This window comes from Gobius niger (assembly GCF_951799975.1).
Source record: "Gobius niger genome assembly, chromosome: 2".
Lineage (NCBI taxonomy): Eukaryota > Metazoa > Chordata > Actinopteri > Gobiiformes > Gobiidae > Gobius > Gobius niger.
The window spans coordinates 7,723,557-7,795,645 of record NC_136853.1 but is presented as its reverse complement, the minus strand read 5'-3'; the positions used below and the strand labels follow the sequence as shown (position 1 = coordinate 7,795,645).

At 42.5% G+C, this 72,089-nt stretch overlaps 1 protein-coding gene across 1 annotated transcript; it reads right to left on the bottom strand.

Annotated features, from left to right (window-relative positions):
- Positions 1 to 24,411: 24,411 nt before the first annotated feature.
- Positions 24,412 to 65,555, bottom strand: LOC306959912 (ras association domain-containing protein 8-like). Its single transcript, XM_079552167.1, is given in 12 exon segments — positions 24,412 to 24,637; positions 24,639 to 24,641; positions 27,371 to 27,501; positions 31,206 to 31,328; positions 33,387 to 33,461; positions 35,106 to 35,303; positions 36,845 to 37,048; positions 37,155 to 37,344; positions 38,321 to 38,501; positions 44,690 to 44,846; positions 60,789 to 60,927; positions 65,357 to 65,555. Coding segments are annotated over 10 exon segments (1,329 nt in total). The 5' UTR covers positions 44,802 to 44,846; positions 60,789 to 60,927; positions 65,357 to 65,555; the 3' UTR covers positions 24,412 to 24,525.
- Between the last annotated feature and the right edge of the window lie 6,534 nt (positions 65,556 to 72,089).

The window sequence follows — 72,089 nt, the reverse complement described above, 5'->3', positions numbered from 1 at the left end:
TAAATACAGCCTTTTCTCACTGTTTAACGTTACAAATGCACCCGCTCATACAACAGCCGCTTGTATCCGTGCGTGTGCGCATACACGAGCAACCGAGCCGCGCTCTGGCCCCCCCTCCTCCAAGCGGCCAAAGTCCGGAACCGAGTCCGACTCGGACATGGTTTGTTGCAGGTAACAGGTGACGCCTGAGCCCAGTCAGCATCCCTGATTGGTTAACAAGGCATAAATGAACGCACGTGTAGATTGGATTACTTGAGTGCATGAAGCAGTGGGCGTGGCCTCCCTGTTCGCTCACCGCGCTGTTCTCCCTGGCTTTCACGCGCGTCCTTCCTCATCCGCTCGCGTTTGCTACGCTTAATACGCGCGGACAGCTCTGCTTGCATTTTGAAGCGCGTTGAAGCACCTCTACATAGGGTTAACATGGAAGTTGGAGGCGCGGACGCTTTTGGTGTGTACGCACCTTAAGGGTGCACCCAGACACCCTGCGAAGGAAGCTCATTTCGGCTGCTTGTATCAGCGATCTTGTCCTTTCGGTCATTACCCAAATCTCATGACCATAGGTGAGAGTGGGAACGTAGATCGATCGGTAAATCGAGAGCTTTGCCCCGACTCAGCTCCCTCTTCACCACAATAGACCAATACAGCGACCGCATCACTGCTGATCCATCCATCCATCCATTGAGCTATAATCCTTCATTTTAAAGGGGGGGTATTATGCAAAATGGACTTTTTCAAGCTTTACATCATGTTATTATGTCATTCCCTCATTAAAAACATGCCTGAAGTGTTGCCTTGGCACATTCACGTATTTTTGAGTAATCTGTAAAAACTCTGATGGTGGCCATTTTAGGGATAAGTTTGCCTGAGTCCTCCTAGGAACGCCCCCACCTCCTGGAGACGCCTCCGAGCTTTCGTCACCAGCCGAGTAACCAACCACTGCTCCTCAGCAGAACCCCCTCCCCACTGATGCCACAGACAGCGTGTGGAGGGGGCGTGTCGGAAAGGGTCAGAGGTTCTTAAAGAGACAGAGGCCTATTTCAAGACATTCACTACAGCCATTTTGAGAGAGACTGAGATTTTATACAAGGCAGTTATTCTACTTTACTGCATTTACAGACCAACAGAAGGTTTGGTCATCATTGTGGTGTGCTATAGACTGGTGCTATGTGATTGAAAAAAGCACAATACCCCTCTTTAAGTATACTGTACTTTGTGTAAATGCATTGTCCCTTTTAAATAAATAAATGCAAAATACAAATCTAAAAAAGTTGAAATGACCAATTACCGTCATGGCATCAACTGTTGGCATTTTTAGGATGGTAGTTCTCGTCAGGGGCAGTCAAAGAGTTAAAGGAACAGACCACCGCTTTTTCATACTGAGATATGTTCTTACCTGAGCTTAGACGAGTTGATACGTTCCTGTCTGCTCTTTATGTGTGCGCTCAGTCACGCAAAACGACCAAAGAAGCCAAGCATTTGACTTCTCTCAGTATATTCCTATAGCTACAAATAGGGGTGAAGTTTATAGCGACCAAGCTCTTCCACGGGCACAAAGACGAGACAGGTACCAACTCGTCTAAGCTCAGGTAAGAACCTATCTCAGTATGGAGAAACGGTGGCCTGTTCCTTTAATAGAGAAAATACACTAATACAACTTACACATATGACTTTGTCCACCACTAAATAAAGGATGACTGCATGAGTGTTGCGTGTTTTCAAAGAGCCGCAGCAGCAGCCGTCAGGAGGGCCCCCAGAGGCCCGCGGTCCGTCACATGTGAGTGAGTGACAGCGCGGGCCCCGAGCTCGGTGCAGGTTTGGCTCCGGCAGCTTCACTTTCATCCCAGTGCGTGCGTGCCGCTTAATCAAAGCCCGGCATTTCCATAATTCATGGATGCCCATCTGTTTGCCACATACTCCCGTGCCCAGCGCAGGGTAAACAAATTCAGGAGCGCGGCCAAGGGGCTATTTAATGACAGAAGCCGAGCGAGGGAGGAGAGGGAAGTGAGAGCGGGGCCAATCCATCTTCACAACCAACTATAACTCATCCTAAACGTAATTGTCTAATCTTTTCTGGGGCGCAACATTAGCATCATAATGTCCAAATTAAGGTTAAAGAATTGCGGGTGTGAGACAATAACTCATAGCTTTCACACATGGCAAAGAAGTAAATGTGGTGCACCCAAAAAACTCATTTGGTATTATTGAGTAATAGATTGCAACTTTATTTCTGAAGCATTGAGTCTGTGCAGCCAAATTTCTGGGATTTAGTCCTTCCAATTTGACTCCAGTCAATTCTAAAGCTGGTCTCGACGGTTCTGATACTGCACCCCAGCTTATTATCTGTATTTTATCTGTATATCAAAAGAAGTACCGTCTGGAACTTTGATAACAGCCAATCTAAAATCTAAAAGCTTTATAGCGATCCAATCAGCACAGTAGTAAAAAATGCTCTTAAATGTACTTAAAGAGAATCTGCCTTCATCGATGTTCATGTTTCATCTTCTCTAAAAGCCCTTTTCCACCAGGCTGGTGCCGGTGCTGGTTCTGGGCCAGTTCCGGTTTCAGAACCGGTTCTTTCGTTTTCCACTGAAATAATGCTGGTTCTTGGCTCCAAAAAACTGGTGCCGGTCGCAGTGTTAATTTCGTCAACTAAAATATTTAGTCTTAATTTTAGTCAAAGTGATATTTTTGACGACTAAAATTGGACTAAAACTAAATTAAAAGTTTCTCATGAGACTAAAACTATGACTAAAATGTCCAGATATTTTAGTCGACTAAAATAAGACTAAATAAAAATAAAAGGGAGAGACTAAAATCATCCAAACCGTCTGAAAGAGCCTCCAATCATGTAAATTCACTGCCAAAGGATCAGCTCTGAGCTTTGTTCATGTGAAGCAGCTCTATGAAGCAGAAGAGCTTTACTAAATTTACTTGCAATTTTAGTCGACTAAAACTAGACTAAAATTGAAGATATTTTTTTGCCTAAAACTAGACTAAAATCGAATTACATTTTCGTCAAAAGACTAAGACTAAAACAAAATTAAAATATGTTGTCAAAATTAACACTGGCCGGTCGGAAACCAGTTAAAAGCTGGACCAAGAAGGGAGCACCAGTGACGTCAGAGGCTGGGGGTGTGGCTTTCTCTTCCGACAAACAACCAATATTAGTTAGTCAGTGCTTATGACTAACCTGGAGAAGCCAAAACAGTCTCTGTGGAGGAAACTCACCAAGTCAGTGCGGAACCAACCCGACACCAGCACCATCCATCCATCCATCCATCCATCCATCCATCCATCCATCCATCCATCCATCCATCCATCCATCCATCCATCCATCCTAACTTTCCATTTTTGTGGCAAAAGTGACATAGATGGTTCTCCATCTCTTCTGGCCGACGCCATCGTAAAACCACTAAGGGCGTTTTCACACAGGCTCTAGTTAGGCCGACCCAAAGTAGCTCTCGACCCAAGAGCGGAACCTTTGGGTCAGTGTGAACTAGGGCTGAAAGATATGTCGAGATATGAACATTCAAGATATTTAAATTGAAAAAGCAAGATATAAACGATATAGATTTTCATCAATAAAACTGCATTCTTTTGTATTATTTTACAATTATTTAATTTTTCATATTATTTTTCTGAATAATCCTTAGTTTTCACCTAACCTATAGTTATATCGTATCAATATCGAGATATCTGGCATGAATATTGAGATATGAAATTTTGTCCATATCGTTCAGCCCAAGTGTGAACCCAGTCACAGTAGTTTCGGCCGGACACCAGTCTCTGGGTGCGGCCTGAGCCAGTGTGAAGGCGGCCAAACTACTCTCGCTTTCACTCCTCTATTTTTTCACAAAGAAAGAATGAATATCCGCCCCGCATGACAGGACAATTGGATTACTGCTCTGGCGAGGCTGGATCAACTTTATATCCAGGTATGTCTCTCCTCTGCCCGTCTTTCCCTTCCTGCTGCAGCAAAGCTCTCCTCTGCATGATCCGATTAAGGTCATTTCTCTTCGCTTCGTGTATCAGCCTCATTGTATTTAACCATGTGGGAGAGAAGTGACCATAGCGTAACATCAGGGACGTGCACATGGGCCTGTGTGCCGGCGCATTGACAGGTCGATGCCCGTTGTCATGGAGATAAGTTTGTTGAACAGCTGATCATTGTTACGTGGCTGATGATGTGACCTTTAGTGTGAGCAGGTATGAACAAGGACTGAACTAACTTTGAAGTAAGGTCGACCCATATGAGAAAACTGAGAAGAGCCAGAGTCCAGGCCCCCATGGACGATCGGGAGCATCCTGACCAGCTGCAGCAGATAAAAGTAACTGTCTCAGATATTACCGCCACGCCGTGAGCGACTGAATCAGCCGCGGCAATCGAAACTTTCTCTAATTATTCAAAAAATAATTTAACAAATGCTGAATTATTGATATAGTTTTCTTATCAATAAAGACAAAAACATGGAGAGGAGCAAAGTGGTTCAACAGACCAAAAAAACATTAAAAAATCAGAGAATGCTAACATGATGCTACATGTTACCGTTGTGCTAGTGCTAACGCTAGCTAGTGCTAACGTTTGCTATGACTGCTGTTTTGTTCAATCTGCTGTGAGAAAGTATCCATATGGACCCTATTTACACTTGACTTTATTTGTCTGTGATAAATAAGTTCATATTGCACCAGAAAATGGCTAAAAAGAGTTTCCCAAAAGATTCTATTTTCCTCAGAATCCCACAAAAACACGTACAGAAGACGTACAAAAGTATCCAGTAAAACAATAAGGAACAAAGAAACCACAAATGCAGTTCACAGAAAAAGGCGAAAAAGCCGCTGCACCAAGAGAGAGGGAAGTTGCTGCTTGTTTACATGTCTCCATACATGGGCTGTCTCCAAATGTCCCCACTATTCCCTATCCACTAATTCACTATATAAGCCCGATAGGCCTCGACTTACTCCTGGCTGTGTGACGTCACATGCACTGCGGTGTCAGCCCGGTGTTAAAACAACAACCAATAAATAATCCAAAATATATTTTATAATTAATTATTATTATTAATGTATGTCGAACAATATATATTGTTAAAAAACCTTGTACCATGTGTTGTAAAATATAAATAATCAGGGCAAAAAAATAGAAAAAGAGAGAAGAGCACAACAGCTACTATGAGTTAGCTACACTCCAGAAATAATGTATGTTTATGATAAAGACTGAACAAACTCAAGAGACATACAATATTTATAGTTGAATATGAGTCCAATACGTTTTATTTGACATGGCTCACATGAATGAAGAAAACGGCCTGGATTATCCAGGCTGTAAAAAGTAATATTTACTAAAGTCGGTACTTCCAGGGTTAGCGTAGCTGCTGCGCCGTTTGCATTTACCTCTGCTAAACCGGAAGTACCAATTTTGGTAAATATGACTTTTATAGCAGTAGGTTCAGCATTTTTGGCTAATGGGCCTGAGAAATAAGTCTGCTCAGTAACTCTCTGTTGAGTTTCACAAATATTGACTGTTGTATTAAAGAGTTTTTTGTAGTTTCCCGCAGATCTGTGGACCTAAAGTAGAGCTGTGATGTCACCACTTAACAAACGTATAATGCGAGGATAAAGTCAGTGACATGATTGAAATGAATAAACAATGAATGTAAATAACAGAAAACTTGCATTACATTTTTTTCTCATATTTATATCAGTAAGAATTTCAAACTGATGTCACTAAATAGTTTTCCCCCTTCACCTGCCGTGTCTCGCCTCAGATCTGTTACAGAGCTCTACAAGTATCTAAAGATTGTTTGCAAAGACCGAGATGAAACCTCCAAAGTGACGAATGTCCCCCCGCTGCAGCTGAGGACAGCGTGTAGACGTGTCCTGTAGATCTTAAGTATGATTCGGTGCGAGGCGAGGTCAGCGATGTAATCAGACCTGGCTGACCCGGCGCTCCGTCCCATTTAAAACCATCACCGGAGGGTTTACTCCAGGGCCACTGCAGACAAATGACTTTACCGACCCCCCCATCCCAAGAACGGGACAAGTTCAACTCAAACTTATCAAACGTACTCATCCAAAAGTGATTCAGGCAGTGTCCGAACTTTGGGAGATGGAAAAATTCACCGTCGGGGAGAGCGATCCCGACAAGGGCGCGAACAAGTGATTTAAAACAGCAGAAAATGTCGTTTTTCTACTTACTGAAGCTGAAGCTGATTTAGTTTGCAAAAAACAAACCAAGTGCAGTGAAAACAAACTTTGTTTATAATTATAAATGTTTTATATTGTGCTTTTGTCTGTTTAATACCATGACGTTTTAAATCCTCGTAAATATAAAGTGCCATGAAAACGTTTATTCAGTGTTCAAGCTTCACTCCTGTTTGCATATTAGTTTATGTTTGCCTTAAAGGGACTGCACAGAGATGTTTAAATTAAGTATTTTCCTCCCCCTACATGTTCCAGCCATGCCCTAATGTGTAGAATGAGCTCAGACCTGTTCACCACAACTGCCTCTAAAATCCTGCACTGTCACTCAGAAAGTTGTTACTTTGGGTCTGAAGTGCTGTCATGCACGAGCTTAATATAGAAAGTGCAGTTACACAAATGACCTGAGGTGGCAGTAGTGAGTATAAAATGGCTAACTTGCATCTAGCCCCTTTAAAGGATCTGTGTCATGCTATTTTAGACATCCCAAAGTAAACCATAGGGATTTATATGATATATTGTACCTCTACCACTATGGAGTACTATTTTTTGTGAGAAAATATAAGTATTTTCTGGGGGTATTTTGCAAACCAGGAAGACACACCGCTTCGATTCAGTTAACTCCGCCCCCTATTTCCGAGCTAATCCGCCCATATATTATTAGCAGTAAGAAATATAAATATCACAGCAATAAGTGAAGTTACTTCACAATGCAGTTATAAGGAGTCGACATCTGCAACACAGCTTCATAAATGGAGAACACACACGCTAACACACACACTAACACACACGCTAACACACAAGCTAACACACACACTAACACACACGCTAACACACACACAAACACACACAGGCTAACACACACGCTAACACACACACACGCTAACACACATACGCTAACACACACGTAAACACACACCAAAGATTCACCAAACATCCATCAGAGACAGTCACAGAAAAACACTACTATGATAGTCGCTGAATCCCGGAAAGAAATTCCAACTTCTGGCAAGTGGCCTCTTCTTTAGGAAGGTTTAGGAAGGCTTTTCTCCGTGACGTTATCGTTTTTATTAAATTACAACTTTAGTTTCACCATTTTACGTCTTGGTTTTTTGCTAGTTCCCTGCAACATTCAGCCTTTACCTGGTCTACATGCAGGGGTGGAGCCAGACATTTGTCCCAGGAGGAGCTTGGGGGAGCTGAGGTCTTCCAAAATAAGGCATAATAAAGGTGCATGCACACGCAAATGTGCTACATGCTGCTCACAACTGCATCCGAGCGGAACAGCAGTGTTTGGGCTGCAAAGGCATCGTATAGAAGCCGTAGAAGTGCTGTGTGGTGGACGCTCTGGATCGCAATGGGCCTCGGACATGGCCTGTCCTTTAGTTGAAATTAACCCTGTCCTACTCACTACTTTTCCTGTTAAACATCTGAGGAATGTTTCTAGTGCTCCTTTGATTCAGGGGGCAAAATCTGTGGGGGAGTAGTCAAGCACTCATCTCGACTTTTAGAAGAAAAACATCCTGGCGCTCTGGTGGTAAATCTGTCGGGGAAATTCATAAGAGCACACAAGCACAAAGTAAAAGATTTCTATTGTCACTTTCAAATCCTGTTTATATTGAAATTTGCAATTGAAATGCGAAATTTGTGCGTACACCCCTCTCTACAGTCTAATATTAAATTTATCACAAAAGAACATTTACCTTTTTAATCAGTGACATGCCAGGGTAGAGTTAGAAATTATGCATATTAAAAAAGTGTATTGACTGGAGAGTTTACAGCCTATATGCCAGTGTGACACCTCAATTTAAAGACAAGACCTTCTAGTTTCTAAAACTATATGTAAGACCTATGTAAGGGGGGGTGGCAAGCAACAGGTTAAATACTGAGCACCTGAAGGTCAGGAATGAGGCAGAACACCAGTAAAGAGTGAGTCAAAGTCCAATTTCATATTAAATAGATTATACTGATGCACTGTTTTGTATATTTAAAGCTGCACTACCTTCACCTCCTGTTTTGAAGCCATGAAAGTCAATAATAGATTAGCAGAAAGTGTTGATTATTCCCCCAGATCCTCCTGCACATCCGGATTGTTCAGGTGAATTAATTCTATGCACCTTTCAGGCACTTGTCTTTGTCAGATGGCTGAATGAACTAGGGCGTAATGCTATAGAAGCACAGAAACGCATATATTTAATCAATAATAAACACAAAGTTCTGCATTTACAATATAGGCTTGCGGTGGCAAAAGGAATTTACTCAAGTACACCATAAAAAGGTCCAAATCCGATAACAGGTGATGTCAGTGCCTGATGTTGCCCTACCTTCTCCTCTGCAGTGTCATTGAGGGCGGTTCGAGTGGTATCAGCAGCAGACAGCCTCTCCTCCCGGCTCCCCGAAGGCCCAGTGTCCTCTTTCCCCAAACAATCTCTCCTTCACTGTGCTCCACCGGGCATCCAAACTGATCATATGGGTCTATAGCCTTATGGCATCAGGGCGAAGCAGCAAAAGCATAAAAGAAAGGGGAGATTAATTAGATTTAGGTCATGTGATGTGTGTTGGGTCATGTGATGGTGTGTTGGGTCATGTGATGGTGTGTTGGGCATTTGATGGTGTGTTGGGTCGGGTGGTGGTGTGTTGGGTCATGTGATGGTGTGTTGGGTCGGGTGATGGTGTGTTGGTCATGTGATGTGTGTTGGGTCATGTGATGGTGTGTTGGGTCATGTGATGGTGTGTTGGGTCGGGTGGTGGTGTGTTGGGTCATGTGATGGTGTGTTGGGTCGGGTGATGGTGTGTTGGGTCAGGTGATGGTGTGTTGGGTCATGTGATGGTGTGTTGGGTCATGTGATGGTGTGTTGTGTTGGGTCATGTGATGGTGTGTTGGGTCATGTGATGGTGTGTTGGGTCATGTGATGGTGTGTTGGGTCATGTGATGGTGTGTTGGGTCGGGTGATGGTGTGTTGGGTCAGGTGATGGTGTGTTGGGTCATGTGTTGGTGTGTTGGGTCGGGTGATGGTGTGTTGGGTCTTGTGATGGTGTGTTGGGTCGGGTGATGGTGTGTTGGGTCTTGTGATGGTGTGTTGGGTCATGTGATGGTGTGTTGGTCATGTGATGGTGTGTTGGGTCATGTGATGGTGTGTTGGGTCATGTGATGGTGTGTTGGGTCATGTGATGGTGTGTTGGGTCATGTGATGGTGTGTTGGGTCATGTGATGGTGTGTTGGGTCATGTGATGGTGTGTTGGGTCATGTGATGGTGTGTTGGGTCGGGTGATGGTGTGTTGGGTCATGTGATGGTGTGTTGGGTCATGTGATGGTGTGTTGGGTCATGTGATGGTGTGTTGGGTCATGTGATGGTATGTTGGTCATGTGATGGTGTGTTGGGTCATGTGATGGTGTGTTGGGTCATGTGATGTGTGTTGGGTCATGTGATGGTGTGTTGGGTCATGTGATGGTGTGTTGGGTCATGTGATGGTGTGTTGGGTCATGTGATGGTGTGTTGGGTCATATGATGGTGTGTTGGGTCGGGTGGTGGGGTGTTGGGTCATGTTATGGTGTGTTGGGTCATGTGATGGTGTGTTGGGTCATGTGATGGTGTGTTGGGTCGGGTGATGGTGTGTTGGGTCATGTGTTGGTGTGTTGGGTCGGGTGATGGTGTGTTGGGTCTTGTGATGGTGTGTTGGGTCATGTGATGGTGTGTTGGGTCGGGTGATGGTGTGTTGGGTCTTGTGATGGTGTGTTGGGTCATGTGATGGTGTGTTGGGTTGGGTGATGGTGTGTTGGGTCAGGTGATGGTGTGTTGGGTCATGTGATGGTGTGTTGTGTTGGGTCATGTGATGGTGTGTTGGGTCATGTGATGGTGTGTTGGGTCATGTGATGGTGTGTTGGGTCATGTGGTGATGTGTTGGGTAATGTGCAGTGGCTTATGGGATGTCACATAACTTCTAATCACCGGTGAGTTAGCATCAGAGGTCCCTGTGGCCAAGATAGTTAGCATTGAGGCTTCTTTCCCTAACTCCTTCCTAACCGACAGCCCAATTCGGACGCTTCTTATCATGGCGGACGCTGACGCACATCCGGTTTGGCGTCAGACCTCTTACACATCTGCTGTAATAGCCAAGTCCACACTCGTAAGCTCCTCAAGTCTGTGCTCCGAGTCTGCATCCATAAGTCTGTTCCCGGAGTTCACAAGTACAGACACTGCATACTTAGAATTGAGAAACAGCCACTTTGTAGTACCTGTCTGAATATCCCCTTCCTCACAGGTACTTCCTTTTATCTAGAAAGTTGTTGCAGCAAAAGTCTAATTAGTACAACAGCAACAAAAAACTCACCATTGTTAAACCTTGTCTAGATGCTTATTCACCTCCACGGTTTCCTTCAGTCTCATTGACAGTGTAGTGAGTCCATCCATCAGCCTCTGAGGCGTGAAAACCATTATACGAGTCCACTTCCTGGTTGAGTGCCTCTTATTTCCTCCCCTGGAACAATTTCCTGCCAATTAAAGTCTCTAAACCAAAACAGTGACCCCTGGTGGTTTGGCCATTTCCTCTTCAATGAATGTCAAGTGACTCCTGGAGACTTCAGCATCCACACACCGGACGCTGACGGTGACCCAGTAAGTTTATTGTGTGTTACTTCATACGTTTTAGGGAAAATCACTCAATCTAAGGAAACGCAAGGCAATATGGCAATTTCATTTTGGATGGCACACAACATATTTGAAACGCTCAGTTTTCATATTGACATTTAATACAAATACAATACATTATTAAGTGAAAAAGTCTAATTGCGGTGGGATTTTAAACTTTGGAACATCACTGCTGCAATCCTTAATGGCAACACCTGGCAACAGCTGTCTAATGATCAGGCCTGGGAACAAAACTGAGACTCTTCGTGTTCCAGTTTACGTCATGGTGATGCAGCTTCACTCTGTCTTAGTCTAGCAAGTTTTTTGCCTTTTACTTCCAAATGCATTTGTACTTTCTGCATTTACAACATAGGCGTGCGCTGGCAAAAGGAATTTACTCAAGTACATCCAAAAAAATCCAAATCCGATCCGAGGTGATGTCAGTGCCTGATGTTGCCCTACCTTCTCCTCTGCAGTGTCATTGAGGGCGGTTCGAGTGGTATCAGCAGCAGCATGAAGGGTGATAGAATCTTTTGGGAAACACAATTTACGTATTTATCACATACAAATAAAGTCAAGTCTAAATCGGGTCCACATGGATGTTTATTCACAGCAGATTGTTCAGTATAAGCGAAAAAAATAAATGGCAGTCATAGCAAGCGCTAGTTAGCGTTAGCATTAGCACGATGCTAACGTGTAGCATCATGTTAGCATTTTTCGAGTTTTTTTTTTATGTATATATGGGCTATTGAACCACTTTGCTCCTCTCCATGTCTTTGTATCTTTATTTGTTAAAGTTGTTTTTGAATAGAAAGTTTTTTCTCCAAATTGTTTTCCCCCTTAACTGTTTTCAAACATGACCATATATGGGCGATTCGAGACATGCCGTCTGTATCTTTTGCTGGGTTGCAGGTTCTAGAATGTGATGATGTCACCGGACCCAGCGGGGGAGGGTGACGTCACAGCTCTACTTCCGGGGTCTTAGATGTGTAAGAAATTACAAAAAACTCTTCAATACAACAATCAATATTTCTGAAACTCAACGGGGAGTGACTGAGCCTACTTATTTCTCAGGCCCATTGGCCATGAGCAGCTACGCTAACCCCGGAAGTACCGACTTTAGTAAATAATACTTTTTTAGCAGTAGGTGCGGCACTTTTGTCTAATGAGTCTGAGAATTAAGTAGGTTCAGTCACTCCCCGTTGAGTTTCAGAAATATTGATTGTTGTATTAAATGTTTTTTTTCTCGCTTAGCCGGTATGCTAGGACCCGGAAGCGGAAGTCGTGACGTCACACTTAACAAACGTATTAACAGCATTACACTTCCACAAATCATAGCTAAAAAGTAAATGTATGGATTAGAAAAATGATCATTATTATCAGTCACTGGGTCCATGATCTCTCTGTGCAAGACCAAAAATGTCCTCACAGACAAAATAATTTTTCCTCTATGTAATATTATAGGCCTTTAGAATGTTGTGATGTCACCTGCAACCCAGCAAAATTAAATAAAACAGACGATAATAAAAAAAGTCAGCGTTAGTAGTGCAGGTTTACAGTCATAGTGCAAGTGGTTGATAAAGTGACGTAGATACAAAGATTATTACACGTAGTTTTGCAAAAAGGTTATAGCACATGTTACTTTTACTTTAAAAATATTTTACAGTGAGGACATTTTTTGTGTGTATTTAAGAGCAAAATGCAGTATTTCTTTACCAAGTTCACTCAATATAGTCATGTATCATAAATCTTTAAAACAAAAAAAGAACATTTGAGCTTTACTATGATAATGAAGAGCTGACTGAAGCCGCTAGTGGTTTCTCCCTGGTGTTGGTACATCCTCTTGTGCAACGGCTGCTTAGTTTTGTCCAGTATAATGATCTTCGAACTCCTCTTCTTAGCAATTATATTTAAGTAAACCACATCGTTCTATTTTAGCGGGACATTTTATCTTTCTGATGAACTTATTTCTTTCCAAAGTAGTGGAATATATTTCTCCCGACATCAGTATGTATGCAGAAAGGCCACGCACTTTGACCTGTAGCTTTTGGATTTAAACCACGCTTTGCAACACAGATGTGGACAGACGTTTTTCTCCTCCACTGCTTACAAACAAGAGAGAGTCATTATTGTAAAGAAGAAGAAGATGGCAAAAAGAAAATGCCATTATTCGCAAATGATCTCGTAAACAATGACAACACAAAACACTCGTCCGCCATTTTAGATCAAACCAGTAGTTTCGCCGCTTTCAGGAGATCGCCCAGTGCCCCATAACGCCGCTATTTGAACAGGAGAAGGAAACACAATGATTTAACTTGTCAAATGGCCATCATCATAAAAACGCATTTATCTGTAATGACTTTGGACCCTCTTTAGGCTCACAGCTTTCACTCCTCGCGGCCTGGATTTTCTCCACGGCCGAATGCAGCCTGGATAAACGCACCAATCATCTTATTTGGATATGCAGAGATAATGGCTGAAGGCAAACCCATTACATTTGGACAATAGTGGTGTCACCGTGGTGCGTTCTTAACGGTTTGTCTTTGCAAAGGGATTTCGAAGAGGAGCTCTATTATGTTAAATGCAGCTATCTGGGCGACTAAAGGAAATGTATGGTTGAATTTTCATTTTATCTTCGCTACAGCGCATCTGTTATCATGATGTTGCCAATTACTTTGCAGCTGAATTGTATTTATTGTATTATTGTGCTGCCCCTCTGATGTGTTTGAACCAGCAGTGGTTTGGGCCAATCACGTGGCAGTATTGCCGAGGGCCGGTGGGTATAGCATTTTCCAACATCAAGTTTTATTGATACTAGTAATCATTTTAATAGTAATAGTTTTATTGATACTAGTAATAATAAGTGTCACACCCTCCGAAGGGGGATCGGAGGGTGTGCTCCAATTACAGAGGGATCACACTCCTTAGCCTCCCCGGTAAAGTCCTGGTCGTGGCACACTGGACCAGCTCTATGCCCTCATCAGGTGCTCGAGGGTTCATGGGAGTTCGACCAACCAGTCCACATGTGTTTTGTGGATCTGGAGAAAGCGTTCGACCGTGTCTCCTTCGCATTGCCGGCAGTAAGTCAGATCTGTTCCCGGTGCGTGTTGGTCTCCGCCAGGGCTGCCTTTTGTCACCAGTTCTGTTCATTACCTTTATGGATAGAATTTCTAGGCGCAGCCAGGGGCCGGAGGGTGTTCGGTTTGGAAGCCTCAGGATCTCATCTCTGCTGTTTGCAGACGATGTTGTTCTGTTGGCTTCAACAAATCAGGACCTTCAGCACGCTCTGGGACGGTTTGCAGTGTGTAGCGGCCGGGATGAGGATCAGCACCCAAATCTGAGGCCATGGTTCTCCACCAATAAAGGTGCTTTCCCTCTACAGGTCGGTGGGGAGTCCTTGCCTCAAGTGGAGGAGTTCAAGTATCTCGGGGTCTTGTTCACTCGTCAGCAGTGATGCGGTCGCTGTATCGGTCTGTCGTGATGAAGAGGGAGCTGAGTCGGGGCAAAGCTCTCGATTTACTGATCGATCTACGTTCCCACTCTCACCTATGGTCATGAGAGGACGAGATCGCGAATACAAGCGGCCGAAATGAGTTTCCTTCCTGGGCGCACCCTTCGAGATCGGGTGAGGATCTCAGTTACCCGGGAGGAGCTCGTAGTAGAGTCGCTGCTCCTTCACGTCGACAGGAGCAGCTGAGGTGGCTCGGGCATCTGTTCCGGATGCCTCCTGGTTGCCTCCCTCGGGAGGTGTTCCAGGTATGTCCTAGTGAGACAAGGCCTTGTGGAAGACCCAGGACACGCTGGTGGGACTGTCTCCGAGCTGGCCTGGTGTCGCCTTGGGGTCCCCCCAGAACAGCTGGAGGAGGTGTGTGTGGATCGGGAAGTTTGGGCATCTCTGCTGAGACTGCTGCCCCCGCGACCCGGCCCCGGATAAAGCGGAGGAAAATGGATGGCAAAAAGTGGCGGTAACTGTTGCAATGAAGAAAACAAAAACAGCCAATCACAGGCTAAAAGCCCGATGGCCACAGCGAGAGGAACGAGTTCGCAAGTGAGAGCTTGAAAAACGTGCTGCCGGGAGAGGCTTGTCAATGGTGCAGTTACGCCTCCGGGTCCAGGTCGTTGCCATGGCGATTGTTCAGAAGTGACACCGAGGATGAAGATTTCAATGGATTTAGTGATGTGGAGTGAGATGGAGAGTTTGGTATGTTCTTTATGCTATAGTTATCTGGACTCTTTATGTGACGTTAACAAACCAGACACCTGTTTAGTTTGTTTATGCTTCATGCAGCTAACCATCATGTGTTACATTAGCAAACTGTACGCCATATACAGCCTGTTTTTTTCTTCATTAGGCATTTTTTGGCTGGTGCGTCTTACTCCGGAGCAACTTATAGTCTGGGAAATATGGTAACCATTGTGGCCCTACTATTTAACAACACGGCGATGATGGAAAACATGAGGGTTAATGGTTGTTTTCTAATTGTTTTTCATTATAAAATGTACTGTTAAAAAAAAAAGCAAATTTGTCCTTTCCACCACGGCCGGATGATTACAGATGTGGTAGGTGGTGTTTGATCCGTGATGCTTTTATGCGAGACGAGGAACGTTGATCAGCCGTTGAGGCGCTTGCTGAGGTGGGGATTTCTTCGCTTTAGGAAAAAGGATGTGCTCATTAAACATTCACAGCCACGGCGCAACGCTCGTTCTGATGCAGTTTGTGTCTCCCAACAACGCTAGAGAATCTCATCTATTCATTCCGGAAAGGAGCGCGATGCAAGACAAGCAGTTTTTTTTGTTTTGTTTTGCTGTTGAATTAGATGCATCGTTTTAAAGTACTCTTATTGAGCTGAATCTTTTAGCTCTTATCCACATGCACTGATATTTTATTCATCTAACACTACAAAGATGAACACGGTAGCTTTGATTCACATAAGGCATCGTAGGTTTTTGAAGACGGATGAATGGAGGCAAGTCTCTGCTTTATGGACTCTGTGATGTGCCAAAACGAACAAAGCTTTGCTCAAATAAAAGGAGAAAAAGGTTATTTCAAAATATCCAATCTACAAGAACCGCCACCTTAACGTGGTGGAGGGGTTTGAGAACCCGAATGATCCTGGAGCTCTGTTGTCGGGGGTTTCGTGCCCCTGGTAGGGTCTCCCATGGCAAACAGGTCCTCGGTGACGGGTCAAACAAAGAGCGGCTCAGAAGCCCCTTATGAGAGACCAACAGGCCTGAGAACCATGAGGCCGTCCTCCTGTGGACCCACCACCTGCAGGAGGAGCCATAAGGGGCTGGTGCAATATGGGCAGCTCCAACAACTGCCCCCAGGACCCGGAAACGGACAAGTGGAAGAAAATGGATGGATGGATGGATGGATGGATGGATGGATGGATGGATGGATGGATGGATGGATGGATGGACGTTCATACACCCCTGAAACATGGCGTGACCACTATGTAATGCACTATATAGGAGAGAGTGAGGACGTTCAGACACAGACTTGAAATCTGCATTTTGACAGTTACCATAGTTACGCCATGGAATTTTCAGTTGCCCGCCACCTCAATTTTAATCTATTGCTGGGTTGCAGGTTCTAGAATGTGATGATGTCATCGGACCCAGTGGGGGGCAGGAGCCAGTTTTTCCTATTAATAACATTACACTTTCACAAGTCGTAGCTAAAAAGAAAATATTTGAATTTAAAAAATGATCTTTAATATCAGTCACTGGGTCCAAGATCTCTCTGTACAAGACCAAACATTTCCTCAAAATCAAAATAATTTTTCCTCTATATAATAGTATAGGCCTTTAGAATGCTGTGATGTCACCTGCAACCCAGCAATACAGTGGGAGGAAAATGTATGTGAACGCTTTTGAATTTCTCACATTTCTGCCTAAATTGGTCACAAAATGTGGCTGATCTTCATCAAAATCACAGGAAGGATTTAACAGTGTCTGCTTAAACTACTACCACGCAAACATTTACATTTGATCATATTTTACTGGAAATATCATGTCAACATTCACAGGAGAGTGTGGAAAAAGTAAGTGAACCCAGGAATCTGGCTGAACTGCAGCAGTTTTGTAAAGAGGGATGGTCCAAGATTCATCCTAATCGTTGTGAGCGTCTAATCTGCAACTACAGGAAAACAGTTATTGCTGCAAAAGGAGGATCAGCAGATATTTAATACAGTGATCATCCATCCAGTTTCTTCCACTTTTCCGCTGCCGGGTCATGGTTGCTGTTGGAGTTGCCCAAATCACATTGCACCAGCCCCTCATGGCTCCTCCTGCAGGTGGTGGGTCCACAGAAGGATGGCCTGATGATTCTAACCAGGCCTGTTGGTCTCTCATAAGGGGCTTCTGAACCGCTCTTTGTCTGACCCGTCACCTAGGACCTGTTTGCCATGGGAGACCCTACCAGGGGCACGAAGCCCCGACAACAGAGCTCCAGGATCATTCAGGTGTTCAAACCCCTCCACCACGTTAAGGTGGTGGCTCCAGGACGGGTAATACAGGGGTTCACTTACTTATTCCACACTGTTGTGGATGTCTCAGGCCTTTCTGCAAAATATCTTGATAAACTTGTGAATAAATTCTTCTATTGATGATAGCACTTTGTCCAGGCCCTGAGGCAACAAAACAGCCCCACACCCTGATGCTCCTGCTCCAGACCTCACAGTGAGGAGAGGGTTTAGATGTTGGTGCTGATCCATTTTTCCTCCACACATGACGTTGCATGTTCTGCCCTAACAATTCAACCTGGTTTGTGAAAGAGCTCTTGGATGCTCCACAGCACAACTGGCAAAATATTGTGTGGACTGATGGACCCAGTTTTATTAGTATAGTATGTTTACTCATTCTTATGCTTTTGATGAAGCTCAGACCACAAATTCCAAAGCGTTCACATACATTTTCTTTAGAATGTTATGATGTGACGTGAACACAACCTATTGCTGCAAATCCCACGATCCTGAACTCTACGTAAGAAAACCTGAAACAAAATCGCACAATAGCTTCAAAATGTGCTCGATTCGGTTTTTGTCATGGTTTCCACACACTTCAGTCGTGTTCTGCTCGTCTTTATAAACGCTCTATGCCTGATTTTCTGTCCCTCATTCTTTGTAAACTGAGGCATTCTCCAAGATGTATAAACAGCAAACTGAATTCAGATTTTCCAGATATTTATGTCCCAAATTATGCTCCCTTTAGCTGTGATTTCAGTGGAGTTACACCAACAAAGAAAAACACTGAAGCCTGAACAAGTCGTTTCAGTAAGCCGGTGTCATAGTGCCCCCCAGTGGCCAAGGCGGGTGTGGCATGTTGTCTTCGGGGGGGACTCACTGCTCACATTTCAAAGCGTGAGCGGAGAGTGAGACGCATGGCACAGAAAGCCGTCTCGGTCCATTTGCGGGCGTTGTGTCTGCTCTCACTCTGAGGGATGGAGGATTTTGCCGTTAGCGTCTGCGGAAACTTGTGACGTATTTCGTGTTGTTTCTAAATCGATTTGGAACTCATAAAAGTGCTGAAGCAGTGCTGAGTAACACGGACATGAGTTGGAGAGCGGATACGCCTGAACTCACAGCCAAAGGAATAAAGGACGGGGAAAATGAAGCAGTCTGACAAAACGATGCAGGTTTTTAGTGGTTCATATTAGTTATTAGTTGTTGACGATTTCACTTTTTCTAATGTATTTTTTTTGCATACATTCAGGCACAGATTTAGACAGGAAGTTGCCATCTTTGTCGTGGCAACTGTGGCGGCCATCTTGCGATTGTCCCATTGGCCAAATTTGAATTCAAAGTAATGTAAAGAGAGACATCGTTTTCATTAGATAAAATTTGAAAATCAAATCCGGTAGTACCTTTGGAATCATATTAACATGTGAATTTCACTCCTAATGTATGCAGAGTCCGTTACCATCTGCCTGAATTACAACTCTAATCTGTAGTCCTGATTGTGTCGGACAACAGATGGATATTAGCATCGTGCTAAATCTGGTGCAGCCATCTTGTTAATGTAACTGCACATTGTCCTGATATAAATAAACTAAACTAATCTACATGACTCAGAAAGCTACATTAGGTCGATAAATGAAAGGCTGTGTATAGATTACATGTAACAGAAGATGTTTTATATTACTTTCAATTGTCCATCCATCCATTTTCTTCCGCTTTATCCGGGGCCGGGTCGCGGGGGCAGCAGTCTCAGCAGAGATGCCCAGACTTCCAGATCCACCCACACCTCCTCCAGCTGTTCTGACCCTGAGGCATCACCAGGCCACAGAGACATAGTCCCACCAGCGTGTCCTGGGTCTTCCACGAGGCGTCTAATCAATACAGCGGGATAAGGCAGGAGGAAATGTGTGTTTCTTTGGATGCATTAAGTTTAAGACAGGAAAACATTGGAAAACAATGGACGATGCGGTAAGAGCTGGAACTCTAAATCTTTAGAGTTTGGTGTTTTAGATTCCAGAGTATGAAAAAAAAAAAAAGTAAGTCTCTAGCCCATTCCTGTGCGGTGTTGTGAATTAAAAAAAAAAAACCCAGAATGCTCATTCTAGCCACTAGTGGGCATTAAATTAAAAAAAAAGAAAATAGTTCCACATGTGTCCAGCAGAGGGCACTGACATAATAAGAGCTCAGGATAATAACAACACATTATAGCCACGTGGTAAATGAAGCTAAAGTCACGTTGGGGCTTTGACCAATTCACAGCTTATAAATATTCATTTATTGGAAAAATGTTCTCTATTATAAGCAGCCCGCGACCCAAAATGAGTTTGACACCCCTGATTTAGAGGCTATTTTCCACACAGAGCCCAGTGACAGTGGGACTGAAGGCTGTGCAGAATCTACTTTGAGCAGGGGCGAATCCGAGTATACAGGGGCTGGGGCATTACCCACTGACAGAAAAACTGACAGAAACTAACAAAAATAAAAATATTATTTTATATTTATCTTTCAGACTGCAGGAAAAAGCAGATCATGTTTAAAAGTCTCTGTTTCAATTATTCTGAAGTCGTTTTCAATCACATAGCACCAGTCTATATCACACTACAATGATGACCAAACCTTCTGTTGGTCTGTAAATGCAGTAAATTAGAATAACTGCCTTGTATAAAATGTCTCTCTCAAAATGGCTGTAGTGACTGTCTTGAAATAGGCCTCTGTCTCTTTAAGAACCTCTGACCCTTTCAGACACGCCCCCTCCACACGCTGTCTGTGGCATCAGTGGGGAGGGAGTTCTGCTGAGGAGCAGTGGTTGGTTACTCGACTGGTGACGAAAGCTCGGAGGCGTCTCCAGGAGGTGGGGGCGTTCCTAGGAGGACTCAGGCAAACCTATCCCTAAAATGGCCGCCATCAGAGTTTTTACAGATTACTCAAAAATACGTGAATGTGCCAAGGCAACACTTCAGGCATGTTTTTAATGAGGGAATGACATAATAACATGATGTAAAGCTTGAAAACGTCGATTTTGCATAATACCCCCCCTTTAACACTGACGTTTGTGACTTGACTTGGATCTTCATGACTAAGAATTGACTCAAGATTTTCTCCCATCATTGTGCAGATCAAACATGATTAAAAAACAGCTCAGAATAGTCATATTTCTGTACTTTGGTGATTTATTTTAACATACATCTTTTTGTTCATTTCTCTTGTGCTGACAAAATAATCTGACTAGACATTTTCTTCTCAATATCCTCTACGCATTATTACCTACCTGTACATTTAGCATGGTCAACATCTGGTTTTGGCAATCATACTGAATAAGGCAATCGCTTATGGCTATGGTCGAGCATGTTTCATATTTACACGCGTGAGAGTTGCGCCCGGGTAAAACAATTGTCCATTAAAGTGTTCTTACGTTAAAAGTTGCTCTGCTGCATTTCCAGAAGCAAGCAAATCGGTAAATGCTGGTATTCGGAGTCAAAGAACTCTCCGCTAAAGCTTCCGAACGTGGATTCTGTGACATCATGGTGGCGCAGGGGTTAGCACATTCGCCCCACAGCAAGAAGGTCCCTGGTTTGCAGATCATACGGGGCTTTTCGGTCTGGAGTTTGTGCACGTTTTCCCTTAAGGTGAGACGCTGCAGGTGAATAGCGAGGGGGGGCGGGGGTTCATTTAGATATCGATTTGAAACTTTTGTTGTAGTTTATTAAAATACATAGGAGAAAAACTGCATTACAAGTTTTCTGTCATGACCTTTAAGTATAATTTTTTTTTTGCTAAAACATCGTTAAAGGAATAGGCCACCGTTTTTACATAACAAAATATGTTCTTACCTCACTTTAGTCGAGTTAATATATCCCCGTCTGGTCTTTGTCCGCGCGCTCTGTCACGCAAACGGAGCACATACGCAGCCTCTCCCACATGTCACATAGCTCCGAAAAAGCTCACGATAGAAGCTACCAAGCTCTTCCACGTGTTCCCTATTTAAATAAAGTTACGTGAAGTGTTTTCATGCAAAGTATATTTACACAGAAATGTAACATGTCGATTTTATAAGCAAATAAAAAGGGGGACTATATTGTGAGGCGTAATGACACGAGGAGCAAAACGTCCGCGCAGTAACTCCTAAAGGTTATTGACGGAAGTGAGCGGGGGAAGTCTCTAGGAGTTACTACGCGGACACTGTGCTCCTCGTATCATTACGCCTCACAATATAGTCCCCCTTTTTATTTGCTTATAAAATCGACATGTTACATTTCTGTGTAAATATACTTTGCATGAAAACACTTCACGTAACTTTATTTAAATAGGGAACACGTGGAAGAGCTTGGTAGCTTCTATCGTGAGCTTTTTCGGAGCTATGTGACATGTGGGAGAGGCTGCGTATGTGCTCCGTTTGCGTGACAGAGCGCACGGACAAAGACCAGACGGGGATATATTAACTCGACTAAAGTGAGGTAAGAACATATTTTGTTATGTAAAAACGGTGGCCTATTCCTTTAACACAATTATATAAGATTTTTCTAAGGATTGTATCCATCTTTCTTTAGTTTGACCATTTTTGTGATGTTAATAGTTTCACTACCTGATACAGACGGCATCGTGTCATGGCCTCAGCGAGGGGAATCTTTCTTAGTCATTTTCTGGCGAAATATAAACTTACTAGCTGAGACCCGGCCTTCGGCCGGGCCTCGCTAGTCTCCACATTTGATATTCTGAGATTGTGAGTGATTACAAAGAAATGTCCAACCCGTCACACAGTTCAGCTGTAGACCAGTGGTTGCCAACCCATTCCATAAACTATGGCCACTACAAATGAGTAAAAGAATGAAGGCAAAAAACAATTTCAAAGAAACTGCAATTGGAGTGTTTGATGCACCCGTGGTCCTTTCTTATAAACTACGACAATATTTTCGCTAAACTCGGGGAACAGGATTCAAGAGACAGTGGAATAATTATTGATAAATATTAGGGGTTCAGCTTTAACGGTTTGGGTCACGGTGCAGGACCCGTGGTTTGGTGCATCACGGTAGTGTACAATAAAAAAAAAATGAGTAGGTTTTGAACTGAAATAGCCTAATGATCGTTATTAGACAGTATTTATAACCTTACAATAAAATTGGCAATGCGTTCAAAGCTGCTGTAGAATAAAATGTACCTCTGGGCTCACAATACGTGAAAGCAAAATAGAAAAGAAATGGTAGAGCAGCAAAGAAAAAAAAAGAGAAAAAAAACAACGCAGTGCAGGCCATGCGCTCGTTAAGTTGTAGTTTCATTTGCGCTTTAACTCACACGGAGGATAAATCAGTCGGAGCAGCGCGTTTGATTAGAGGCTCGTGTTTGAGCAGGTTATGGGCACGCACACGCACACACATACGCACACACACGCACACATCGCCCTGTTTGGATGCGCGCGCACACATACATACACACACGCACGAACACACACACACACACGCGCGCACACACGCACATCGCCCTGTTTGGATGCGCGCACACGCACGGCAGTCAGATCTCGTGCAGTCGCTTTTTTGTGACAGCGGGTTGTCCTCGGACAGCAGCACCACCAACCACGCACTCAGTACTGTCGCCAGGCTTCCTGGTGTTCCCAAACGGTCTCCCATCCCAGTTCTAACCAGGCACTTTCTTGCTTAGCTTCAAAGCCGGTATGGGAAATAAACATGGCGGCGCCCAGGCGGCGGCCATTGAGATAGCGTTTTCTATAATAGATTTATCACATACAAATAAAGTCAAGTCTAAATCGGGTCCATATGGATGTTTATTCACAGCAGGTTGTTCAGTAGAACCGAAAAAAAAAGGCAATCATAGCTAATGCTAGCTAGCATTAGCACAATGCTAACTTGAAGCATTCTGTTAGCATTCTCCGTTATTTATGTATTTATGGGCTGTTGAACCACTTTGCTCCTCTCCATATCAATGTATCTTTATTTAGTAGAAAACTATATTCATAATTCAGCATTTGTTAAAGGGACTATACGGAGTATTTTCCTCCCTTTCATGTTCCAGCCTTCTAATGTGTAGAATGAGCTCAGACCTGTTCACCACAACTGCCTCTAAAATCCTGCACTGTCACTCAAAAAGTTGTTACTTCAGGTCCGAAGTGCCGTCATGCACGAGCTTAATATAGAAGCTGCAGTTATACATAAGACCTGAGGTGGCAGTGATGAGAATAAAAATGACCCTAACAAACGCTGAATTATGAATATAGTTTTCTACTAAATGAAGATACACAGACATGGAGAGGAGCTAAGTGGTTCAACAGCCCATAAATAGATAAATAACGGAGAATGCTAACTTTATGCTTCAAGTTAGCATTGTGCTAATACTAATGCTAGCGTTAGCTACAACTGCCGTTTTTTCACTTCTACTGAACAATCTGCTGTGAGAAAATATCCATATGGGCCCGATTTACACTTGACTTTATTTGTGTGTGATAAATAAGTTGATATTCCATCAGAAAATGGCTAAAAAGAGTGGAAAATTGTGTTTCTCTAAAGATTCTATTTTCCCCCTCGGCGAGGCCACGCCCCCTTCTATGACTAAACATGGTTGGCACGACCACAGTTTAAAATTGCTTTACCTTCTTCTATCTCACTTCCTGTCGGTGTCCAATAAGGGAGTGAAATTATAAACATAAAAACACATAAAAATTGGCCAAACTAAAGAAAGCTGGACACAATCTTTAGCAAAATCTTAAATATCATTTTGTTTACTATGTTTTAGCAAAAACTGTGTCTAATGTGTCATATGCACTTTAAGGCCGGGTTTGGTCTATACTTTTTACTTTGACATAAAAAAAATTAAGATGCAAAGGGAGAAAACTAGCCTAAAATATGATCTCTGCATGGAAAGTCACCTGCCGTGTCTCACCTTAAACGTGCTCAGTGAGTGTAAATCTCCGTCTGTCTGGAGCTGCCCCGCCCTCTGCTCCTGACAGGCCCCCTGGTGGTCGGTGTTGAGGGTCGGGTCAAATGCAGAGCACACATTTCCCTGTTACCTAAACTCGTTCGTCTTCGCGCTCGGTGGAGGCAAACGTCATCTTGAGGCAAAGCAACATTTTTCCAAAGCAGTTTCTCTCTCTGGCTTCGCCCTGAACGCTGGAGTCCACAGAGGAGAGCGTTAAAAGGTTTCCCGTTGGCACAGAGCAGAGACGAGAACGGCGGGACGTCCTGAACGCCGGAGGGCCCGTCCGTCCCGGGACAGCGCGGAGCGGGGGGGCGGGGTCACACGTAGATGCCTTCGGGGTTGAAGCCGGAGGAGACGGGGCTCTGAAGGGAGCGCAGGTCATCGGGTAAAAGACGAGAGGAGCCCAGGCGCTTCAGAGAGGCGAGCTCCGACTCTGAGGGGGAAGCAGAGGAGAAGGGTCACGACAGCGAGGGGGAGACTGGTTCATTTCATACAAGTCTTGTTTTAGGGCAGGAGGTCCCAAACTGTGATACGCAGGGAGACATTTTCAACCTGATAAAGACAAAATCGTGTGATGAAAAAGAGCAACAGAAAATCCACAAAATAGCAACTGGAAATTGACAAAAAGCAATGAAAATGTGGCATAAATGTGACGAAAACACAGTACTGAGAGACACAGACACTACACAGACACTACACAGACACTACACAGACACTACACAGACACTACACAGACACTACACTACACAGACACTACACAGCCCGTGCCTGGTCGAGCTTGTCGACCGCCGAGGTCACGGCCAAACCGGTCTGACCAGTGGCCAAAGCGCTGAACTGTGACTAACGTGATGTGAACAGACTGAGCTTTTATATCGAATATTTCACAACATCTTACCGCTGTTAGCTTTGCACCGCTGTTAGCGCAACTTTAGCTGGTGTTAGCATAACATTTCCATATAGCTTTCCTTCATAGTTTGCATTTTAGCTGCTTTTTTCCTGTAGTGTTTGCATTGGAACCTCTGAATGATCCCATAACCCCCACCAGGAGGCAGCATTTGTCCACATTGTTCTCATCACGATTTTACACACTTTTAGTGACGTTTTGTACAACGTGCGCGTCTGTGGGGGCGCTGCCCACAACAACTGCGGTTGTGTAGTGGGGAAACACGCGTGGACTGGGTCGATATGTGACGATGCAAGTACATAAAAAAAAATAGAATAGAAAATAGAAAAAATAGAATATCACGATTATTGAATTATACACTGCTGTGATGTGACGCTCTGTCTGACCCTTTCACAATAAGAGTCATACTAAAGCGCTAACATGCAGTGGCTTTTATTGTGTAAAAGTCAAACCGGAAGCAGTTCTTTCCATATGTTATTACTTGACCAAGTAATTCACCAAAGTTGGACAAGATATGGATAAACAGCGCATTTGTGAACCGGGTCCAGGATTTAATTTAGACAAATGATCGTTTCATTTGTCTAAATTAAGGCAGAGCCTGACAGAACTGAAAGGATGAAGGACACACTCTTCTTCGCACATGTGCAAGTAAATAAATCTAAACACAAGCTGTGATCTACGCAGAGCAGCGGCGTTACGGGGGAAAGACACCATAAATACTGCTGGAATAGAGACAGAACGCTGGGCTTAAAGCTGTAGATTGAGGAGCCTGGTCGTATGGGGCCTGGAGAGGAGCGACTCGCTGCTAAACGCTCGCATTAGCGTCCGTCATTGCGTAGCAAAAAGTTAGCGGCTTGGGTTTGCTTCACTGGCCATGAAAAGAGTAAACTGTGCTGAAGAGCTTAAAACCGTGATGAAACGATCCCACAAAAATGACAGATCGTCAGCTCTGGAGATCGTAAGACGGTCTAATATCGTCATATCGCCCAGCCCTACATTGATGGCGTGCGTGTTCAGTGGAAAGACGGCCAATGGCGGTGCCCCTCGGAGCATGTGGAGCCCAACACGGTGCACAACAGCAGTGGGCCAATCTGTCAGGGCTTCATTCATAAAACTTCTGTGCAACTTGAGTCTGCACGTCTCTGCGCTACAGTAGAATGTTGTAAATTGTTGCCACAGTTCGTCATTAGAGCAACTAAGCTGTTGTAAAACTCTAGACTTACACACTATACACTTACTATTACATATATATATATATATATATATATATATATATATATATATACACGCTCCTAACACACAACACACAAACGGACATGTGAGTTTTGCAGTGGGCTATGAAAACGGTAGCAAATCAATGAAGAGGTGTAAACATGAAAAAAGATATATATTATTTAGGAAAAAGTGTGTTAGCCAGGAATTATATTGTTAACAAGCTGTTAAATGATTAAAGTGCGTGTGTTCTGTGAGAGAGTTGATAAAACCAAAGGAAGAAGCCGATGTAATAATGTGTTACTACCTACACGGATCATGACCCAGCGCTGCAGCTCCCACTGTTACTTTTCACCGATTGTACTTTGTACTTTGAGAAGCGGGCGGTGAATTAATGAGTTTAAAACTTCCTCCCACTCCTTTACCACTGACCCCAAAGACACTTGTTTGTATTTTAAAGATCTGCCGACAAAAACTCCAGTAAATAAATGCTTTTATTCTGGAAACATTTCTGGGCCGTTTCAGATGCCTCTGTCGTCATCAGTTTGACCACTAGGGGGCATTGTTTACACAGGGTTTCAGGTGCTTTATAATACCATTTTAATGCGAAAGTACTGTATTTTCATTGCCACAAATGCGAAATATCTTGGCATGTTTCATATCGTCAGATTTGCAAACATTCAATCAAACAAAGGAATGAGAGGAAATTTACGCAGAAACTTTAAGCAAAAGGTTTTGAGCAGAACTGCGGCTGAATTAGTTTAAGACCATAGTTTTATGTTTTTGATGAATGTATGTAGTAAAAACAGCTGAGCATTGACGTTGTTGTGGGCTCTGCCTCTAAGGAAAAAATAAATTTTCTAAGAAATCTAGATTCAATGCCAGTTTGAAAACGATTTCATGCTTTTTGATGACTTTTAATGCTCCACAATAAACCAGCCTCTTCCACAGAAGTGCGGAGAAAATAATGTCCATTTTGAAACCCCATGTAGTACACAGGTGGTGGTGGCTGTAAGTCAGGCTCCGTGGGGGGTGGGGGGTGGTACTTGCCGTCGGCCGTCTCCGGTGCAGGCTGCGCGGGGAGCACGGTGACCTTGGTCCCCGTCTGCTGGATGAACTGCTGGAGGTTGACCTGTCGCAGCTCTTTGGTCAGCTGCTCCAGCTCCTGCTCCTTGTCCTGGACAGAGGGACACGAGCCGTTAAATCCAGGAGGCCAGTTTCTTTGATCTAACTGTTATGATCTTGGGCAGCTGCAGCTGGGTCAGCAACACTATCGCCCAAAGAACAGGGTGTCTGCAGAGTTGGACAAGTCAAATTTAAGACTTTTTAAGACCTTTTTAAGACCACAAAATCTCAAAAATAAGACCTGTTTTTGAACACGCAATATATAAATGGACTGTAAAGAAAATCACTGTCACAAAAATCCAAGTGTCAAACTGTTGTTTTTGAAATCACAGTGGGATGTGAATGTAAGAACTTCATTTTTCACATTAGGCATTTTAACAACCATTCAAGTTTTAACAACCTTATCCCATAATAAGAATATTGAGATTGAATAATTACTCACAATTATCGACTGAATGAAAGAAAACAACAGATATTTAGTTTTTGTATTTAAAATGCTTTGTAATACTTGAGCTGGTAAACATTCACTGTTTCTAAAAATAAAAGCAGCTTTTTGACTCGTTTGCAGAGAACAAAACACTGTCAACTTTACAACTCATTAATGATCATAATTATTTTAATGATATTATTATTAGGCCAGAATCTAGTCTAGGTTTGATGTTTTCTAAACTTGTTTGTCAGATGTTTTTATGAACAAAGTGAGAAACGTGTTTCTAAAGTAACAGGACTTTCTCTTTCCTTCTGTGCCTGAGCAGAGGAGCGTTCGCTTTGTGTTTCCCAACATTTGGACAAACTTTATTGTGAACGATGCCGTTCATGACCTTGAGCTGGATATTTACAGTGAAGGATTATCTCCACGTTGTTTCATATTGGACGTATCTTTCCCCCGACAGCAGCATTACGGATCCATCAGCGACACCTCGGTCATGTTCTGGATTCCTAAACACTGCTGACTTCAATCGTTTTTTTGGGCGGATAAAGCTCTGAAGGAGAGTCCTTCTGCCTCGCTCGACTATCGCTGAGTTTACGTTGTTTGTGGCGGCGGCCAGAGCGTCAGCGTCGCTTCGCCCTCTCGGACCATGAGCGGCACCGGGCGGCTCCTCATCGCTGCTTCTGTGACTTTATTTGTCTACTTTTTAAACTAAATTGTGCGCAAATAATTGGGTCGTTGAACGTTAATTTTTAAGACCAGTTTACCATGGATTTAAGACCAAATAGGCCGAATTTTAGACTTTTTAAGTCCTTAAATTTGGATTCTTGAATTTAGACTTTTTAAGACCCCGCGGACGCCCTGAAAGAATGAGATCAGCTGAACATCCGGAATATTAGGGTTGGGCCCTATCGTATCGTTATCGCGATATCATTTTAGCTTCCAAAGTCTGACGGGATCGGCCACAGCAAAGGCGGTTCTGGCCACGTGATAGAGATCTTAGGCCAGGAGTGGCAAACCTTCAGAGACCAAGAGCCGAAATGTTCAACCTTGATCTGTGAAGAGCCACAATGGCACCGACCATTCGCGAGATCCAGGGGTTTATTGTGATTAAATATAATGTCACCGTTATCGTTATTAGATTTTATGGTTTTACTCCTCACCAAGATTGAAATAAATCTATATTATATTTTGTGCTGTTCTGCTCTGACTGAGACAGAATTAGATTGTTTTATTTTTAATGCTGGTATGTTTGTGTGGGGGGCCCTGCCCACTTAGCCCCCTCCTCTGATTGGCCCCTGGCCTGTGCACTCAGTGCCTGCAGCTCGGTCCTGACTGGACTGTGCAGAGAACACACAGTCGGCTGCACAAAGTTCATAAACTTTCATCAGGAGCCTCTGGAGGACGCCTGAGATTCTGTTTTATGTCACAACATGTGAAAGAAGGGGAGGGGGAAGAGGGGTTGGAGGGAGGGCAGGGAGTTCAGCTTCCCGATGGCCCTATGTATGAAACTGTTCTTCAGTCGACTGGAACTGACCCGTAGATTCCGCAGTCTCCTCCCTTAAGGCTTTACCTTGAAGAGACTGTGTGATGGTGCAAAGAAGAGGAGGCGGTAACACTTTACATTACGGGCCGGTAAGTCCTTGGTACTTACAGTGGTAATTCTAGATACTTATTGTGGTACTTACAGTGGTGCTTATGGTGGTACTTACAGTGGTTATTCTAGGTACTTATTGTGGTACTTAAAGGATACTATAGTGAGAATTACAAGGTATGTACTTCTAGAAACAGTGGTAACTCTTAGTAATGAAGGTAGTACTTCTTGTTTTCCCTAATGCTGTTTTATGTTGTTTTATAGTCACACAATCCTACAAATTACTTCTGTTTGTAGAAGTACCACATTTACTACCTATGAATTGCTGCTGTAGTATCCTTGAATTACCAGTAAGCACCGTAGTAAATAGAAGTACAACCTTCATTACTAAGAGTTACCCCTGTATCTCTTAGTAATGAGAGATACAGTTGCAACTCTGTGACTCCCTAACCCTAACCCCAATTACTAGTAATTACCACTTTTAGTGCCACAATAAGTACCACTGTCATTAGTAGTAATTACCACTGTAAGTACCATGGACTTACCGGCCCGTAATGTAAAGTGTTACCGAGGAGGCTAATCAGAAACCTGATCCCAGAGCCGCCATCTGCGGCCTCGAAAAGGAGGAAGATACGGACTCTCTAGAGATGGAAACAGGGTCTGTGTTTTTGGTTGGATTTTTGGTCAAGATTCTTAAAGACAGTTACAGATTATGGGAAATATGTACCTTTTTATTATACAAAGAGCCACATTGTATTAAAGATATCCAGTCATGTGTTCGCCACTCCTGTTTTAGGCCATATCATCCGGCCGTACTGAATCATAAGGTTAAGGAAGCTATCTTAAATGCATTGACAATCTTTGGGATGTGCTGGAGAAGGGTTTACACAATGATCACACTCTCCATTCATCAATACAAGATCTTGGAGAAAAATGAATGGATCTTTTGAAATTGAAGAAGCTTATTGAAACAATGTTAAAGCTAAACGTGCTCCAACCAAATATTAGAGCATGAGACCTTTCTTTTTTCTATTTTGGTGGTGACTTATTTGGGTGTCAGGCAGTCTACCAGTGGACTTTTGTTTATGATTCAGAAAGTTGGGCGGCATGGTAGCACAGCGGTTAGCGCACGGTGGCGCAGCGGTTAGCGCCTCCACTTCACAGCAAGAAGGTCCCGGGTTCGATTCCCACCAAGACGGGGCCTTTCTGTGTGGAGTTTGCATGTTCTCCCCGTGTCTGCGTAGGTTTCCTCCGGGTACTCCGGTTTCCCCTACCACTAAAAACATGTGCAAGAGGTGAATCCTCCAGCCAGGTGATTCTGACCATCAGCCTGGCCCCACATCATGGAGATGGGTCCCCGGGCGCGGCACTGCCAGCGGCATCGAAGGATGGGTTAAATGCAGAAGACACATTTCCCTACGGGGACAATAAAGTAAACAGAACAAACAAAACAAACAAAACAGTTTACTGTGCATGCACTTTCTACAGTTTTGTTCTATTTTCTTTGGTCAATCCATATGTTTTGTCTCCTTGTGAATAAAGCCTTAAACACAAAGGTTCCACAGTGCTTTTAAGTGCGATGACCTCCACCATCACACACGACGTCCGCACAGGAAAGGAGTGTGGGGACCTTTGAATCAGTGGGTGAAAAAGTGCTACTAACTAAGCTACTGCCGCCCCCGTTATTAGCTTCTTACATCAGGATTTTGAGAAGTGAGAAGTGTCCCTGTACCTGAAGCCTCCTGCTGGCCTGGCTGAGGGACCTCTCCAGGGCTCTGCAGCTGCTCTCCAGTCGAGTCGAGTGCTGCGCCTGGACCACCAGCTCCAAACGCACCTTCTCCAACTGTGCCTGGGCCTGAGGAGCATAAACCCAGAACTGTCCATCACATATTCATGTTTGAACTGAAAAGATTCTTGGATGAGAAGGGCTTGGGTCGTTGAATTCAAAACGACCCAGTTTAAAGCTGTACTAAGTAACTCATGCCCCTAGAGGCCATAAGTGCAACTGCAGGTGTTGCAGCAAGTTGCGATTTTTTAACTTATTATTGTTCATGAGAGTAAATACTACAATGACAGAAAAGGCTAAGTGAGAGCGGGATATTGTACATACGCAATGGAAATATTTTTTCCACGCAAACTTGGCTGTAAATACTGTTTAAGTGGTGCTAGCCCACAGTTAGCTTTGCCCGTTAGCCTGTTAGCTTCCTCTTTGTGATTCTATTAGTGTGTATCAGTTGCTCCGACCCGGAGGCAGTCAAGCTGCAATTCTGGTTTTCTGGCCAGAGACACCAGGGAGAGATGAAAGACCCCCCAACCATCCCATTAACACTTGTATTACCGCCAGAGGGACTACGGAAAGGATTTATTAAGGTAAACACGTTACTTAGTATTGCTTTAAATGACAACTTTTTTTTCCCCAGAGGGAAACCTTTTGTCCATATTTTCACTGGTACTTGAGTACCCAGAGGAAACCTACGCAGACATGGGGAGAACATGCACACTCCAGAAAAGCCCTGGTCAGGGGTGGATCTAGAGGGGTGGTTAGTAAAGGTCTTGCCACCCCAGCTGCCGCCCCTTAAAGGGGGGTATTATGAAAAATCGACTTTTTCAAGCTTTACATCATGTTATTCTGTCATTCCCTCATTAAAAACATGCCTGAAGTGTTGCCTTGGCACATTCACGTATTTTTGAGTACTCTGTAAAAACTCTGATGGCGGCCATTTTAGGATAGGTTTGCCTGAGTCCTCCTAGGAACGCCCCCACCTCCTGGAGACGCCTCCGAGCTTTCGTCACCAGCCGAGTAACCAACCACTGCTCCTCAGCAGAACCCCCTCCCCACTGATGCCACAGACAGCGTGTGGAGGGGGCGTGTCTGAAAGGGTCAGAGGTTCTTAAAGAGACAGAGGCCTATTTCAAGACATTCACTACAGCCATTTTGAGAGAGACATTTTATACAAGGCAGTTATTTTAATTTACTGCAGTTACAGACCAACAGAAGGTTTCGTCATCATTGTAGTGTGCTATAGACTGGTGCTATGTGATTGAAAAAAGCATAATACCCCCTCTTTAATGTCATATGATGTCTCACATCTGCTCTAGAAGCTACTTGGTGCTTACAGAGGCTCACTCTCAGTTAGCACTTTTTTGACAGGACATAGAATTATACCAACTTTATAGTTAAATAAGGAGCCTGACCCTGCTTGCCACCCTGATTTGTTTTTTCTAGATCCGCCCCTGGCCCCGTTCAAGTTCAAACGAAGATGGAACGAATGCTAAACCGCAGAGATTACTGCAGATTTGTAGAATTAACCGTGAAGAATAACTGATGTTGATTTTTTTGCCGCACTGAGATTAAATAAATGTTTCATGAGCATCTCGTAAAGTAAACCTGAAACTCCGAGAGACTGCACTGATTAACATCTATTTGAAGAGATCAGAGCCGATAAATTATTCAAAGTGTCAGGAGTGTGAAGTCAGGGAACTGTTGGGCAGGACTGCACCATGTTGGGAAAAGAAAAAAAAACATAACCGTGATCTTTATGTCAAGTAATGATTACATGTGTGATATATATTCGTGAAAAATAACTTTGCAGCATCAAAAATCTAAAAATCAGGACCGAATGTTCCTCCTTTACAGCGAAACGACTGAGACAAACCTTTGCCTTGAATCTGTGACAAAACACACACATTCATACTTGGACACGGGACAAAAGCTCGATCTTACTGAGCCCAAATTGGCTCAGCACAGATATTGCAATATTGAGTAATTAAAGAATGGATTTGGATGAGCTCCAGACCTAAGCAAGTCTCATATTTAGCTGCCTTTCATCAACATCTCCATGGACACAAGCTTTAGACGCCCTGTTCCCAGAAAAACTACTTGTGAACCATTTGTGATGATTTGTGATTTTACCTCTTCTTCATTGAGCTTCTGGTTGCGTTCAGCTTCTTGCTTCTGCCGTTCCTGCTCCAGGCTCGTCTGTATGGTCTACAGCACAAAACATGGAGGGGTCAAAGACACCGCTGTGCAGATGTGGGGTTTATCCATCAAGACAGTAGCAGCACCGCGTTGTAGCACTTGGTCACTCCACACATGTAAGCTAATACACATTTACTATACTGGCCTTTCATAACAAAAAGACAAAGATTGAGATTTGATTGGCTGTTGGCAAAGTTCCAGACGTTTTTTGAACGGATACAAAAAGCAAATGGATGACAGTTGCTATCCGGTAGCATGCTAATGTCTTGAGCAGCTTAAACACCGACTCAAGACTGAGACTCTGTTGACATGACAAACTGTAAAAACCACAGAGAAAGGTTTTGTGTTTCCTCTTTGATGGGTTAATTTAGTTTGAGGAGTGAAGCAGATCAGTTGTCTTTCATTTTCATCCTGAGTAGGTTAGGTTACTTTATTTGTACTCATGGGTAAATTTGTCTTCCAATTCTGAGAACTAGTCAAACATTAAAACACATTATACAAAGATAAAACATCACACGTGATTAAATATAAAGCTTGTAAGTTCTCCAGAGCCATAAAAAGCCGTGTCAGGGGCAACTAGATCCCTACTTGTTCATCAAGGAAAGGGCAGCAGGAACAAAGCTTTTCTTAAAATGGTTCGTATGGCTTATTGGCATCAAAAACCTACGCCTAGATGGAAGTGTATAGAAAGTCCACACTGGTCTGAGGCCGATGACTTTACTTGACCAGCTGATTCAGGGCGTTTTTGTTTCTAGGTCTCATACTATGCGACCAGGCAGAAAGTTAGGGTCCCTTCGATGAATGTCCGATAAAAAAGTTTTATCTACATGAAAGAAGGACAGATTCCAAAGACAATACAGTCGTTGGTGACCCTTTTTACAAACAACATCACAGTTTTCTATTTCTATTCTATTTTCTATTGTTCCAAGGTACCTGTATGACTCCACACACTCCACTGGTTGTCCCTTTATATATGTTACAACATGTGGGAGAGTGCTCTTCCTAAAGTCGATGATCATATCTTTTGTTTTTGCAACGTTTAAGAGAAGATGCGACTCATGACACCATTGACAATGTCCTCAAACTGGGCCGTGCTGACTTTCATTTTTGTGAAGTAGACTTACAATAACTGACTCATCAGCGTTTTTTAAGATGATTCAGTTTTCATGGTCACTCTGACACATGCTAGTGTACAATATAAACAACAGGGGTGAGAGAACAGAACCTTGGGGTGAGCCTGTCGAAACAGTGCACTGGTCAGAGAGTTCACCATTGACTCTCAGTCTTTGAATTCTTTTAGTTAAAAAGTCAAGAACCCAGCCTACGATGTTTATCAAGATTAAAATGTTCCATAAGCCGCCTAGCAAGCACATATGGTTGCATTGTATTAAAAGCTGACGTAAAGTCAATAAAAAGAAAGCGCACATGAGTACCTTTTCCCTCCAAGTGTTTGAAGAGCAGATGAAGCAAAGTTATAGTGGCATCCTCAATGCCTCTAGAGATATTGTTGCATGTTGTAGTACTGCATAATTCTACTTCGGTATTCAAAATGGCCGCCGGAACTATGCGTGATGTCATTGGAAACGCATGTATACAATGACTGTTCAAGCCTTTCTGTCTTACTTAAACTCTCTGGCCCTCTCGCGCTCTCACCTGTACGTGGGCGAGGTACTCCTTCAGCTTGTCCTCGGTGTCTCTCAGCCGGGCCTGGAGCTCCGACAGCCGTACCCTCAGGTTTTGCTCGGTGTCCTGTTCGATCTGGAGCTCATTGGTCCAGAACTCCTGCTCCTCCAGCTCCGCCTCGTTCCTCTTCAGCTGCTGCTCCAGAAGAGACAGCTCCTCCTCCACCTCCTCCATGAGCAAACAAACAACAGTTTCCTAGAGACCCTGCACTGTCCGAAGCACTGTTTACAGCAGGGGTCACCAACGTGGTGCCTGTGGGCACCCAGGGGCCCTTTGGGACTTTTTCTAAAGTGTAAAACACTTCATTTTCTTGAATCTAATTCTTAAAAATACAGTTATTTTGGTTCTTGTGACTCAGTATGAGTTTAAAATAAAGCTATTTTAATATAATATGGGTCAATATCCTATAAGTGAACAGTGTACGTTTACCAGGGGGAGATGAAAGACCCCCAATCATCCCATCAACACTTGTATTACCCCCACAGGGACAACGGAAAGGATTTATTGAGGTAAACACGTTACTTAGTACTGCTTTAAGCCCAAGTAAATGATATCAAATGTTCAAATTGTTCTGCTTTTTATCCAAACTCAGCCAGACAGCACTGAATTTCCACTCTTCTGTACACCGGAACAAAAATAATGTTGTTCTAAGAATCAGTCTGAATCAGTATAAGGACCAAGCAATCGACAGACATTTGTGACGCAGGCAGTGGAAATGGAGGCCTGGGGTTTGACTGGTGTTATTACTGTGATTATCGACAGCACGGCTTTCCGGTCCCAGTCTGACGCTGCAGGAACCTTTTAAGTTCTCGAACAAAGGCAGGTTAACACTTATGGGAAAGCTTTACAGTATATTTAAAACAATAAAGCAGCACTGTGCGTTCGCAGGCAGCTATAGTTACACCTGCTCGAATGCTTCTAAGAGCTTCACATCCCAGCAGGTCCCTCTGTTAAGTGTTTGCTACCGTCAGCCTCGTCAGCCAGACATTCCTTCTCTCTGTTCAAAGTCTGGAACTCACCTCGATGCCGGTCCCAACATCGATTATCAGTCCAATCACAGACGTAAATATGTAACTCGTCACTCAAATGCAGAAGACTCTCTCAAATCCCGCGCATTCAGAACAAACTTTGACTTCCATCACTTGAAAGTAAAAGAGTTTTGCCTGTAAAAGGGGCTACATGCATGTTGGCCATTTTATACTCACTACTGCCACATCAGGTCATACGTGTAACTGCACCTTCTATACTAAAGGGATATTTCAGGATTTTTGACATAGGGCCTCATTTCCTAGTTATCCAGAGTGTTGCTGATTTCTGGAGATATTTTTTGGGGTAATTCATGCAGTTCTTATGTTTGAAGAGTTTCGTGGTGCTAGGCTAATGCAAGGCTATGGTATCAGCTAGCCTGCATTATAAACAGTGTGACCCGCTCCACAGAGCACCTGAGGCAAATCACTTATAACACCAGACTAACCATTTTAGAGGCAGTTGTGGTGAACAGGTCTGGGCTCATTCTACACATTAGGACATGGCTGGAACATGTAGGGGGAGGAAAATACATCATTTTAACATTCTTAAACTCCGTATAGTCCCTTTAATTTGGCAGAAGATGGTTGTGTTTCTCAATCTTCTGTGACTTTCATTTCCCATGTCCTTAAACACATGACGTGATCGCACTCAGGTAAGGCCCACATCTGGTTCCCCCTCACCTGACTGGCCTCTCCCGCTGCCTCCTCCCAGTCTCGGAGCTCTCCCTCACAGCCCTCCAGTCGGGCCCCTAGAGCCTGCAGCCTGTCCCTCTGCAGCTGCACCAGGCGGCTCAGCTCTCGGGACGGACTGGCCGGGGCGGACGTCACCCCTCCGCCCCCCAGCACCCGGCTCAGACTCAGGCTCACCCCCCGCGGCTGCGTCTGCTTCGCTGTAACAGAGGAGAGAGAGTACATACAATTTCCTTCATTATCAACCTTTAAAGCCATGAAGATGGGGGGGCTGTAATATGATTTTTGACATTTTATATACTATGAAGAAATGCTCCTCACCTTCTGAATCCTTGCTCCTCCCAAAGATCTCCCGCAGCCCCCTGGCCCCCCCGCTGAAGGTGAGGGACTTGCGTTTGGGCTCCTTTCGTCTGAGTGAGCGGTCAGCGGCTGAGGGGCGGAGCTTGGAGAGGGGGGGTAGGCTCTGCCGATAGAAGCCTCTCTCTGGGACTCTGGGACATTTAATACAAGTCGTTTTTCCCCATTTGTTACATCACTGCTTTTGTTTATATTCATCATCGGTGTCGTGGTTTTTCATAATTTTGCAAATGGAAATATCAAGCTTAACAAAAATAACTGTGATTTATGACGATCAAAAAGTGACAAAAACTATCTGATCTGACGCCAGAACATTTACTCAAATACACATGAACGGTTCCAACAAGGCTCCACATTTCTTTAATGAGTGAGCTCCAAAAAACTCAAATTTGCATTTTACTAATGAGCGCACCACCATACAGGAAGTATACAAAGATTGGTCCATAATTCCTTCCTTCCTTCCATCTCTTTCCTTCATCCCTTCTTTCCATCCTTTCCTTCCTTCCTTCCTTCCTTCCTTCCTTCCTTCCTTCTTTCTCTTTCTTTCCTTCCTTCTCTTTCATTCTTTCCTTTCCTTCTTTGTCTTTCTTTCTTTCCTTCCTTCTTTCTTCTTGTCCTTCTTTCCTTCCTTCCTTCTTTCTTTCTCCTTTCCTTCCTTTCCTTCTTTCTCTTTCATTCCTTCCTTCTTTCTCTCTCCTTCATTCCTTTCCTTCTTTCTATTTCCTTCCTTTCATTCATTCATTCTATTTCATTCTTTCTTTCCTTCTTTCTTTCTTTCTCTTTCCTTCTTTCTTTCTCTTTCCTTCCTTCATTCCTTTCCTTCTTTCTATATCTTTCCTTCCGTCTTTCTTTCTTTCTTTCTTTCTTTCTTTCTTTCTTTCATTTTACAGACTCAACTAAATGTACACAACACTTACTTGATTAAAGTGATAGTCTGTAGATTGCGTATAATTGACCGCCTGGGCCTGTGACTTAAGCAAGACTAAATATTTATCAACCAATCAAGAAGCTGCAATCTTACAGACGATCACTTTAAATGCTGACTAAATAAACAACATTTGTGCCCTTTATTAATGTTTAGCCCTTTAGAAGAGTAACCGCTGCCCCCACCTGGTCGGGCCCTCGGATGTGGGGCGCTCGCTGGCTGAGGGGCCGGTCCTCTGCAGGATGAGCTGCACGTCACTGGCGTATTGGCCCCACTTGTTCAGGGAGACCACGGGGTTCTCCTGAGGGGACAGGTGGCGCTCCGTGTCCCGCCATTTCTCTATCAGAGTGTAGCGCCCCGTCCGCCCTGGGGCAACAGAAAAAGACAAACTGTTTTAGAACTATTTTATTTTCAAAGTGACCTCTCTACGATGAACTGCTTTAGCCTTTGTTTGGACCTGGTTTAGTTCAAATTAATAAAAAAAATCCTGCACATTAAACTCTTAAAGCAGTGCTAAGTAACTCTTGCCCCTAGAGGCCATAAGCGCCACTGCAGGTGTCGTAGCAAGTTTTTTTACTCATTAATTGTCCGTGAGAGTAAATGCTACGCTGACGGGAAAGACAAAGGGAGAGAGGGATATCTTACAGCCAATTACACAATGGAAATCATTCTCTTCACTCAAACTTGGCTGTAAATACGGCTTAAGTGGTGCTAGCCCACAGTTAGCTTGCCCGTTAGCCTGTTAGCTTCTTCTTTGTGACTCCATTAGTGTGTATTGGTGACTACGACCCGGTGCAGGGCCAGAGACACCAGGGGGAGATGAAAGATCATCCCATCAACACTTGTATTACCCCCAGAGGGACTACGGAAAGGATTTATTAAGGTAAACAAGGTACTTAGTACTTCTTTACACCGCATTTCATATTATGATGCAAATTGTATTTCAGTGCCATAAAAGGTAAAAAAAAAAAGGTTTTCAATGAAACTCATGGATGGTTTTATGTCTCAGACTCTATGAATCACTGATATTAATCTCAGAGACCTGGGATGATTAGTTTTCAGGTTAAGCCCAGTTAAGGGAAAAACTAAAAGGATGTTTCACATTATTAAGCAGATCATCATTTTCAAGCAATATGGGAAAGAAAAATGATCTCTCTGCTGATGAAAAGCATGATATAGTTGAATGCCTTGGTCTAGGTGTGAAAACCTTTGATATTTCATGAAAGACTAAGCGTAATCATCATACTGTTTAGAGATTTGTGGCTGATTCAGAGACATACTCGGTTTTGTGCAGATAATGGCACAATGAGGACGGTTTCTGTCAGACAAATACATCAGATTAAGAGAACAGCTGCTACAAAGCAGCAAACGGGTATTTGAAGCTGCTGGTGTCCCTGGAGTCTCCCCAACATCAAGGTGTAAGAAGTTTAATGGATTTAAGAATTTTGAAGCTCTTATCAATGAAGGGCTCCTATGTTAAAATATAACTTGACCTGTTAAGGTGTTAAAGTTTATCCATCACATTCATACTATCAGTTAAAAACTTAAAAATTATGCTGATTCTCATTTGAGTTGACAGTTTAGATAATCTTAGAAAAACTTCATTTGCATAATAATTTGGAGCGCAGTGTAAATACTTTTACTTTTTACTTACAAAGTACATTTTACAATGCATACTTTGATTCTTTTACTAAAGTGCTTTTTTGGTCCCATATCTGCACTTTTACTTAAGTAAGAATACTGTGTACTTCTTCCACCACTGGTAACTTTTCTTGTGTTGCATTTTTGTCAAATTTTTGTTGAGTTTTCATCCTCATTTTCGTTGCTATTTTGACGCTATGTTCTAGAAGCTTTTAGATTTGGGTAAGGCCGAACTGGAGAAAATGTGGTGGGTTCAGGTGAGGTTTAAGTTCGTAATGCAACATATAAACTTCAAAATAAAGTAGAAAGTGACATAAATACTTTGGATTTTCTCCCACGCCTGACCCAAGCAGTCAGAGCCACGGGGAAATTCAGCTGCACAAACGCTGATTGTGTTGAGGAAAAGGCCGGTCGTGGGTTCAGGGTTTGGTATCACTGAATATAAGTGTTCCTCAGCCTGTACATGTGCAGATAAGAGTGAACAAGAAGCCAAGCCCACACGTTTAACACAGAGGGACCCAGACTGTACAAGCGGGGCATTGTTCCCCCTAAGCCGCTCCCATCAAAGCGTCTCCAGGGGCACAAAAGGCAGGGGCCAAACGGCGAGCAGGGGCCAAACGGCGAGCAGGGGCCACACGGCGAGCAGTGGACGGCCATAACTCCTGTGAAAGACACTACTGAACGAATCATGTGTTGGTGGTCAGTCACTGAAGTCCGGACGGCTCATACAGGGCTCACACCAGGGACTCAGACTCGGACCAGATTTATTCAGATCTCAGGTCTTGGCACAGCCGACCTCTGAACATACACTCTTATAAATAAGCTTGAAATTTAGTTTAAAACCCCTCTTTACCCAAATCCAAAAGCTTCTCACAGCCGACAGGTGAAACTCGGAAAACTGGAATATCGTTAAGCGTGGATAAAAGGGGGAACTATACTGTAAGGCGTAATAATACCAGGAGTAGTTCGGCGTCCGCACAGGAAAGTGAAGATATTACTGCACGGATTTCGAACTGCTCCTGGCATTATTACGCCTTACAATATAGTTCCCCCTTTTATCCGCTTAGAAAATCCACATTGTTTTATTTTGTGTAACTATACACTTCACGTAACCATATTTAAAGAGTAACTAAACACCAAATCCACTTTTTTTTGCTGATAAACGGTCTAAATGGTTGTTGAATAGAGTTAGCTACATGTCCCAGTCATTATGTTGACATTTGGTGCAAACTTGTTCAAAATCTCACTTTTGTGTCTAAAACAGCAGGGTTAGCGCCTCTACTGGTTTCACGCAGCACAAAACATCAATAAGAAAGCCACGAAAGAGTGACAAAAATGGTGATGACAATGTGTTAAAAAAGTGACCGAAACAATGACAAAAAAAACTATGAAAACACGACAAAAAAGTTGCTGTAGACCAACTAAAGTAGAGTCATTTTAACTATTTTGCATTTAAAGGAACTTATATTTGAGCAGCATCAGCTTCGTGGTTGTATAAGCTACACAGCGGCGGAGTGATCTGCGAGAAAATAGTCCCTCAAAATGCAATCATTCATGTGATGCAGGTCAGTTTACTCAACAGAAACATTTCAATGGTTAGTCTGGTGTTATAAATGATTTGCCTCAGGTGCTCTGTGGAGCGGGTCACTCTGTTTTTAACGCAGGCTAGCTGATACCATAGAAATGCGCTAGCCTAGAACTAGCCTAGCACCACGCAACTCTTCAAATATAAGAACTGCATGAATTACAAAAAAAAATATCTCCAGAAATCAGCAACACTCTGGATAACGAGGAAATGAGCCCTATGTCAAAAATCCTGAAATATCCCTTTAAGCTCTTAATTAATTAACCCCTTTTTGAGTGAAAGTGCAGGATTTTAGAGGCAGTTGTGGTGAACAGGTCTGGGTCATTCTACACATGAGGACATGGCTGGAACATGTAGGGGGAGGAAAATACTTAGTTTTAACATTTTGAACTCTGTATAGTCCCTTTAAGTTGTTGTTTTTCGGCCATGTTAGAGTGTATTGAACCTCTAAACCCCCATCAGTTCGGCTTCACCCAAATCTAAAAGCTTCTTGAAGAAAGCGTCAACATAGCGACAAAAACAAGACGTCAATGAGGAGGAAAACAGACGACAAAACAGGCGACAAAAACGCAGCGAAAACACAGAAAACAGGCGCTAAAAAAGTGATGAAAAAGCAACAAAAGGGCTACAAAACACACACAAAAAAATCAACAAAATAAGTGACAAAAAGGCAGAACAAAAAAGAACAGGGCAACAACACGAGGAAAAATCTTAGATGAGTTTCATAGGTCTTAACTTTCAAATGAGCTGCCAGTCGAGACGCTTTTAGATTTGGGTAAAGCCGATCAGGAGAAAACACGTTCGGTTAAAGAGGTTAATTAAAATCCCCGACGAGAAGCATCCCAGACAATATCGCTTTCCGATCCCTTTCTGACTCCGCCTCCAGTGCAGACGCTGCTCTCAGCTCTGCCGGCCTTTACATTACGTCTAATTAAACCCATGCACCGACAGGCAGAGGCCACTTCCTCCGGCAAACACCAAACATGTCAATAAGTCTGCAGCGTGACTCATCTCGGCTCCGTGTCCTCGAATCACTTTTCATTTTACCGCAATTTCTCAGGACGAGTGCCTGCGACAGCCGTGCCAACACCGGACAGTGCCCACACCGGCCCATCTCCCTGTGGGGATTTATGCGGGACGGAATATATTGCTCACTCAGTTCGGGGTGAAGTTCTGGAAGCCCGGGCGAGAGGGATTTAATGTTAATCTAGTCTTTGTGGTTGGAAGGTTTGGGTGTATTGAAACTTTGCTTAAAGGGTATTTATGTAATCGCTTCGCTTTATTTGTCAGCAGAAGCTAATGAACAAACCAGAAAAGTAATAATGCACATTCTGTACATGCGGTTATTCGTATATAAGCAGTACTAAGTAACTCATGCCCCTAGAGGCCATAAGCGCCACTGCAGGTGTCGTAGCATGTTGCGTTTTTTACTCATTAATTGTCCGAGAGGGATATTGTACATCCAATTTCACAACTTGGCTGTAAATACTGTTTAAGTGGCGCTAGCCCGCAGTTAGCTTTGCCCGTTAGCCTGTTACCTTCTTCTTCGAAATTCCATCCATTAATGTGTATTGCACCTCCGATCCGGTGGCAGCGAAGTTGCAGTTATGGTTTTCTGGTCAGAGACACCAGGGGGAGATGAAAGACCCTCCGGTCATCCCATTAACACTTGTCTCAGAGGGACTACGGAGAGGTGTTATTAAGGCAAACAAGTTACTTAGTATTGCTTTAACCACCCGCCTTAAAGGGACTATACAGAGTTTAATAATGTTAAAATCATGTATTTTCCTCCCCCTACATGTTCCAGCCATGTCCTCATGTGTAGAATGAGCTCAGACCTGTTCACCACAACTGCCTCTAAAATCCTGCACTGTCACTCAGAAAGGTGTTACTTCGGGTCTGAAGTGCCGTCATGCACGAGCTTAATATAGAAGGTGCAGTTACACGTATGACCTGAGGTGGCAGTAGTGAGCATAAAATGGCTAACTTGCATCTAGGCCCTTTAACCAAGTACATTTTCTCAGACTTAAGACCTAGAGAAACTGATGTTTACATGTTGTTGCCGCGTTGGCGTCGCTTTTTTCATTCTTTTTTTCCACCTAATTTTTGCCACTTTTTATTGCGTTTGCCACTTTTTTGTGTCTTTTTTTGTCACTTTTTGGTTGCACTTTCATCGCTCTTTGTGTCACTTTTTTGAGGTGTTTACATCCTTGTTTTCTTCTCATTTTTGTCGTCATTTGAGGCTTTTTTTTTTTTAAGCTTTTAGATTTGGGTAAAGCCAAACTGGAGACAATGTGCTTGGTTCAGGTGGGGGTTAAGAGGTTAATAGAATAGTAGTTATACCCAATATTATGCATGACAGATCAATATCAGCTAAAAGGCAGCAGCATATCCTTCATTACACACGAGGTAAGGCTCATTCAAACTTCGCAAGAACTTTTGTCTTCATTTACAAGACATTTCCATGGCGACAAGGCAAAAGTGACTTCATTTTGTTCTGCAGCTCAGTGAAATATGAATGAGCCTTTAAACTCAATGAAACACAATTTGGTAAAATAAATAAAAATAAATATCAAGCCAAAATAGTACAGTGTGTTTCTGTCATTATTGGACGATAAGTCGATAGTTATTATAGTGACAGTCCCGTGAATTAGACGTCATTGCTGATTTTTGGGGATCTTGATTGGCCGAGAGCGGGTCGTCTCATGATCAGAAGGGTTAGAATCCCAGCTCCTGAAGATGCACACTGTCGTTGTGTCCTTGAGCGAGACACTTCACCTTCCTTGCCTCCAGTGTCAGCGTACACTGGTGTTTGAATGACAGTGTAGAATGGGTTAGTGGTTCCTTGCTGTAAAGCGCTTTGGGCCTGATACGAAGTTACAAGTAAAGCATCTTCAACATATAAAATATGATCAAGGTGTACCAACTTGTGACCAATTTTCACCACGATGTTTCTCAGTTCCTCTGAGGACGAGGAGGCTGTGGCTAATTGTAAGGCTCTCATAAGAGAAGATAAGAGAAGATAAGATAAGATGAGAAAGCCTTTATTGATCTCACAATGGAGAAATTCCCTTGTTACTTGTTCACTGGCTGAGCTCTATGCAAGAAAACAGGACGTCTCCATCATGTTTGGTTCAGGAGGGATCAGCCTTTTGTAAGCAGGTAGTAAAAGGTCAGGCAGCCTATTTAAAGGGAAAACCTGATCACTGTCGCTTTACAAACCTCGCCACAAGAGCTCAAATACAGAAACAATTCACAACGACTGACACCAGTGGAAGCCGGTGATCCACCAAATGAAGAAGAAGATGGAAACAGCTTAGACACTTGCCGATCGCTTGAGCCAGGGCGATGACCACCTCTTGGCACGTGGTGAATTCGGTGACACCGCACACGATGCGCTGGACCCCATCCACCCACACTTTGAGCTCCATGGCCCTCATTCTGCTCCAGCACCCACAGGTGACAACAGGGTTTTACTGTCCATCCTGAAAGACAAGAAAACAGGACTCAGAAGATGCAGATGTTTGTATTTGTAGTCACATTGTTTAGTCCTTATATTTATATTCAGGTAACTACTTCAGACCGCACTACTGAGACCTGTGGGGTTCCCCAGGGGTCACTTCTGGGACCCCTTTTCTTTAGTCTATACATGCTTCCATTCACTCAACTAATATGCAGCAATAATAAACACAACAATGCAGATGACATACTATGCGAAATGCACGAACGAGGCAAAGTTAAGTGGATTTATTGATCACGGATATTTGGCGCCCCTTCCTCATGAAGAGCTTCGATGGCAAAGCAGCGCGAGACAGTGGGACTCAGGTGTTTGGCCCGGGACAGGAGAATGTTTTTTTTCCCCACGAAAATGCGCCAAACAAAAGTGCAAAACAGAGAACACATGACAACAAACACGAGAAAAGATCTTAGGCCTTAGCTTTCAAATGAGCTGTAGACTCCGTTCAAGAAGCTTTTAGATTTCAGGGGTTAAGAGGTTAAAGGGATATTTCAGGATTTTTGACATTGGGCCTCATTTTCTAGCTATCCAGAGTGTTGATTTCTGGAGATATTTTTTTGTTAATTCATGCAGTCCTTATATTTGAAGAGTTTAGTGGTGCTAGGCTAGTGCTAGACTAGTGCTAGGCTAGCGCATGTCTATGGTAACTAGTAGCCTGCATTAACAACCTCTTGAAAATTATGGGCTCGTCCTCCAAACGTTGCCATATCTGATTTGTAGAAAGCTCCTTTGTGAATTCCACGTGTAGTAATAGGGCCGCAGGTAAACAAACTACTGTAGATCCGGTAACTGAGCAGATCACTCCGCCGCTGCGTAGCTACAACCAGGAAGCTGATGCTGCTCAAAAAGTTATTTTAAATGCAAAATGGTTAAAATGATTTGGTCAACAGACATTTCTATGGTTAGTCTGGTGTTATAAGTGATTCGTCTCAGGTGCACTGTGCTTGGGGCAGACTGTTTTTAATGCAGGCTACTAGTTACCATAGACATGCACTAGCTTAGCACTAGCCTAGCACCACTCAACTCTTCAAATATAAGGACGGCATGAACTAAAAAAAAAAAAATCACCAGAAATCATTTGTAACTACTTTCTTATTACCTGTACCCAGACATGAAACTTGAGACTTGGAGCTTCATTTGAAAGCTAAGACCTACAAATCTGATCAAAGAGTTTAGGTCCCTTTCTTGCCTGATTGTCACATTTTTGTCACATTTTTGTTGCATTTTTGATGCTTTTTTTGGCTGCGTTTTGATCCTCATTTCAGTCTCGCTTTCGTCACTATCTTCACGCTTTTTTCATGAAGCTTTTCAGATGGAACAGGAGGAAAAGTGCTCGGTCAAGAGGTTAATACGTTCTTCACATTCTTTTATGCCCTTGTAACGCAGAAAACCATCACACTCTCCGACCCCCGTCTGAACATCTAAGGCCACTCGAATATGGCTTCTGAAGCACTTGTTGTGCACAAGCTGTAAAGCACTAACGCGGTCGTCCAATATATTTTTTATTTGCTGATGCAGTGACAGAGGAGGAGAGAGCGAGGAGGAGGATGCTTAGAACAAGAGGCTTTTAAACTGCTGACGCCAACTCCTCAGCAGCAGTCATTACTAACCTGGCAAGGCCACAACAGAGGGAGAACGCAACAGTGCACAACCGAGACAGGCAGAGAAAAGGGCAGAGAGAGGGGAATTATGGGTAATGTCGCAGTCACCGTTTGTACTCTTACTCATCTGGTGAAGGAAGGAAAAATCTAGTCTTAGAAGCTATCAATACAGATACCTGAACGATACTTTTCCGATACCTATACTCAAATATTAGTCGTCTAGAACCAGAACAATAATGTGTGGGGGATCTGTTAATCGATAATATCGGTTTCATCTCCATTGTCAAGAAATGTGTGAAAAATTGGGAATAATTTGGGTAAAAAAACGAGGAGAAATAGAGAAAATATTAGGAATAAAGAATGAGCAAAAATGAGGGGGAAACATTCGGGAAACGAGAAAAAACTGGGGCGAAAATAAGAAAATACTGTGTATAAAATTGGGGGAAATGGGGCAAACATTGGGCAAAAACAACAAAAAAGGGACAAAAAGGGGAGGAGAAATGGGGGGGAAATTAGGGCCATGATCCGCTGAAATGTTCCTGTGAGCCTCCTTTTGTGTCCTGAAATGAGAACCATTTCACATATAACTAACTAACTAATATAAAAGTTTTTGAGTCACGATCATTGTGAGGGAAAAAATTGCGATTTTACGATTATTCACAATTATCCAAAATAAATGGACTATACAGAGTTTAAAAATGTTAAATCAGGGGTAGGCAACGTCAGGCCCGAGGGCCAAATCCGGCCCTTCAGCACAGAACCTCTGGCCGTCAAGATGATTTTGAGAAACATTATCACAAAAATCAGAGAGTACTTTTAACATTATTAGAGTTAAATGGGAGAAAAAAAAGGTAGAAATACTGTCAATACACCGAATTAGGGCATTTGTTATGACAACACTGGCATTTGAAGGAAGTGCACTTGAAAAAGTGACAAATCTACTTGAATTAAGGGATTAAATCTAAGGTTCGAGTAGATATAGTCTAGTCTTAGATGAGATAAAACCTCTAGTAGTAGTTATTCTCTTAATTCAGATAATTTTGTGTCATTTCAAGTGTAAAACAAGTGGGTTTTATTCTTGTTCCATCGGCGCTGTCGCATTTATATCTTGGATATAAACCGACTCAAATTCAACATAGAAGAACCTTTATTCAAGCAATTTTAAGTCATTTATCTCATTTAAGATGGTTATGTTTCCAGTGTTGTGCTTTACTTTGGGCTAATAATCAGCGGCTTCGGCCCTCGGTCTATTTACAATAAAGAAAATCGGCCTCCGCCAAGAAAACTTGCCTACCCCTGACCTACATGTTCCAACAATGTCCTAAGGTGTAGAACAGGAAGGATCTCCAACCAGTAGCTCAGGAGCTACCAGTAGCTCGCCAAAGACTTTCTACATCTCAAATTTTAGATGGATTTTCTGTTTGTTCTGAACATGCTGAACACAATCTGCAAACAGTTTGGTCAATATTGTAAAGTATAAGGACTAAACTCAAGTCTCTTTCCTTGAAATACCAATTCTGAAAAATCGCATTTTACGTGTTTCGGAAGCATAAGTAGCTCTCTGACGTTCTTGTTGTATAAAAGTAGCTCGCCAGGTAAAAAAGTTTGGAGACCCCTGGTGTAGAATGAGCCCAGACCTGTTCGCCACAACTGCCTCTAAAATCCTGCACTGTCACTCAAAACGGTGTTAATTCGGGTCCGAATTGCCGTTATGCACGAGCGTAAAATAGAAACTGCAGCTACGCATATGACCTGAGGTGGCAGTAGTGAGTATACAATGGCAAACTTGCATCTAGCCCCTTTAAGGAAGAAAACATTCATGTACATTCATATTATTATTCATTATATTATATTCATTTATTTATGGGTTGTTTTGATTGAAAACCTTTTGAACTTCCAGCCTAAGTTATCTTTTATCTTTATACCCTTACATGGAGCGCCATAACCAAGTGGCTGGTATAGTGTTCAGGAACATCTGTGCAGAGTATGGAAACCCCAAGGTCAAAGTGGGAAACACCTCCAAACCGAGCCAAGATCCTGTGGGACGTCCAGATACAGACGGACAGAATGGTAATGAACCAACCGGACACTATGGTGGTGGACAAAGAGCAGAGGATAACCACTGTGGTCGACATCGCAATACCAACGACTTCAACATCAGGAAAAAGGAACACGAGAAACTAGAGAAACACCAGGGGCTCAGAGAAAACCTGGAGGGTGAAGGATCAGTGGAGCCAGTCGGTGTCCTAAAATTCTTGCGATACCGTGAGCTTTTATAACGGCAGTAATTATAAAACCGGTTAATCTTGACATCACTGATCATCACATGACACTCAAACTTCACCAATTCTAGGAAGTGTACATTTCCCCCCAAAGTTTTCTCCAAAGGTTTTAGCTCTGCGGGCAGCCGCCTGGTCTCTTCTGCCCCATCAGCTCAGCGCTCATCCCTGACCGAACCACCCCCCCGCGGAGCTCCCTCCTCGACTGGGGCCCCTCCATCTTCATCACAGCTGCCACACTTCAACCAGCACACCCCTGCAGGCTTCCCCTCCGCAGACACCCCATCAGGCTGGACCGAAACAAAGAAGTGGAAATGTTTCCTGCCCTGTTTCCACCCGCCTCACTCTCTGCTGTGATCCCACTGTCGGATCATTCCCATATTAAAATGTGTATGGGCGACACCAATGTGCATTTAAATGAGGACTGTCAAAGTTAAAGCTTTAACTCACGATTAATCCAAGAATAACTAGTGCATCAAACAAGAATTAATCACATCATATATGTTTTGACCGACCACACTCCTGTATTTGGACAGTGATCACACACATTAACTACATGGTGAGCCAGGGGTCACCAACTTAACGTAGAAAAAGCGACAGAGAGATACTTCTGCATCAAAGAGTCTAATTATGCTGTTTCAACAAAAATGAGTTGACTTGTGTCCTTATAGTTTTCTTTATGCACCTAAAGTTTCCAGATTCCACTCTGCACAGTAACTGGGGCAGGTACAAACCCTATCACTTAATCCTCTCACAACTCAAATGTTATTAAGAGAATGCCTTTTCAAAAAGACATCACTTAAAGCGGCTTTACCAAATTTACCAAAAGCCACGAGCGATTCTGAGCAGCTTCAAGCACAGAGAACCAGGACCTTCTGAACAGACGTCCTGAGGAGGGCGGCAAGCAGGGCTTTGGTTTCACTGAACACACTGAAAGAATAATATAATGGAATGTATAAAGTTCTTTACACACTTTTATACAAGTAAATGTACCTGTAGGAAACCGTTCTCTTGGAATATTCGACCACACACGAGGAGAAAAGTCCAGCATTTCCAGTGGCTGAACGATATTGAAGAAACTTACGGCTGTGCAATATCGCAATAACGATACTCCTGCGATATTTCACTAAACCATTTCAACACGATACAAATCACAAGTAACTCATTTTTCAGCAAATTTTGTCAAAACAAGACTTAAAGCAATACTACATCAGGACCAAAACAAGAGTAGAATTGTTATCCGAGAGATCAATATGAAGAATATGTTCTTACAATTACGTAATAATCGTTTCCAAAACATAACATGGTCGAATATGTCCGGGCGGTTTCATTTTGGCACATGCCGTTGAAATGCCGTAATGGGACGGGGCGCGGTTACTGGATCACCTTGTGGTTTCAGCGAGAGGAGCTTCTTTTGACACAGACACGTGAAACTGTCCGTCACAAGCACTTACGAACATCCAGAGAGGCCACACTGCTCGGCTGAATTCATGAGCTCTTACACATGTGGTATTTCGGACGGCAGTTGCTGGTGGTAAGATAGAGTTGACCCCGTTGCCCACACTGGTCATGGCCCAAAGGGGAGCAGCTGAATTAAACTGGACAAATCCTGCTTAAGGGGATTAAAAACATTCTTCTGGCTGCCTGATATTTGACGTTTTATAACTTGCTAATAATGTCTAGGGTTAGACGGTGACGTAACACAGAGGCCACGGCTGGTGAGGAGTTTGGCTGGAGCTCCCCCTGTAGGCAGCAGTGGGAATTTCAACAGTGTGGTTAGCAAGTGGTTAGCAAGCAGTGAAAATCCTGTGTGCAGAACTACTCACAATTTATGTTGCGTTTAGGGACACAAAGCTACCAATGCCAGAATGATCGGGCAACAAACTGGAGAACTCTTCAGTGGAAAAACAATATTCCACACAGAGCTGACATAATCAACAACATTTTTATATATATTTTTTTCAAAATGTCTGGTCTATAATCCTGTAGAAACATACTTGGCCGCTCCAGCAGTGGACGATTTTATTTTATTACTTTAGGTGAGTTAGTCTGGGGCTGGGCAATAACTCAAATTTTAATGAAATAGTGATTATAATGAAGGTCGATCACGATTATCACGCGGTGAGTTTTAATCGAAGAGAATTGGCCAGTCATGTCACATTCTGGAAAAAAATATGGACGGTGCAGCTGCGCCTGTCAGGTCAATCCCAGGGAAACACTCGGCCCAAACAGGAAGCACAGGATGACACATGTGGCACAAAGAGGAGAGGACCTGGTGCAAAGTTGCACTAACTCGTCTTAAAGGGGCTAGATGCAAGTATTCCATTTTATACTCACTACTGCTACCTCAGGTCATACGTGTAACTGCAGCTTCTATATTAAGCTTGTGCATGACGGCACTTCGGACCCGAATCAACACCTTTTTGAGTGAAAGTGCAGGATTTTAGAAGCAGTTGTGGTGAACAGGTCTGAGCTCATTCTACACATTAGGACATGGAGGAACATGAAGGGGAGGAAAATACACAATTTTAACATTTTTAAACTGTGTATAGTCCCTTTAAGGGCAAAACAGAAACACTTGAGGAGCCAGAGGAACAGGACACACACGGGGATGAAGATCGCTATTTGGACCATGTGGATTTGTTTTGATCAGCCTTAATAAATCCTTTCCGTCGTCCCTCTGGGGGTAATACAAGTGTTAATGGGATGACTGGAGGGTCTTTCATCTCCCCCTGGTGTCTCCGGCCAGAAAAAAACACCCTTGCAACTTCCCTGCCTTCAGGTCGGAGGCGCAATACACACTAACAGAATCATGAAGAAGAAGCTAACAGGCTAACGGGCAAAGCTAACTGCGGGCTAGCGCCCCTTAAACAGTATTTCCAGCCAAGTTTGAGTGAAAAAAAATATTTCCATTGTGTACTTGGATGTACAATATCCCTCTGTCCCTTTGTCTTTTCTGTCAGTGTAGTATTTACTCTCACGGACAATTAATGAGTAAAAAACCGCAACATGCTACGACACCTGCAGTTGCGCAATGGCCTCTAGGGGCATGAGTTACTACGTCTCTATCACTTTTGGTCCCGGAGAGATCAGCTTCACTTTTCCCAGCTGTCCTACTGTGCAGCTTCCAACATATTATGACTGGATTTCCTTCATCAACGTGAACTTTCAGGAGAAGCAAGAATGTATGAGCAAATCAGGACGAAACCAGTAAAGGAAAAATTCTAGGATCCAAATTCTACTTGGATCTCTTTTGCACATGCATCTCTTTACTCGTATTCGCTCGGGCCCCGTGATATCGCCCCCACCATATGCCGGCAGGTGTTCGCGTGTTTCGCAAGATCGAGCAGCTGTTTCGGAGCAGATGTTCACACGTTTTTCACTTATTCCGCTCAGAAATACGGATGACTGAACGCAATTCGGGCTTTTAAGACCATCAAAGCCCAGACGCTCTATTTGGGAAGCAAAGCACACGAAAAAAAAAAAATCCAATCCAGCTTTGAACAGCTGTCGCAAAAGGTCTCGCAAAACACATTCACAACATTACTGATCTAAAAAGCCTGAGTTTGTCTTGGAAATTTGTCTTGCGTTTCAACTTTCCTCTTCCTCCCATACGTTCCATCATGGGACCGTTTCCGTGTTTATTCCTAATGTAAATTAGTTACAGCGACTCGGAGGCTTCCAGTGCTAATGCGCGTGAATAAATCAGGCTAAGGCTACATGGCGGGAGCTTGTACCAATTACAAATCCGCCACATGGAGCAGCTATTTTAAGCCATGTTCGCGATGTATAGAGCTATTTTTAGCATCGCAGTGGTTCGTGGGGAGCAGAGGGGCCGTATAGATAAGGGGTAATGGGTTATTTCTTTGATATAGGCGACAACAGGGACGTGAGGTTTGCAGCTGGTGAGGCATATGTTGTTTATAATCCGATATAAAGTCAAGGAAACAACAAGAAGACACATTACTTTATTAATTGATGAATGAAAACATCTCACCTGTATTGATCTGATGCTGGAGAAAAGCGGAACATTCACTTTTTCACTCAGAGAAAGTCACTTTTAAGAAAGGGTCTGAGTATTGGTTAATAAAACGAAAGATATCTCAAACCCCCAGTATCGGTATCGGAAGCAAAATACCTGGATCGGTGCATCTTTAGAATCTACCGAACAGGAATGTTTTAAATAAATCAGCTCTATGCCCCAGTAAAGCGCCCCCTGCTGTCACAGTTCAATACTGACACAGTTTACGGTTTAGAAGCTTCAGACACAGGATTATAGACCTGACATTTGGAACAATCGGCCAAAAATATCGGTCAAAACTATCGGCATCAGCCAATAAAAATCCCCTAAAATCGGCATCAGTCTAGAAAAACTGAAGCATTAACAGCTAAACTCTACACCAAAGTCATGTTTGCAAAGGTCTAGTGGAGAAGAAAAGTACGATCCATCCAGGTCGTCTTTGTGATTTGTTAAACAGTTTTTTTGGATTATTAGCCCTGGTAATAACAGGGTCTATCCTGCTGTAAACTTGGCTCTTGAACTCTTCCCCCGGCCCCGTCTGTCCTCTCGAGTTTCAGACGTGAGCCGTCTGAGGCTCGGGGCTAATCTTAGCGACTCTTCCCTCAGCCTCATTCCCAGGATGCCACAGGAGGGCGCGCCTCGGAGGGACACACTGTCGAAGAAAACCTGCTTCTACAGGGGGTTTGGAGATGGGAGCAGAGCGTTCCCAACCTGGGGGGGCTCTGTCTGGTCAGAGGGTCCGGTCACAAGAAATGAAATTATGACTGAAGAAAGGACAACACGCGCTGAAACCCTCTTCTGCTATTGGAATTGAATTGGATTAGAAAAGGGGGAATTCAGCCAATCACAGGGAAGTGTGATAACATCAAACCATCATAACTTTCTCCCCTTCCTTTCATTAGAGAGAGCATCAACCCCTTACCCCCCGCCTGAACCGAGTGCCTTTTCTCAAGTTTGGCTTTACCCGAATCTAAAAGCTTCTCGACTGGAGAGCAATTTGAAAGCTAAGACCTACAAAAGTGATTTATGTAAGGGATAATGCACGACGAGGTTATACCATGGTCCCACAAACTGAAACTGTTCATTGGGGGCCTGTTTGCTTTTTTTTTTTTTTTTAAGTTCCAGGCAGGAGATATTTCACTAAGCTGTTTTACCTGAAGCTAGCTCCAGCTCAATTGTTTATTTTTACTATGGAAACAGCTGCAGCGGAGTGATATAGAACGTGATTTAACTGTTGCTGGGCTATAGGTGTTGGTGTACATTATCACTTTTTATTATACGGCTCTTCACAACGTAAGTAGAACGCTCCGTTGATTTGAATGGGATTTCCCAACGTTCTACCGGTCATTATTTTATGATAAAGGACCTCTGAAAAAAATAATGACCACTGCCAATGGCAACGGAGTTCGTGCTTTCATATCACTCCGCGCGTACGTAGTAGCGGACACTCTCTCTGTCCCCGTCACTGCGAGAGAAGTTGGGGGAATCGCTCGTGAAGTTAGCGTGAGTCTGACTTTCAACTTTACCCAGAGATTCGCCACCATTCCTCCAACTGCGCCTTCAACTAAGTAGCTAGGCTAGCTACTAGCCTTGCTGCTTCTAGCCTAGCAAAACGTTGCCGAGCAACGCGCAAACTTTTGGGAACTATTTGTCGCAGAAGTCATTAAATAAACCTTTCGACCTTCATAAAAGTGTACGAAGTTTATGTTGTGTGTGTTCAGTTGCAAATGGCCGTATAATAAGCGGGATAATGTATAGAACGCTGGTCATTATCGGGAAAATAACCACCGACAGGGCGAACCGGACCCCGACGCGAAGCGGAGGGGTCTTGTTTCGCCCTGATTGGCATGATAATGACTAACCACTTTATAATAAATATACTACAAGATAAAAACAAACGTGTTGCTATATTTGTAGGAACCCCGTGTGAAGGGTGTTCTTTTTGCTCTGTTTTGTTGCACACGCTGTAACTTCCTCTCTCCGGAGCTCACTTGTGAAAACTCTCAAAACAAAAACAACAGCTGATGATGCAACCAGCGCACAATCTTTGGAACTGGACAAGGGGTCACGACAGGAACAAGCTGAGGAGAGAGAGGAGGGGGGGGAGAGGGGGAGAGGGGGCGGGGGGTCTTTCTACACAAAACAAAAGCCCTCATTGCTCTGTGTATGTGCAGCGCCGCCCACACGGCTAAAAGCTACAGCTAAAGCATGGCTGGATGCAAACAATCCCTCTCCATGGCAACGAGGCCCTGGCTTTGTCCCAGGACGGGCTCACAGATGACTGCATTGATTGGAGAGGACGGGGTGTGGGGAGAGGCGGACTTCGGCAGCTACGAGGGGACTGTCCCGGGGGTGGACGGGCGCAAGCGCAGGATGAAGTTGTTGTTTATATTACAAGTAACAGCGGAATTGTGAAACGTGCTCATGAGCTCATCATTCGGTGATTAGGAGGAAAGTGAAGAATAAGTTTGCACCACAACTAGAGGTGGGCATCAGTTCAGGGGGTCGTGGGGGGGGTCGTATATAGAAACATACACAGGGTGAAAGGCCACAGATCGGTGGTCAATGCTGCAAAACCTTCAACCTTAGCAGAGGTTTAAATTGTACCCCACACCTTTATTTTTAAAATCACACAATAAAATTGGTTTGAGGACCACACTAGGCACCCGTGCCTTCAATCACGTAAACACAGCGCAGACGCCGTTAGCATTTAGCCTCTCCTCCTCTATAGCTCCAAACAAGGTCAAGATAGAAGCTACCAAGCTCTTCCACGTTTCCCCTATTTAAACATGGCGGTAACACTACATTACGGGCCGGTAAGTCCTTGGTACTTACAGTGGTACTTACAATGGTACTTATGGTGGTATTTACACTGGTAATTCTTGACACTTATTGTGGTACTTAAAGGATGCTATAGTGAGAATTACAAGTTATGTATTTCTAGATACAGTGGTAACTCTTAGTAATAAAGGTTGTACTTCTTGTTTTCCCTAATGCTGTTTATGTTGTTTTATAGTCACACAATCCTAGAAATTACATCTGTATGTGGAAGTACCGCATTTACAACTTATGAATTGCTGCTGTAGTATTCTTGAATTACCAATATGTACCATAGATGTATCACTGAAACTATTATAAACTATCATTTAACGTACCAAAGTACATAGACGTATGACCTTCATAACTAAGAGTTACCACTGTATCACTTAGTAATAAGAGATATAGTGGTAACTCTGTGTCTCCCTAACCCTAATGACTTTTAGTACCACAATAATAACCTAATAATTATCCTGTAATTACCACTGTAAGTACCACTCTCATTACTAGTAATTACCACTATAAGAACCACAGACTTACCAGCCCGTAATGTAAAGTGTTACCAATATGGCTATATTGTAAGGCGTAATAATACCAGGAGTAGTTCGAAATCCGTGCAGTAATATCTTCACTTTACTGTGCGGACACCGAACTACTCCTGGTATTATTACGCCTTACAATATAGTTCCCCTTTTTATCCACTTAGAAAATACACATTGTTTAATTTTGTGTAACTATACTTGGATCGTGTAACACTTCACGTAACCATATTTAAATAGGGAAAACGTGGAAGAGCTTGGTAGCTTCTATCTTGACCTTGTTTGGAGCTATAGTGGAGAGCTATGCTAACGCCGTCTATGCAGTGTTTACGTGACTGAGGGCACGCGTGAAGACCAGACAGGTACAAATGAACTCGTCTAAACTCAGAACATATCTCAGTATGTAAAAGCTATGGCCTATTCCTTTAAAATCCACAATGCCCCCATTTCAAACAAACATTACAATAACATGGCACGACACCCCCTTTCCTCCCCCCCGCTGAGCTCTTTGTGTTTTGTGAAATGCATTGCACGTTGATCTATGGAAACACTTTTTAGCGATTACTTCCGAATGGACTCTGTCAGCTCGGGAGCGCAGCGTGTCGGCAGGTTTAGCAAACACTACAATAACGCTATGGCAGCGATCAGGGCCAAGAGCGAACTCTTGACGCGCCATTAATCTTACATTTACTGCAGGGACCGGCGCGAGTTCCTCCGGCGCACTTAGCAATGACATCTTGTGAAATAAAAGACACTTCCGCTCCAGAGATGTGGAGTTATATGTATTTTTTACCTTGTCTATTTCCCAGCCAGTAGATTTATTAGGGGTGCATTTATGTAAGTGCTCAGCTGTGAGAGTTTCAATGTGGTTGAAAGGGCTGGGTTGGTTCAGAGCGTTTTGCTGGACAGTACTTTAAAAGCGTCTTTATACTCATGGAGTCAAAAAGAGGGAAACTACAGCAGGACTATATTTAATCACTGCTGGAAGTCCATTTACAACAGCCATGTCGACTGATCCAAAAACCACCATGTACTCTTTGGATTAGGGATTCACCGATACCACTTTTTCTAAAACAGATACAAGTACGAGGACTCACTGATACCGAATAACAATACGAGTACAAGTATATAGACTTAATAGAAAGACTTTTTCACAGCAGATTGGTTAGTAATTACTTAACTCATTTACATTTCCTTGAGTAAAATAGGCTACACTTTTAAGAGAAGTTATATTAGAATTGAACATATGCCATTTTATTGTATTTATTGTATCTAGTACATGGGCTGTTCTACGCCCATGTACTCAATGCCTGTGCTGTATTCATGTTTTTCTTTAATAATAATTATTGAGAAGGTTACTTATTCCTACTACTAATTGTCCTCTTTCTGCCTTACTGCAGCTCCATGTGGATTTTCCCGTGTGTTTAAAGCAACTTAGCCAGGCAAAAATATGTACAAATTAATAAAGTTTGTTCCGAAAAACACACCATCCCGCAAATCCCGCAGGGATCTGTTCTTGGGCCAAAATTATTCATCATGTACATTAATGACATCTGTCAAGTCATTTACAATATAATTGATTGATTCGAGCCAAATCTCTTGATGAAAGTGTGTGAATTTACTTTGTAACCAATTGATACACATTTTTTTTGTCTTCCTCTTGCAGATGGTAAAACTGCTGTGTGCTTGGTGCTTTAAGTTGTAATTAAGCTATAATAGCGTTTGGCTTTAGAGAAGTGTTTCACTTCAGTCAAAACCTTTTACAGTCTTTCAGTTTTCACGTTTTATAGTTAATCGTGTCTATGTGAAGAGATTGACTGAAATAAACTAAACTAAACAAACTAAACATCCCTGACCAAAATATGGGAGTCTGAAACACCACATGTTCCGCACTGAATTCCATAATGACTTTTATTTATCTTTTTATACCATTTAAATCGACTTTTATCCGTAAATATAGGTGCAATCGACAATGGAAACGTGTTTTTTATTAAAAAAATGTATTCGCACATTCTCTTCAATGCCAATTTCCAAATATAAGCAGCCATTCATGGAGGGAAAATAAACAGCAAGATTGTTTTTCTACAGTGACATTTTAATCAAGTAAAATCTTGCAGTATGACAGCCCATCCCGAGCACTAATCTTAAATTGTTTGCACCAAATCAAATCAATGGGATTTAGCGCCTTATCAATCAACACAAACTGTAATTGATTTTACTGCTTCAAAAAGGTTTAGGAAACTCTTGAAAAAGGTATTGTTTCTGGAATACTCAGTACACAGTTCATTCAACAAACCAACGGCCGGCGCTGTGGGAGTCTGCGGTTTCCAAAGGTAATCAGCTTGGTCAGGGGCTGCTAAGCCTCTGACCCTTTAAGACGAGGAGCTTAGTCCAACACAAGACGCCCAGTTATAAACGTGTCCATGTTTAACTGAGTGCACCTGTGACTTATTGTTTCTCCCTGATCAAGGCATCGGCCCTGGGCTATAAATAGACACAAATACAGTAATGCAGGAGAAATGAGAGCACGTGTGTACAAAGTCAGGGGAGTAATCAATGGATGGATCAATGAATCAGTTTAAGAAATGCTAACAGAGGTTAACTCCAGTGTGTGATAAAATAAACAAAGTGCAGAGAAACGTTTACACCACGCCTTAGAAAAGGTTTTGGCTTTACATATACCATCAGAAATTACTATATATGTTAGGTTACCTAGCTGCCAGCAGAGGTTTGACATTTTCCTCAACGATTGGAGGCTGCACTAGCGCAACATTAGGCTTAGTTTGGGGACAGCTGCTCAGATTGTGCTGGGATGGTGCTCGTGACTGTGGAAAATGTTCATTCTCAAAGTGGTGTCAGCCATAGAAGATGGCATCTTTGGATTTGCCCATATATGGTCCTGTTCGAAGCAGCCGGACGGGGAAAACAAAGAAAAACACACAAAAAAGAACTTTCTCCCATTTCTTCAACACCACTTAAAAAAAAAAAAGCTCAAATATGAATGGAGTTTACTACTAAATAAAGATACAGAGACATGGAGAGGAGCAAAGTGGTTCAACAGCCCATGAATACTTAAAAAACTGACAATGCTAACTAGGAAGCTACATTAGCGCCATGCTACATATGCTAACGTTAGCAACCAGTGCCAATTTTGCCAATGGTGCCAAGGGAAGCGTCCCAAAAGAACCATGAGCAGCTGTGTTCGTTATGTCACGGTGAAAGCGAAAGTGAAACTGTGCGAGCACCTGGAAATCAGACACAGGTTCCTTTGTTTAGGATGTTGGAGAATATCTTTTCAAAACATTCACACCAATTTGCTTCCTTTAGGATATTGCTAGTATACACTGTTAGCATATAATGTATGCTAACAGCTGCAAAGATGGCGGATCTCCATGGTAACTGTGGAATTTCCCGAACTCTGTAGGTTTTCATTTAAAACAACCTTTAAATAGATATAAAAATGTGTGTATATATGTCTTATTTCCTTTGGACTGTTAAGGATTTGAGAAATTCTCAATATTTTCTTCCTTTATTTTGACAATAGTGAAAAATCGTAGAACCGCAATATTTTTCCTTAAAAATGTAAAAAAAAAATGTAGAATCGTGATATCCCTAATGGCATCTCCCCAAAGTGTGCGTCTCATCCTGATTTTTGACTGGATAAGTGGCTAATTGAAAGTAATACGGTTTTTCATCATTTAAATGTTTTTGTGATTATGAATGAATCGATAAAACGATTGCAGTCAGTAAAATCAATATCTGACATAACATAACTGGGGTAATAAATACAGTAGGTAAACTATAAACCCAAAAGGATTTTGTTTGCTTTGACATTATCCCAAAGTTTAAGCCAGAAGCTGTTTTGAGGCCGGTTTATATCCACACAAAGGCAAAACGACAGAAACTTTCTTTGTAAGAGCGAAGCAGCTCAGTAAATGTGTGCGTCCATGGGTCGACTCGGGTCTTTGAAAACGGCGCAATTCATTTTCCAGTCCTGTGTGAGGCGCTGTGACGCTAACACAGATAATACAACAAGAATGTAAACAGTGAAAATGAAAATGAATCAAGGTTTTAGGATCTACAGAAGAGATGAGGAGGAGAGTTTATTCTTCAGCCTAAAACAGAAAAACCTGTGGCTTGTGGACTGCAGTGGAGCAAAGAGGAGTCAAACCATCACAGATCCGTGAGTCACAGACACCACTCTGGAGCTGTGATGTCATCGTTTTAGTAAATGTCGCGCAGACGTCGTAACAACGGCGTCACATAAAAAGCGTTTTGAGATCTTTCCACTCCGGGACTTGGTTTGGAAAATGTTCGTTTACAGACGCCCTGGATTGCGTTTGGTCCTCAGATTGACTTCGTATGGACGGGGCCTTAGTTTGTTAACTTTGAAAACTAAACTAGCATTTTTTACTCATCATTCGTCCTCTATTTCGCCATAAATGTCCGTGTGATCATCCGCACCGAACAGAAAGGCTTGGGAATCGAACCAAGGACTTCCTTCCTGCGTGGACCGAGAGCCCTCAGCCCTACGCCAAATGATGAAGCAAGACAACGAAGCATGACAAGGACTAAGAAGGGACGCAGCAAAGTCTTAACAAGCCGAAAAGACTAAAAGGCAACACAACACATCCTTAAATGGTCAGTCATTACCTCTTAAACTGTGCGTCTTCAGTGGCGGCTGCTCGGTCTTGTCCCATGTGCTGGACGCTTTGCCCTTGCCTCCATCACACGTGTATCGGACAAGGACTCCCTTCCCTCTCCCTCCCTCCCCGTCTGCCTTTCGACGGTTCTGTGTGTGGGACAGAGAGAGAGAGAGAGAGAGAGTTAGTTGAAGGCGGTCTGATTAAAAGCGCTGCTGACTGGGCACTTATGGGCTCCACTCTATTAGGAGATTCATCATTACGGGCAGCCTTCTCGCCCATCCACAACGCTCCTCGCTCGTATCACGGGGCGAGGCTACTGTACACCGCCCTCTCCAAAATACTTATCTGCTGTCCAGGCTTTTCAAATACGCTTAGAAATAGATATTCTGCTCTAAAATCGCTCAGAATGATTTGGGGTTCCATCAGAGAAAATGCACATATTGTCTAAACTTCACAGAATAAATGAGCAAAAGCTAATTCGCAAGCGTTTCCATCAAAGTTACGAGGGCTGCGTACCGTTCCATTTTTCCCCCGATACCAGTACTTTGACAATACTTGGTTTTAGATACCGATACCTGTAGTAAAATGTTTGTCATCTAGAACACAGAGCTGCTGTTTGGATGAAAACTGCCTCCCACCCTCATAGATGTTTTTCTTGTTAAGGCTCCAAAGGTTCTCAATAGGGTTGAGGTCAGGGGAGGAGGGGGTCCACATCATGAGTTTCTCTCCTTTTATGCCCATAGCAACCATATTCTTTACAGCAGGACATGGTGTGTTGCCATGCATGAAGATGATCTTTTTGTACCATAGAAGAAAGTGGTCAGTCAGAGAGGTCATTTTCACAACTTCAGGGATCCTAAAGGGGCCGACCAGCTCTCTCCCCATGATTCTGGCCCAAAACATGACTCCGCCCCCTCCTTACTGACGTCACAGCCTTGTTGGGACATGGTGGCCATTCACCAACCATCCACTACTCCATCCATCTGACCTGATCATCAGTGAACAAGACTGTTTGAAAATGAGTCTTCATGTATTTCTGAGCCTCTGCAGCCGTTTCTGCTTCAGCTTCAATGAACAGTTTAGTGGAGGCCAGATAGAAGGTTTATGCACAACTGCAGCCTCTGGAGGGTCCTACACCTTCATGTTCGGGAGACTCCAGAGGCACCAGCAGCTTCAAATACCTGTTTTTCCTGCTTTGTAGCATCTGTTCTCTTAATCTGATGTGTTTGTCTGGCAGTAACCGTCCTCATTGTGCCTTTATCTGAACAAACCCGAGTGTGTCTGAATCATCCACAAATCTCCTATCAGTATGATTACGCTTCATCTTTCATGAAATATTGATGGTTTTCATACCTAGACCAAGGCATTGAACTATTTCACGCTTTTCATCAGCAGAGAGACCCTTTTTCTTTCCCATATTGCTTGAAAATGATGATAATGATGAATGAATAGTGATAATGAAAATGTTGATCGTCTTAATAATGTGGAACGTCCTTTTTCAGTAGTTTTTCCCTTAACTGGGCTCAACCTGACAACTAATTATCACAAAGAGCCCTGAGACACAATACCATCTATGAGTTTCATTGAAAAACTTTCTTTTTTTTCCTTTTTGACACTGAAATACAATTTGCATAATCATTTGGAACGCAGTGTAGGAATAAAAAATTAGGGGGGGAAATTGGGGCAAAAATAAGAAAAAAATGGTGTAAAAAATAGGGAGAAATGGGGCAAACATTGGGTATTTGTTCATTTATTTTTTGTAGTATGGAATAAAATGTATAATAAATGAGCAAAAATGTCAGCTGAAACAACCAAGTCATTTAATGCTGCCCCTGGACCTGGATCAAAACTTGTATCTTAAAGGAACAGGCCACCGTACTGAGATATGTTCTTACCTGAGCTTAGATGAGTTGATGTGTACCTGTCTAGTTTTTACGCATGCGCTCAGTCAGTCAGTGAAGTTAGAAGAAGCTCTTCCACGTTTTCCCTATTTAAACACGATTACGTGAGTAGTTACACAAAGCTCGACGTCCGCGCAGTAATATCTTCACTTTCCTGCATGGACGTCGAAGTGCCCCTAAGGTGTTATTACGCCTTACAATATAGTACCTCTTTTTATCCGCTTAGAAAATCCACATGTTTCATTTTGTTTAACTATACCTGGATCATGACTACTCACGTAACTGTATTTAAATAGGGGAAATGTGGAAAAGCTCAGTCACTTCTAACTTCACCCCCGATTGGCCCCATAGAGGAGGAGAAGCTAAAGGCTAACAACATCTTTGGTCTTTTTGCATGACTGAGCACACGCACAAAGACCAGACAGGTACACATCAACTCATCTAAGCTCAGCTAAGAACATATCTCAGAATGGAAAAACGGTGGCCTGTTCCTTTAAAGGTGCATTATGGAACTTTTAGTGTAAAACAAAAGTTGATATTTGTGTGTATTGTGGTCAATCGTCAATCCTAAAGCTCCTGGATGCGTTTAAAATGTGCACGATAGGGCTGCATGGTGTATATCGTATCAATATTGAGGTTTTAATTACTGCAATGACCTCACCGCTAAAGGCTGAGTTCTTTTTTCCTGCGGCTTGTGCCACCGGCGTCTGAGTGATGGACATGTTCGCCAGTCAGAATTATCGAGCCGGCAAATCAAACGTGCTGGAGGGGAACAGGTTTGTATGCTCTGAGGAAACAGCTCCTCATTGTGGTCGCGAATTATGCTCTTTGCAACGTCTTTAATCGGAAAATATTCAAACTCATCAAACACGTTCAGCATTAGGCCTAATGAATGATTCTCTCGGTTTTAAAACGCACAATAACGTTAGCATTAGCAGCTAGTCGGTTAGCTGCTGAATGAACCGTGTATCATTTGCTCTCATAAACTACAGAGCTACATCGTAGGCTGTATGGTTTTAATTTCATGATAATATAAAAGGGACAGACTAAAAGCTGTAGTGGCATAATAAAGCATCCAGCGAAAAAGTTACTGACGATCACAGAAGGTTTAGCTAAAAACGTCAACTATCTTCTCTGTGAATTATCTGAAGCAACAGTTCACTTCTGTGGCTTCCTTTCCACATTCGATAAATAAATAAGCAAAGAAAAAAAATGTTCATGTGTAAATTAGAAGTTCTCAGATGATCTTTCCTCATTCATTCCAATAGAGCTCCACAGTCCCGCCCACTCCCGGTCACGTGTCGGGGTCCGACGCAAAAAATCCCATGTATTTTTAGCATTGACTTTTCGAAAAAGTCAGTTATTAAGAGTTTAAAGGGATATTTCAGGATTTTTGACATAGGGCCTCATTCCCTAGTTATCCAGAGTGTTGCTGATTTCTGGAGATATTTTATATTTATATATTATAATTTTTGGAATATAACTGACCTTGCATCACATGAATAATCGCATTTTGAGGGACTATTTTCTAACAGATCACTCCACCGCTGCGTAGCTTATACAACCACAAAGCTGATGCTGCTCAAATATAAGTCATTTTAAATGCAAAATGGTTAAAATTATTCTATCGACACAGACATTGATATGGTTAGTCTGGTGTTATAATGCAGGCTAGCTGATACCATAGAAATGCGCTAGCCTTGCACTAGCCAAGCGCCACGTAACTCTTCAAATATAAGAACTGAATGAATTACAAAAATATCTCCAGAAATCAGCAACACTCTGGATAACTAGGAAATGAGGCCCTATGTCAAAAAATCCTGAAACATCCCTTTAATGGGCCGGCTAATCAGCTATGTGCTAACTACCGACGCCTGTATTTTACAAGAAAGAAACAATACTTGAAAATACGATGAAATCACTTTTATAATTTTGCAGTTTATAACGCTACTGTTTAGACGTAGACATTGCTCCGCCCACTTTTGCCACGATTCGGCACTTCCTTAGTACTGACTCTTCCAGTAGCCACGAAGTCCTAGTTCATTAATCTGATGTTTAGTGGATTGATTTGTATAAAATGTCCAGTAACTGATTTTATCTCGACTTCTCCAGTCCTATGTAAACTAATAGCAGTGAAGGGGCCCGCGCGAACTTCCGCAATAAGGTAATAAAGGGGAGGGGCCGAGCCAAGCTAAACTCCTCCCAGTGGTCTATATCTATTCTGCGGGCTGAGCTTTAACTTTTGTGACGCTGACGAAGCCTTTTGGACGAGAGGCAAAACGTATGACACTTCAACTACAGAGTACAGACGACGACTCAAGAACCTTTATTGAAGAGAGCCTACAGAGAGCCAACAAAAACGTGGCAGTAATGTGATGAAAAAAGTTATGTTAAAGCAACAACAAATGTGACGACGCCGCAAACAAAACAAAAGTTACGATCAGTTTTGTAGGTCTTAGCTTTCAAATGAGGCGTTGCTCTGGCCTATAGGCTGTCAGCTCCAGTCGAGACGCTTTAAATTTTGGGTGAAACCAAACTGGAGAAAATGCGCTCATAAGGCGAGAGGTTTAATTAATAGGCTGCACCACGTGACCGCAACCTTCGGCGTTTTCCGTAGATTGCAGCACACGTTGGGCCACTAATAGATTCACCTGTAGCTGTTTAATCTGCTTACCTTTGCGAACGTAAGGCGGGAGAAGTAATCGCTGCCTCTCCTGCGCTGGTCAGTGGTCGTGTCGTCGTCTTAGCGCACGACTTTTACGCCTGGACGGGCGGGTGGGTAGCGTGGGTAGCGTGGGTCTTGTGCAGGGCTGGCTTCGAGGTAAACACAACACGGGACATCCGACTCCGAGAGCTCCCTCTTCTCCTCCTCCTCCTCCTCCTGCACCGCGGGGTCGTGATTCAGGAGAACAAGCTCGTACGAAAACAAGTGGGGGCTCCGCAATGGCATTGATGGAGCGCAGAAAGAGAAGGGGGGTAAAAAGCTGCTGGCGGAGACGGGGAGATGCGCAAAGTGGGGTGCCTGTCTCTCTCTCCAATCCGTGAGATCTGTGATCCCCCCCCCTCTCTCTCCGTCCCTCTGTAGCCCCGCGGTCTGAACTCTGCTACAGTCCGATTCAAACACGAGCGTTTTCGGAGGCACCGGCGCGTCACGTGGTTTCCCTGCTGCGTCACGGTGTCCCATGCGCCAGTCTTCCCCTCACCCCCTCCCTCTCAGTGACCCGTATTTTACCAGTGCGTAGTTTTTAACTTTTTATGCTTCGTTATGTCTATCACCAGCCATATGAGACGACACTTTATATATATATATATATATATTTTTAGATTGAATATATTTTAAAAAGCGATTTCATTTCTTAAAAGTCCCTTAACCGACTGCATTTTCTCCAGTTCAGTTTTACCCAAATCTAAGAGCGTACAGACCAGTGTAACGCCTCATTTGAAAGCTAAGACCGACAAAACAGATCGTAACTTTTTGTTTTTTTCTTGTGTTTTGTTGCTTTTTCATCACTTTTATTCTTTCCTATTTTGTTAAATTTTTGTCACGTTTTCGTCAGTTTTTATTGAGTTTTTGTCCATTTTTTTTATTGTGTTTTTGTAGTTTTTTATTGAATTTTTGTCACTTTTTTATTGAGTTTTTGTCACATTTTTATTGAGTTTTTGTCTCATTTTTATTGAGTTTTTGTCACTTTTTTTATTGAGTTTTTGTCACTTTTTTATTGAGTTTTTGTCAATTTTTTATTGAGTTTTTGTCACTTTTTTATTGTGTTTTTGTCACTTTTATTGCGTTTTTGTCACTTTTTTATTGTGTTTTTGTCACTTTTTTATAGAGTTTTTGTCTCATTTTTATTGAGTTTTTGTCACTTTTTTATTGAGTTTTTGTCAATTTTTTATTGAGTTTTTGTCACTTTTTTATTGAGTTTTTGTCTCATTTTTATTGAGTTTTTGTCACTTTTTTATTGAGTTTTTGTCAATTTTTTATTGAGTTTTTGTCACTTTTATTGAGTTTTTGTCACTTTTTTATTGAGTTTTTGTCACTTTTTATTGAGTTTTTGTCACTTTTTTATTGTGTTTTTGTCACTTTTTATTGAGTTTTTGTCATTTTTTATTGAGTTTTTGTCACTTTAATTGAGTTTTTGTAAATTTTTTATTGAGTTTTTTTCACTTTTAATTGAGTTTTTGTCACTTTTTTATTGAGTTTTAGTCATTTTTTTATTGAGTTTTGGTCACTTTTTTATTGTGTTTTTGTCACTTTTTATTGAGTTTTTGTCACTTTTTTATTGTGTTTTTGTCACTTTTTATTGAGTTTTTGTAAATTTTTTATTGAGTTTTTGTCACTTTTAATTGAGTTTTTGTAGTTTTTTATTGAGTTTTTGTCACTTTTTTATTGAGTTTTTGTCACTTTTAATTGAGTTTTTGTCACTTTTTTATTGACTTTTTGTCACTTTTTTATTGTGTTTTTGTAGTTTTTTATTGACTTTTTGTCACTTTTTTATTGAGTTTTTGTCAATTTTTTATTGAGTTTTTGTCACTTTTAATTGAGTTTTTGTCACTTTTTTATTGAGTTTTTGTCACTTTTTTATTGTGTTTTTGTCACTTTTATTGAGTTTTTGTCAATTTTTTATAGTTTTTGTCACTTTTTTGTTGTGTTTTTGTCACTTTTATTGTGTTTTTGTCCATTTTTTATTGTGTTTTTGTTGTTTTTTTATTGGGGTTTTTTCAATTTTTTATTGTGTTTTTGTCACTTTTTTATTGAGTTTTTGTCACTTTTTTATTGTGTTTTTGTCACTTTTATTGAGTTTTTGTCAATTTTTTATTGAGTTTTTGTCACTTTTTTATTGAGTTTTTGTCACTTTTTTATTGAGTTTTTGTAAATTTCTTATTGTGTTTTTGTCACTTTTTTATTGAGTTTTTGTCACTTTTTTATTGTGTTTTTGTCACTTTTTTAATTGTGTTTTTGTCACTTTTTTATTGTGTTTTTGTCACTTTTTTAATTGTGTTTTTGTCACTTTTTTATTGAGTTTTTGTCACTTTTTTATTGTGTTTTTGTCACTTTTTTAATTGTGTTTTTGTCACTTTCTTGTCGAGTTTTTGACATATTTTGTGTCACTTTTTCTTGTGTTTTCATCCTCGTTTGTTTGTCATTTGTTGCTTTTTAGATTTGGATAAAGCCGAACTGGAGAAAATGCTCAATGCAGTTCAAGCCACACCGGATTTTAGCCTTTGCTGAATTTCCAGCCGTCGTCCCCCAAGCGCACTCTCAAACACGCACTCATGGCCTATTGTACATGTTTTTCGTGGTTTTATGAAACCGGAGAACATGCAAACTCCACGCAGAAAGGCTCCATCCCCTTGAATCAAACCCGGGACCTTGTAGCTGTGAAGCACAAGCACTAACCGCTGTGCCACCGTGCTGCAAGTTGAGTTTATTTGTTTATTTGAGAAGTTAACAATCTGCTGAAGCAAAACGCTTACGAGCGCCTACCCTGAAATCAGTACTATAAAAGTACAAGGAACTTTTTGTTGGATTGATTTCGGGGGTATAGACTGTGTTGTTTTTTACTTATTAATCGTCAGTGAGAGTAAATCCTACGCTGACAGAAAAGGACAGAGGGATATTGTTCATCCAATTACACAATGGAGATCATTTTTCACTCAAACGTGGCTGTAAATACTGTTTAAGTGGTGCTAGCCCGCAGTTAGCTTTGCCCGTTAGCCTGTTAGCTTCTTCTTCGTGATTCCATTAGTGTGTATTGGTGACCCCGGTCCGGTGGCAGTCAAGTTGCAATGGTGGTTTTCTGGCCAGAGACACCAGGGAGCCCCCCAGAGGGACTATGGAAAGGATTTATTCAGGTAAACAAATTACTCAGTACTGCTTTAAAGGGATTATTTGACCGGACAGTTCTGGGTGAAAGAGGTGAAGAGCAGGGAGAGATATTCAGCAAAACATCAGAGTCTGTACTCAAATCCACAACCTGACGACAGAATGTCTTCAGCCATTTGTGGCGTGCTGCAGCCTTAACCACTAGGCCGTCCCAGAGTCTGGAGCGTCACGGCCCCTTATCAAGGTGGTGAACCCCAGAGCTTTCCAAAATCACTCAAGTTCTTACGTTATTTTACACAACAAATAGTTCAATGTTTATTTAAAGTAGTACTAAGTAACGTGTTTACCTTAATAAATCCTTTCCGTAGTCCCTGTGCGGGTAATACAAGTGTTTATGGGATGACTGGGGGTCTTTCATCTCCCCCTAGTGTCTCTGGACAGAAAACCATGTTTGCAACTTAACTGCCACCGGTCCGGAGAAAGCAATACACACTAATGGAATCACGAAGAAGAAGCTAACATGCTAACGGGCAAAGCTAACTGCAGGGCTAACCAGGGCCCAAATGTGGCCCTCAGGTTTCTTGTTGAATCAGAACACATCACACATTTAAAACCACACAGCAAATTCTTATTGTGAGACAGAGGCTGACTGTGGTAATCAGAGTATTTTCTTGTACCAGAGTAAACTTCTTTTTGCACCATAGATCTACATTGTAAACGCAACATTTGTTTGTCTAAATATGACGCATTTTTCTGCAGTGCAAAGCAGGAAGTCAGAGGCTCTGGGACCCGCTGGAAATCACTGAGCACTTATAAGTATGAGCATGTCCTGTTTTGTAAAAGTGAACACGCTCTGACCACTGCTGAGGTGATGCGCTTGTTTTAGACACATGTTCAGTCCAGTGTGCCAGTGTGTATTTTAGGATGTGTGGTGTGTGTGTTCACATCTCCAAGAAACTGGAGCTCCGAGTACAGCCGAGGTAATTGGCACTTTGGCAAACTCTGGGTCTGCTCTGGTTTTGAAACTGTGCGTGGGCTGGAAGGACATTCGACTGCATGTTTGTAACGTTCAGCGTGTATGGTCGGGCTGCTGGATCAAAAGGCAATTTGGTGTAAATATTTCATGTATTTCTATTATGCCATGGTCTGGGTGAATACTCGATTCTGATTGGCTGGATGGTGTCCGTTAAAAAGTGCCTATAGATACAGACGGCATCTATGGAATCGCCCATATATGGTAATTTTTGAAAACAGTTAAGGGGGAAAACAATTTTGAAAAAATCTAAACTTTGTCTAATTATTCAAAAACTACTTTAACAAATGCTGAATTAAGAATATAGTTTTCTACCAAGTAAAGAAACAAAGACATGGAGAGGAGCAAAGTGGTTCAACAGCCGATAAATACATGAATAACGGAGAATGCTAACTTCATGCTACATGTTAGCATCGGGCTAATGCTAACGGTTAGCTAGTGCTTGCTACAACTGCCGTTTTTTTTCACTTCTACTGAACAATCTGCTGAGAGAAAATATCCACATGGGCCCGATTTACACTTGACTTTATTTATGTGAAAAATAAGTTCATATTTCACCAGAAAATGGCTAAAAAGAGGGAAAATTGTGTTTCTCTAAAGATTCTATTTTCCCCCTCGGCGAAGCCACGCCCCCTTCTATGACGAGATGCCGTCTGTATCTATCTACACCTAGTCCGAGAACATTTTCTGAAAAACAGAAGGCAATTAAGACTGTTGAGTGCTGTACAGCTTTGAATGTCTTCATTTAAATACTTTTTATTTTATTTTTTTATTTTATTTTTTTTCATCATTATTTATTTATTTCCCTTTTTTTCCCTTTGCTTTCCTGTCCTCTCTTTCTTCTTACTGTTTGTTTTTTATGATCCTGCACTGGTCCAGCAAAGCATTGTTTTAATCTCTAGAGATGATTTCCATGTGCAACTACTGTAAAATGTTGTGTATTATTAGTGTTTCAATGTTTTTTACACTACTGTACTACTGTACTATACATTGCTTAATAAAAAATAAAAAAAAAAATAGTCCGAGAACAGTAAAATTACAGTCAAATCACGTTCTATATCACTCCACTGCAGCTGTTTCCATAGTTACGATAAACAACTGAGCTGGAACTAGTTTCAGGTAAAACTGATTAAAAAGTGAGATAACTCCTGCCCAGGACTTAAAAAAATAAGCAAACAGGCATGGGGCCGTGGTATAAGCGGGATAATGCGCTCCGAGGTGTCCATTATCAGAATAACTGGACTCCGCTTCGCGTCGGACGGATCACGCCTCCACGTTGTCCAGTTATTTCTGATAATGGACACCTCATGGTGCAATATCCCTTACATAAAAACTACATGAACTTTGTCTATGGAAAGCGCTCTGTTAACCCCCAGTATGAATCTGGCAGTTCTGCGTTACCATGGAGATCAGATTCATGTGCATATGCCACTGTGTCTATAAGCAAAACACCTGAACCATTATGTTCAATTGGCAGGTTTTGTTTGCTTACAGAGCTCAGTCTCTCCTACTGCAGGGCCGACTGAACCGTCCTATAGGCCCCTGGGTGAACCATGAAATATATATTTTGTTCATATGGGAATAATGCACTTCTGTGTAATTTATAAATAATAGATGCACTAAATCACTGTAATTTATAACAATGTTTTACTATTTGAGGGAAATCCACTAATCATGAAATACAAAGTGTCTCCACCGTCACTCCAGACTGCACATGAGGGACATGAGGGAAACTCTTCACCTCTGCTACAAACAAGGCTCTTCAGGTTCTTCCTTTTAGGTACTGCATGTTTAGTACGAGCTGGTGCGATGTGTCCATCTACTGAGCGGAGGAAAACAGGAGTAACACGCTACAGAGATGGTTGATTTAGACTGAAAACTGTCACCAAACACGAGAAATCTGCTAAATTAAACGGTCGATACCCTCGATACTGGGATCGATCTGCCCAGTGTTATTACTGAACAAAGCTCTTGCTCAGGGCTCTTCTCTGCTTGTTACAGCTGAGCAGACGGAGGGATCATATTTTTATGGAATATGAGCCGCAGGCCCGGTGAAATTGTTTGGTGACCCCTTCATTATCGATTGATTTGATTTCCCTTCTGTTAAATGTATCTATTGTGAAGTACTTTGAATTACTTACTACTTATACTGTGTGCAGATTATAGCCGCATTTCTGTCTGTCTACCCCAGGGCAGCTGTGGCTATAATATCTTACCAGTCCAATGTATAGCGTGAGAGAATAATGGAATGTAAATGGTCTTTGATTGTCCACATTAAAGGTGATGTAAAACAGATGCTGGTTTAAAACTGTGGTTATCACTTCTGTATTTTCTTATAGTGTCATAAACTTCATTTGGCACCATATTCTACACTGTAAACGTGACATTTGTGAGAAAAACAGACCAATCACTGTGTGTCTATAACTAAATATATAAGGCAGAGGAGCTCCTTCAGTGAGAGGCTGCTCTCGCCCTCCTGCTCAGAGGACTGGCTCATTATAACAAATCCTTGGGTGGGAGGGGCTAAATGGGAACGATGGTTTTACAGTA